The 72,089-nt window shown below is 32.7% G+C and overlaps 6 protein-coding genes and 1 long non-coding RNA gene across 12 annotated transcripts in view; 3 read left to right on the forward strand and 4 right to left on the reverse strand.

The window, feature by feature from the left end:
• Window positions 1-13,337: 13,337 nt before the first annotated feature.
• On the reverse strand, window positions 13,338-15,791 carry LOC106114098 (uncharacterized). Its single transcript, XM_013307186.1, has 2 exons — window positions 15,446-15,791; window positions 13,338-14,479 (listed from the first exon to the last, which is right to left on the reverse strand). The coding sequence occupies exon 2, from the start codon at window positions 14,403-14,405 to the stop codon at window positions 13,386-13,388; it is 1,020 nt and encodes a 339-aa protein (XP_013162640.1). The 5' UTR covers window positions 14,406-14,479; window positions 15,446-15,791; the 3' UTR covers window positions 13,338-13,385.
• A 2,849-nt stretch (window positions 15,792-18,640) lies between these two features.
• LOC106114094 (uncharacterized) lies at window positions 18,641-24,448 on the reverse strand. Its single transcript, XM_013307180.1, has 4 exons — window positions 24,418-24,448; window positions 23,642-23,830; window positions 21,739-21,804; window positions 18,641-19,843 (listed from the first exon to the last, which is right to left on the reverse strand). Exon 4 carries the CDS (start codon window positions 19,781-19,783, stop codon window positions 18,680-18,682), a length of 1,104 nt encoding a protein of 367 aa, XP_013162634.1. The 5' UTR covers window positions 19,784-19,843; window positions 21,739-21,804; window positions 23,642-23,830; window positions 24,418-24,448; the 3' UTR covers window positions 18,641-18,679.
• A 957-nt stretch (window positions 24,449-25,405) lies between these two features.
• On the reverse strand, window positions 25,406-31,229 carry LOC106114056 (CWF19-like protein 1). Its single transcript, XM_013307133.1, has 11 exons — window positions 31,051-31,229; window positions 30,800-30,960; window positions 30,488-30,586; window positions 30,056-30,279; window positions 29,760-29,875; window positions 28,871-29,090; window positions 28,298-28,409; window positions 27,953-28,104; window positions 26,571-26,747; window positions 25,969-26,129; window positions 25,406-25,580 (listed from the first exon to the last, which is right to left on the reverse strand). The coding sequence occupies exons 1-11, from the start codon at window positions 31,068-31,070 to the stop codon at window positions 25,421-25,423; spliced, it is 1,602 nt and encodes a 533-aa protein (XP_013162587.1). The 5' UTR covers window positions 31,071-31,229; the 3' UTR covers window positions 25,406-25,420.
• LOC106114058 (uncharacterized) lies at window positions 26,061-26,429 on the forward strand. Its single transcript, XR_001227690.1, has 2 exons — window positions 26,061-26,139; window positions 26,289-26,429. It is a non-coding gene; the product is annotated as an uncharacterized LOC106114058 (long non-coding RNA).
• A 205-nt stretch (window positions 31,230-31,434) lies between the features above and the next one.
• Window positions 31,435-33,582, forward strand: NELF-B (negative elongation factor B). The gene has a single exon (XM_013307722.1). It carries the CDS (start codon window positions 31,613-31,615, stop codon window positions 33,374-33,376), a length of 1,764 nt encoding a protein of 587 aa, XP_013163176.1. The 5' UTR covers window positions 31,435-31,612; the 3' UTR covers window positions 33,377-33,582.
• Window positions 33,583-33,862: 280 nt separating this feature from the next.
• Window positions 33,863-57,256, reverse strand: nompA (no mechanoreceptor potential A). Of its 6 annotated transcripts, XM_013307638.1 has the most exons (24): window positions 57,221-57,256; window positions 56,460-56,558; window positions 48,396-48,517; window positions 46,348-46,433; window positions 45,828-46,086; window positions 45,356-45,637; window positions 45,066-45,198; window positions 44,734-44,876; window positions 44,139-44,343; window positions 42,339-42,451; window positions 40,451-40,534; window positions 39,137-39,862; window positions 38,946-39,030; window positions 38,749-38,852; window positions 38,322-38,679; window positions 38,058-38,215; window positions 37,745-37,923; window positions 37,189-37,328; window positions 36,157-36,417; window positions 35,702-35,852; window positions 35,032-35,274; window positions 34,694-34,869; window positions 34,464-34,601; window positions 33,863-34,239 (listed from the first exon to the last, which is right to left on the reverse strand). In XM_013307638.1, the coding sequence occupies exons 3-24, from the start codon at window positions 48,460-48,462 to the stop codon at window positions 34,056-34,058; spliced, it is 4,275 nt and encodes a 1,424-aa protein (XP_013163092.1). In that variant the 5' UTR covers window positions 48,463-48,517; window positions 56,460-56,558; window positions 57,221-57,256; the 3' UTR covers window positions 33,863-34,055. The 6 variants fall into 6 exon arrangements, with proteins under 6 accessions (XP_013163092.1, XP_013163093.1, XP_013163094.1 ...); XM_013307639.1 differs by lacking the exon at window positions 57,221-57,256 and having other exon boundaries at window positions 44,139-44,325; window positions 56,460-56,851; XM_013307640.1 differs by lacking the exon at window positions 57,221-57,256 and having other exon boundaries at window positions 36,157-36,393; window positions 56,460-56,851.
• A 4,525-nt stretch (window positions 57,257-61,781) lies between these two features.
• Window positions 61,782-72,089, forward strand: part of Fps (farnesyl pyrophosphate syntase) — a 14,999-nt gene continuing 4,691 nt past the window's right edge. The window contains exons 1-8 of the mRNA XM_013307462.1: window positions 61,782-62,171; window positions 62,542-62,710; window positions 64,043-64,183; window positions 65,535-65,738; window positions 66,198-66,437; window positions 66,788-67,080; window positions 70,507-70,669; window positions 71,145-71,285. Of these exons, the coding sequence (XP_013162916.1) occupies window positions 61,975-62,171; window positions 62,542-62,710; window positions 64,043-64,183; window positions 65,535-65,738; window positions 66,198-66,437; window positions 66,788-67,080; window positions 70,507-70,669; window positions 71,145-71,285 (1,548 nt within the window). The 5' untranslated portion in view covers window positions 61,782-61,974. The remainder of the gene's footprint in view (window positions 62,172-62,541; window positions 62,711-64,042; window positions 64,184-65,534; window positions 65,739-66,197; window positions 66,438-66,787; window positions 67,081-70,506; window positions 70,670-71,144; window positions 71,286-72,089) is intronic.

The following is a 72,089-nucleotide window of genomic DNA, read 5'->3' on the forward strand; positions in this document are numbered from 1 at the left end:
TATGATACCTGTTTCTTTTTTTTTAATTCCAAGTTAGAATATTATTTTCCGAGTTTAATACTACTGTTTACATAAATAGTAAGTATACGTGTTGCACTGTATCGCCCATCTATCGTCTACATACGTAATAGATACGATAAGATAAAAATGATTCACTCGTTACAGAACACAATATAAAAAAATCAAGATACTAAAAATTACAATTCATGCGTTCAATTGATAGCATTTGTTTATTTTACTGACCATGAGTTTCTGACCAAAATGTTTATATAAAATATCTCGTTATCCTTGTCATTATATTTGTCTAAACAGAGATAACAATATGTTTTAAACTGTGATTTTAGCTTTAGAAATCCACGGTTAGAGAAAGCGTCTAATCTTGTTTCAGTAATGTTCATTCATACGAAACTACAGCCGCGAAAGTATTATCAAATTAATAGTATAGTGGGAATAATTCAATGATAAAAATGAAAATAAAAAAAAAAATTGAAAAAATCTATAATGTTATACACAAAAAAAATCAAAATTCAATGTTGCCCTGGCTCCTTAACTAGGAAGACCTGTACTTAAGGACTTGACTTGAAGACCTGTACTTTTTATTATAAGGAAAGGATGGAAAGTGGAAGTGATCTTTTCGAATGAGAGAATGCATGGGAAGGGAAAACATTTTCTTTCTGTGCATCCTCTCCTCCGTCGATTAAAAGTAGGCAATGCATATACAATTGCGTATGTCTATGGGCAACGGTCACTTCGCTATTTCAGTGATTTCAGGTGACCACTCGCACGTTCGCCAGACTCGTGTAATTCAACTTTCCCTGTACACACACAAAACGATATTCACCACGTAAGCAGACAATATTAGTTTCGATGATTCGTTGAGACGCTTCGTTGTGTATGAAGGGCCTTAGATTTAATAAGTGTAATATTTGAAAATAATTATACTTTAATAAAAAAAAGTAAAACAAAACATGCACAGTAACTTTTACTACGATGATAAGCGAACGTTCACAAAGATTAGATATGAAGCAGATTGGAATTACCTTGATAAAACTTTAGAAAATAGGTAGCGTAACAGTTGTAATAAAGAAATTTAATTGCAAAAATCTTGTGCCAAGTTAAATAAAGTATTAAATCTTCCGCGAAAAGAACTCCGTCGTCCGGGCATAAGGAACAGAGTCATTTTGACTACTCTTCAAAAGTCTGTGCAAAAAGGTAACGAAAAAGGATGAATACTTAGTACAATGTTATCGACATTTTACTTTCTTACTAATATTATAAATCCAAATAGGTAGATGGATTTGTTTGAAGGTATCTCCGGAACGACTCAATAGATATCGCTGAAACTTGGCATAGGTGGATAGTGTGGAAGAACACATAGGCTACTTATTATGCTTCTTTGTTATTCCTCGCGGAGTGAGTCGCTGGCGACAGCTGGACATACACATATTGGATTGAGTTGCAAAAGCTTTATTTTATTCCTCTTATCTATGGATTAGTAGAGGCAACATTATGTTTAACAATGTTACTATGTCATTAGAAGATCAGCACTGAGTGGTCCAGAGAGGATCACCCAGGATACAAAGCTGAGTGAAACCTTATCCGATCAGCATTGCAACACTCTTTGCATAATATATATTTCCTGTTTCTTGCTAATGTTATGATTTTATGTATTATTTCTTAATAATTATTTTTTTGCTGTTTTGCTTATTGTGTTATGATATTGAAGGGATTAAATGTTATTTTATTTTATTATATTTATACATCTATTACTGCAAACATACTGTACAAACCGCATGTATTATGAGAAGGTTCCTGTCTCTACAACCCTGATCGCTGGTTGCTTGAGTCAAGGGATTCCGCAGCCGGTGCTCTATTTTTCATATAATATATTTAGTTCTTTTTTTTTTCAAATGTAAAGTAAGAAAATAAATTAATGTGGTATCATATTTTTTAAATTTAAGAATTCTCATATTACTGGTTGAATGAGCGATAAAATAGACATCACATAAATTGTTGATAAGTATTATCACTATATGTTACTAAAGAAAATATCGAGGGCAAATACATTTATATCTTACTTCTTACTTCTTACTAATATTATAAATGCGAATGTTTAGATGAATGGATGGATGTTTATTTGAAGGTATCTCCGTAACGACTAAACGGATCTTAATGAAATTTGGTATATATGTAGAGCATAGTGTGGAAGAACATACGGGCTACTTATTAAGTTTTTTTTTTTAATTCCGCGCAGATGAAGTCGCGAGCTACAGCTATTTATCTATAAATAATTGCATGCGTACTTTGAAATTGTATTTTAGCATAAATATTCTGATGTAGATTGTGTAGCCAATAATTGCGTTATCTTCCATCTAACTTATAAAATTGACAGATTATTTTCAAACAACTACGCTAAATCTTTTGAACTTGTATTACTAAACATTAGACTCCATTAGTTACTTTCCTTTATTTTTCTAACAAGAATAATAGAGTATTTCTGTTCTTTCTTACACTAAATACTTATGTTTACTTGTATCTTTTAACACTCGAAGTAACATCGATATAAAGAATAATAAAAGAGAAACGTTTTTAGCGTTGTTTGTGAATCAAAATATTAGAACCTAAAACTGTCTTTAAATTAATAACTGGCCGTACACATTGCGGAAAAAATTAGTAACCTATATGTTCTTTCATGCTATACATCTATGCCAAATACAACTCAGAACCGTGATGTCGTTTTGGGACCTCTGACAAACATCCATCCAAACATGTATTATATTGCATTTTAATTGTACATGGTTTTGAGCATATTTTAACGTTTAATTGTTGTAACTTAGATATAGAATTAGTGATACTGTTGTGATATACAAAATAAGATATTCTTTATAAAGAAATAAAGAATACCGGCACCCCAGGTCCCTGACCCAAAATGTGTTAGGGGAAACGAGATGGCGGCATAGCGCCGGCTATAAAAAATATTAATAAAATAGTAAAATTGTTATAAGATTATTACAAGATAGTAAAAGTAAAATTGTGATAAGATTATCAGCTCCTGAAGTACATTTAAATAGTAATTTATCTTATCACATAAAAATAAACAATTGTAGATTAAGGAAAAGAATACACAAGACTTATAATTGTCATATTTAAAATAAATTACAAAGAAAAGCTTATATACTTCATTGTATTCTCATGTTTTTTCTTTAAGTGTAAAAATATACGCGTCTATTGTAGATATCGATAAAGTTTACTTTGATATTTTAGGGCTAATTACCATTAAGAGCGACGGTAGCTCAGGGGTCAAGCACTCAACTTGCGATCTGCAGTTCCTTGGTTTGAATCCCGCCAAGTACCAATGTGTTTTTCGATTTCCGATTTATATATGTACATTTATCCGATGTTATTACGGTGAAGGAAAACATCGTGATGCAACCTGCATATATCTGAGAAGAAATTCAAAGATATGTGAGAAGTTAACCAACCCTCACGGGGCCAGCGTGGTTGTCTATGGCCTGGTCACCCGCAAACTTAGACTTAAGTATACAATCGTTCGTAGAAGCTTATAAAAATAATATATCCTTAGTTATAAACCCACATTTAAAATTCTAAGATCATAGTATTTGTGATTTACGACTTAGCAACAGGTCTTAAAATGTTTCTATATATTATCTTATAAAAAAGCTATTTCTATATTACTTAAGAGATAATCTTCAAAAAACCTACAGAAATTTCCAGTAATGTTGCAACATAGAATTTCTGCAACGCAACAATCGCAAAGTGATTCAATGACACGGAATGCCCTGCCTCCAGTTCCGACCAATAGGAATGCTATAAATATTATCATGCGATATGATAGTTATAAAGTACGTCATTTATTGTAATCCCCTTAAAGTATAAAGATCCGTCAATATTTCCAATTTTATCTTGTTTTTATCTACTTTAAAATTCAATTCGATATAATAAATCTTTCTTTAGTTTCAAAAAAATGTTAGCCTTGCTTATACGATTCGTTCAATGCTGATATTTCGTTTCTATCTTTCTCATCCAAGTGTATTTAATATTTCCATTATCTGTTGAAATGTAAACTAAAATGACTTTAAAATTTCCTATTTGAAAATTAGACTTGAAACTGATTACAACTTTTGTATGTATCGCTTATTATCTGTAACCATAAAGTGCTATTTTAGTACATGATAGACGCTCGCCTAAAAATTGCCACAAAACAGACTTTTACTCAACTGTTACATGCGAAGTATTTAAATATCTTTGTGAAGTAAACCCGCACTGGGACGGTGTAATTGACTAAGCATAGTCTACTAACTGACTTGAGGTAGGCTCTGACACCCCCATTTGGGATTTATAGTGAGCTGTCCTAATTTCGACAACTCCATAAGTACCTGACCTAGTTTCTACCCTCTTTTAATAGATTGCAAATAAGAAAGCATTATCATACTTCTTACTAATATTATAAATGCGAGTGTTTTTGTTGTTGTTGTGTGATGGAGAGATGGATGTTTGTTTGAAGGTATCTACTGAACGGCTGAACGGATCACGATGAAATTTGGCACATATACAGAACATAGTCTGGAAGAACACACATGCTACTAATTATGTTTTTTTTTTATTTTTCCGGGGGCGTAGTATTATGTACCAGTTTATCCATAGACATAACGCGTCGTGAGAAGAGTTGGTGTGCCAAAATCACGCTAAATTGATATCGCCAATTTATGTCTTTATCTCAGGTTTATGAGATATGTGTAAAGAGTAAATTAGTTGTCTTTGAGTAAATCATGCATTGTCTTTAAGATCAGGAAAAAGGATTCATTACGTGAACGATTTTCAGTCAGGGCCAAACATTGGACTTTGCCTTGCCACTCCTAACTACTCCACTTCAGTTATCTTATCTAACGACTAGATTCGCGGTTTCGCTTATAAGCAAAACAAATATTGATAAGTCGTTCTTTTTTTTAAAAAATATTTGCTTTCTCATGTTTTACTATCATATTTATCCTATTAATAGAAGCTTAAATTAATATTTACAATTAAAATACAAAATAGGGAAAGCTTTTGGTATAGGCAGAGGGAATATTATTATGAAAAAGAATCATTGAATTAGATAAAAAAAAATAATACTGATTATAACATTTCTCTCTGGCCAGTTGCTTAAATGAAACTGGCCAGTATTCTTGTCGAAACCAAAAAGTTTGGATTCCTAAATTTTTATACAAGTAATTCTAATTCTAAATTTAAATTACTAATATCGCTGTTTCTGGGGGTTTGAAAAAAAAGAAAATCATTAACAATAATACTTCATTTTATTCCAAAAAAAATCTAAATTATTTTCTTGATTACATTCTCGTTATCTCTTTGAAGTTTCCTCATGCCGTTAGCGTAACGTTTTCATTAACTGAAAAAAAGAAAACATCAGTTACAATTGCATATTAAAATGTTGATATTTAAAAATTATAACAAAATGATTCCTTTAATAATAATTAAATATAAATTAGTATTTTTTAAAATCCTCGCTTAAACTCGATCAATGGTAGGATAGTAATAGTTTTTAGGATTATGTTTCGATATTGATTTGCACATTTTTATTTCTTAAAAATGATCAATATCAACATGTATATATTTTACTTTGTGTTATTTTTCTCTAGTAAAAAAAACCGTGTATTAAAAGCATTCTTTAAGTCCTATAATTTACACACAAATACACACATTAGCACACTACACCGATAATTCATTTTAACATGAACACAAACTTCACCGCATTCACTTTATGAGCGTCCAAATATTGCACTTTGTATTATTATTATTTCAAAATTTACAAAACTTATTAACAGAGTTTAAAAAATCTCAGTACCTATATTTAAAAATGAAGCTTAAAACATGTATACAATTATAACAGCATATATCTTACAAAAAAACTGTCTGCCAAGTGTTTTTGCCATTATCTTTATCATTATCAATTTGTACAAGAAGATAACAGATAACAAATGTATAATAATCGATAATGAATTATAATACTAATCGATTTTGAGAATCGATTTCGAGAATCGATTTCGAGAATCGATTTTATATTTATTAATAGAAATAACACAGCTTTTAAGTAACAAATTCTTAACCAACTTTTTATTATGTACCAGTATTTTTTTCTTCTAAACATTAGGTACATTAACAGACTATTTTATAACTTTTAGTTAAATTATTATATTTTAGTTTAGCAATATTATGGCAACATTATTATCGTATCTGTATTATTTTACATATCGCTGATAAACATTCAGAGACCTTTCAGTAAACTTTTATCTTCAGATACAGATGACTTAAACAAAACATTCTTGGAATATCAAACACAAAAAAAATTCGTTTAATATATAAATATGCTTTTTAATACTATATACTAGCGGCTCCGTACTTGCGGAAGGAAAAAAAATAGTAGTTGTTTTTCCAGATGCTCTACATCTTTACCATATTTCAACGAGATCCATGCAGCTATCCTGGAGATACCTTCAAACAAACATCCATCCATCCAAACTTTCGCATTTATAATATTAGTAAGATAAACAATTATAAAGCGATGTCCGTTCATTCTACCAATGCTTTATTAGAATTTGTCTAGTGGTGGAACGATGACATACGTTCAAGCTACAGGATGTTTCAATGGCCATCTGACAATAACTAAATAAAAAAAACGAAAATAGATAAAAAAACTTTATTGAAAAATTACATACAATTGTAACTATAATGTATGAAAATATATTTATTAATGATATTTATCAATTAGGAGTATGGTTGCACGTGTCTCTTTATATAAAATTAATAGATTCTTATTATGTATATTTTATAATAATAATTAAATAAAAAAAAACAACATGAGTACATCTAATATACACATATTGAGTAGTTTTATATGATTTTTTTAAATTATATTTAATAATTTCATTTTTTACTTTTTTGTTATTACGTATCGTTGTTTTTTTACAATTTTTCGTCATAGAAACAAACACAGGTAATTGAAAATAGCTTCGAGCATCTAAACATTTTAGTCATTGAATAAAAATTATAAATACTAATTTTATTTGGATATTAAAATTAAGTTACACTCTTTAATATGTCTTGGCTCTACATTTAAACTTTTCCTTATACTTCTCAATATGACATTGTACAATTGTTAAACACAGATCTACTATTTGTATGCCAGTACTTTAAGATGGCCACTAAATAACCTGCCAGTTTCATCTATCTGTCGTATACACTCAGTCTAAATACTTTTCATTCATTACTCGTATTACCAAAGCTTAGATAACCTTATCCTCATTTTTAATATGTTTAAACGTTTAAAACATTAAAAAATAAAGTCGACATCCTGCCAAGATTATGTCGATTTTACTGTAAGTTCTAACTGCCGATTCCATTTTCAATAAACACATTGTTATTCTTTTTGCAAATGAGATATGACAAGAATCGGCAGTGGGAACTTACTGTTATAGTGTTTCTACTTAAGATAGATTAGTTTGACAACTGACGCCTATAAAGTATCGAATTAATTTTGTATGAGGTTTAATGTTGTACTTTTTAGAGGGTTGCCATAGTGTCGGACCGTACAAGCTTTAAGAGCAACTAAGAACTATCGAGAATCGATCTTATAATAATATTAATCCAACAAATAAATACTATTACTTGTGTATTTTATTATTTTTTGAATTTACTACAGATATTTACTTATGTCTCCTACAATTTACTAAAAAATCGTAAAAAAACAGTTTTTTATGTTTCTCAACATCTTAATGTTAGGTTTAATATGTTATTTTTTCTACGTAGTTTTGAAGAATAAAGTTGGGATGAAACGAAACAATTTTATTTATATTGTAAATCTAAAACAATAATCACGAAATTTTCGATTGCAAGTTCTATGAAAATAAACATCGATAATCGAAAATTTTCAAAACCGATTTTACTTTCCCCATCTCTAGCGAATTGTCAAATGAATTGACAAACTAATCTATCTTAAATAGACATACTATAACTAATATATAATCTACAATAAACTTAAATAAACATCTAGGAATAGCCAATAGAGCTTTTCCTAGTCCTATATCCTTAATCACAGTCGTGTTTTAAAATACATAGATTCCTAAATACATAAACAAGATCATTGTTGAGTTCGTGATGATCGAGGTTCACACATAAAGCATCTTGTTTTTCGAACTGTTCTTCGAGATATAAGCATGCGAGCTCTTGTATTTTTGAGTTTCAGTTCCAAGTTTCGAACAACTCGCCTACAGTTCTGATAATCAATTAAAACACTCGGTGTTCTCTTCCTTTTCAGTTTTCTTTTAGCTTTTAATTGTCTTGCTAAAGCTTCTCGAACATCTCTTGTTCGCCACATGGGCTCTAATACAGGTGTTGGAGGTGACGTAGGCGTTACCCCATTGGTCGGTATAATCTCCATTACAAAGTTACTACATAGATTCTGTTTTGGCGAAGCAACTTTGTAAGACATATATAGTATATCATGGTATGAAAAACACCCAGTCAGCTGGCCATGTTTTGCGACGTTATCTAAATTAGAAACGATCATCAAATCAAGTAAAGAAGGTTTAGTATTGGGTGCAAAATGAGTCGGATCCAATAGAGGAATATCCAGTCTATTTGAATCTAATATTCGGAGTAATTCTTGTGCTCTCTTATTATTTTTTAACAAGCAAGTATTGAAGTCGCCCATTATCATGACGTGTTCATACTCGGAACGTAATCGGTTTAATAATCCTTCGAACGATGGAAAATATTTGATGGTCAGTGATGGCGAATAATAGACGCCGAGTAAGACTTTGGTGCCGCCTGGAAAGATCTCAATGAAGAGATGTTCCGCGGATTTAGAATATGTCGCGGGTGAACGAGTGACGTAATTAAAAGGTATGCCTTGACGGAGATAAATAGCTACTCCTCCACTAGGCTTACCTTCTCTGTCATTACGTATAAGTTTAAAACCTGGCAGGCCGTAATGAATTGACGCCATGTCAGGTTTTAAAAAGGTTTCGGAAACTAATATAGCATCAATGCTATGTGCACTTGTGAATGTTCGTAGGAAGTCGAGGTAATGTCCGGGAATGCTCTGTGCATTGAGATGTATAACGTTAAGGTTGGAAGAGTATTTAAGGAAAATCTGATGAAGTTTATAATCTAAAGTCACGGAATCATCACTACTGGAACTGGCGTCAGATGTATCTCTATTTTGACTTTCTTCGTTCCTCCTTCTAGCCATGGATCTTGTCTCCATTTTGTTTATTTTTTTTGACACGTTTCTTCAAGAAATAAATTAATTAATAATACTATCTTATTAATTATTTACTACTTAGCGAATGATGGATGAATCTTTGGCGTTAATATTATAACATATAATAATTAAAACGATATACATACAATTATATATATACAAGAGGAGTATATAATAATGTTATGTTGTCTTGAAAATATATCTTAAATATGACTTATACTATGCACAGTCTGTTGTCTTCGTCTCCGTTTTGCGATGTTCCTCGCACGTTAATCGTTATTAAGGAAGTCTTGATTACTGAAAGAAACGTATAAGATATAAATTCTGTTCAAAAAAAGTATAATAATAGTCCAATGACGATGTTGTGATGCGCCACAAAATTGTAGACCATTTTTTACTTTATTTAGGGTTGTGAGGTGTAATTTGTTACATGTATTCATAACGATATATGTATTTAGCCGTCCACTACTAGTTATATTAATACCTCCATGAATAGATTATTTAAAATTAACAAGAATTATCTATTACGTATGCTTAATCCAAATGCTTTGTACAAAGGCGCAGTCTTAAGTGAATCTTAAAGTAATTAATAACATAAACTTAATTTTCCTTTACATAACCGAAAACTAACTTTAAAAGTTTAGTATAACTCTACCAATGCGAATGTTCGCGCTAAAGAATTAATATCTAGGATAAGAATGATATAAAAAAAACTGTTAAAAATATAACGATGACATTTTAATGGCATCGTAGACTAAGTGTAGTCTTAGTGTTTCACATGATAAAGAACAAGATCCGCACATTTATTATATTAAAGAGTTATTAAGTAACGATATAAAAGTAGCAACCGCGGACTGGTGACTCAAAGGAAAATTACCCATGAATATGATAAATAAAAACTACATGTGAATGTATTGAGAGTAGATGTATGTATCCAGGCAAAGCCTGAATTCTCCTGCACAGTTTTCTAACCGTCTCTACCTATCTACAAGTCAGAAAAGAGCGTGAACGTTCAATTGTTTAGTTATCAATATCTCTACCATTATATATGTTACGAAATAAATTTGCAACTTTGTTTATGAATGAAAAAGTTTTTATTTTTTTATTTCGATGATTTTTAATTTTATAGAATAAAATAATTACATATAAATTAGAAATTTATTATATATTTTTATTCTCAGTGACGTAAAATGTGACGGAAATGCAACGTAATAGAGATGCAAGAATATATCTACTATCTATACATATTAATATTTAAAATAATTTTTCTTGAATGAAATATATTAAAAATGAAAATATATATTATACAAATCATTAGTTAATTACCTTTAAAGACGCTTTATGTATTTGTAACAAAATGTCAGCCTGGTTTCGCCATTTTAGATGACAACAGCGTTTGTAAAAAAATCACTTCAACTTTCTCCACATAGAATATCACTTTATAAATTATAAAATCCTTGATTTATATGCAACACTATTAAACAAGTGTTTGTTAGTTAATCATTTCACATATAACATTAATTTATTTTTAATTTCTTCAACTTATTTTAATGACTTGTATCAGCTTAAACGCTTAGAACGAGTCTGTCAATTTTCTTTTCAAGTTGAATTACCTTATCATTATCAATAGTAACAAAGAGATATCAAATAACATATCGATATTCAATCGAATCCTTCGATAAAGTATATTCTAAAATAATCGATTTTATTGTTTAAAAAAAAAAGATTTTCATCATAAGGTACCAGACGAGCGAACCTAAAATCGCTGAAGTAGCCACCGTTGCCCATAGACATTCGAAATTGCAGATGAGTTACCTACCTTAAATCGATGGAGAAGGGGTTGCATAGAAAGATTTTTTCCCTTTCCATGCATGCCCTCACCAGATAAGGGAACTAAAATTAGTCCTCCGGGACGCAAACTCATAAGACGAAACGCGGAATTGCTTCCACTTGACGCCTGTCTTCTGTGTGGTCGTGGTATTTCACCGGGCGAGCCGGGCCAATTTGTGCGAAGATGTTAAAGCGGGGGACTGTTAATAGTTCCTTAAAGCATTGTGTGTTTTAATTACTTAAGAATATTCTAATTTGATTGAATTAAAACAATATAAATTAAATCTTTTGCCGTAGAACTAATGCACTTATATTAATATATCATGTTATCCCTTTCATGTCCTTTGAGAAAATAGAGACCACATGTTAACAAGTGCAGTTCCACTGCTATGAGGTTCAAAAATGTTTAATTATCTTGTAGGTCCAACGCTCTTGATTGACGCCGCAATAAACTAAGACAAACACAACGACAGACAAACATTTTCATTCATAATTAACTTAACATTCACAGATAAATTTATACAATGACCTCAGAAGTAAATCTCACCTTATAATTCTTATTTAATAGTTGTAGCACACAGGTGCTACACAGGCTTAAATGCTACGCCGTAGCGTACACGGTTATGGTTTCTTTTTGTACTTAACAACCATTGGTTCCGAGAGTAATACATAAAAATTGCAATTCACAACAAGCAGAAGGATTGAATAACAAATACGAATAGTTTTATATATAAAATTTTAATAATTTCAAAACAGTCTTTGATTTTGACAAAAAAAAATCGTTAAAAATATCACATTTTAGAATTTTGTTATACAAATTTTATTTTTATTTTTATTATACATCCTTATTTCTATAATTACACATAGTCTCAAATCTATGATATAAATAAAATAATATTCAAATTACATTTGATAAGTATTATTAATAAGTAAGAAAAAAACATGGAATTGAGACTAAAATAAATTAATATCAATTATAAAATGTCTTTATAAATTATAAACAAACTAATTTATTAACATTTTATGAGTCGTATTTTTTAATACAGTTACTAAAATTCATATAATATTAATAATTTGCAGATTTAATCAATAGATAAATAATAAAAAAATTAACTACTAGTATGGCAAAAAAATAAGAACTAATTCAATATAATATCATTATATAGTATGTAAAATAATCTTATGACATCTATACTTGAGTAATATAAATATTAAAAATTTAAGAATCGTGAAATATATTTTACTAAAATCCGCTTTTTACAATCTAAAAAACTTTAACTTAAGTTATTATATTTTAACATAATGCTTACTTATACTACTTTAAACTGAATCTAACGTAAATGCCACGGTCCGGTTGGGCGTAGGTGAACACCGCGGGGTTTAGTGGGTAGTCCGGTCTTGTTTCCAGGCCGCGAGTCCCACACGAAACCGTCCCAGCTGCCCGCAGCACGGACGGCGAAGTGCATAAACGCATACCCCGCATTAACAAAAAAAAACTTTAAACTGAATAACAGGTAGTACTCATAAAATATAGAATAACTATTTAATAAAATAAATAATGTTTTTGAACTGAATTCGTAATTTATCTATTCTTTGGACATTGCTCTTATTTCTTAAAGGACTTTGCTTTCATTTAATTTTAATATAAAAGAATCTAAATACTACATAATATTTATACGTACGTTACGTATTAAAATTAGTTCATGAATTCAAAGTTATAACATTTTTTTATAACTTCATTTAAGTTAACATTTACAAACTTATATTCAGGCGGAAAAATAATTGAGAAATTAACTATTCGAAAAAACTTTGGTTTAACTCAAATAATGTTAAAGTATTTACAATTTATGCTATATTTTTATATATATTTTACTAATTGATCGTTTATTATACTAATTTTATTGCTCGAAAACAATTTAAATAACAATTCTAGATATAAAATATACAAAGTACTTTACAAGTATTCCATTACTTAAATAAATTGTAAATAATTTACGAATAATAACAGCATTATATTATTAAAATCATTTTGTTGAATATAAATGTATTCAGTTTTGAAACTTTATAGTTTTGAAATAAAAAATATAATTTGACAATAAAAATTATATAAATAGTTTTATACGTATAAAAAGTATAAATGTAAAAAAGTACATATTTTACTTCGGAATTAAATAAAAAAAAAAGTGTAAAATTTCTAAAAACATTATAAAAAATAAAATATTCGAAGACAATAAAAAATGATATAAAATATTAAAAAGTTACAAGATGTTTAAAATTATTTCTTTGGTGATTTTTGGATTTTGCTCTTTTCACGTTGAAATTCTTTCTCAAGTTTTTCAATACTTTTTCGGCCGTTCCTATACTTCATTAAATCATCATCAACACGTTCACTCTGCTTGTAGATACTTAATGCTCTCCTTTGTTCTGAAAGAGCTGCTTCAGCGTCAACTTTTTGCCAAATAGGTTCTTCATTCAGTTTCGGTCTTCTTCGCCAAGGCTTTATTTTATTTGATACATAGATCATGTCATGATATGAGAAACCACTCCCTAGTTGACCGTGCTTTGCGACAATGTCTTTCTCCGAGACAATTATCAGATCTAAAGCAGAGGCTTTTGTACCGGGAGAAAAATGAGTCGGCCCCAGGGGCGGCAGATATAAACTGTGGTTTTTAATAATCGAAAACAATCTATCTACACGTCTGTTCGCTTTCAATATATCAGTATTAAAATCCCCAAGGATATTCACATATTTATAGTCAGAACGATACTTTTTGAATAAATCTTCTAAAGTTGAAAAATAATTAATAGTGGAATTCGGACTATAGAACACACCCAAAAGTATTTTAGTTTTATTATGGTAGACTTCAATGAATATATATTCAGCGGAACTTGTGTAATAACTCAAAGATTTGGCCACATGTTTATACTTGAGTTCTTTGCGTAAATAAATTGCGACTCCTCCACAACCTTTGCCCACTCTGTCATTACGGATCAGGTTATAACCTGGTATATCGCCCGCCTTTGAATTCATTGACTGTTTTAGGAATGTCTCTGATACCAAAACAGCATCGACATTATGAAGATTTACGAATGTTGCTAAGAAAGAGAGATAATGTTTAGGTATACTCTGAGCATTAATATGAACAACATTGAAATTCTTAGAGTAATTCGAAAATATATCTCTTAGCTCATGTTGGAAAGTAATTATCTCGTTATTATTTTGATCAGCTAAAACATTTGATCCACTAGGCTGTTTGTCCTTTATGTCAGGGTCGGCTCTTTTGGGGTTTTCCATTTTTGATTGATGTTTCTATTTGTATTCTTGTCTGATTTGATTGAAGACAATCTTGTTAACTGTCGTTCTTTCAACTGTAAAACAAAAATAAATAACGTTAAAATAACTCAAAGTGGTTTATAAGGGTATAGGAATGTGTGTTCAGTACCTAATGCAATAAAAAAAATATTTACGATACTATTAAGGTTAGGGAATGTTAAAAAAGAAAAGGGATTTGTAATTGATTTTTAATGTTGGCATTACTTCAAGCTTGGATAAGATTATTCTAAATATCTTGTAACCATCTAGTGTATCTAGAGCTCCATTATAGAAGGACTTGTAATAAGTATTGTCATCTCTTACATTCTCTTTGACAAAACAGAGACACACTATATGTATTTAATAAAACTATATACATGAAGTCCACATTAACATAGTTTAAATTTTATTATTGCATCATGTTTTTCATAGTAGAGTTTGTCAGCTATGTATGTAGCATTATTTATAGTTAAATGAAAAAAGATGAACGACCTAAGAACATAACTTCTATATAAATAATTAAGTTAAATAAGTAACATATATAACATACTAGCTACCGCCCGCGACTCCGTCCACGTAGAATAAAACAAAATAGTAGCCTATGTGTTCTTGCAAGCTATACTCTACATCTATGCCAAATTTAAAAGATACGTTCAACCGTTCTGGAGACACCTTCAAACATACATCTAAACATTCGCATTTATAATATAAGTAAAGTTTAATTATTGTGATATTGTTTATCAACGAGACTAAAGTTTTGCCGATATTTTATAACAGGAGCGTCTATTTTTATTTCATAATTTTATAAATTACATTTACATATATATTTCAAAGCGATTTTATACAAAAAACACTTAATAACATTTATCCTGTTTAATTATTTTAATATCGACGTTTGAATTAATAGAATACGAACCTAACCTAAAACACTTTAGTATAAAGCTTCAGCAAATATAGCGAGATAATATTTTTTGTGTTCATTTAATAATATAATATATTTAGAATGATTATTCCAATATTACCTTCAAAAGTTTATTGGAGCACTTGTTTTTTCACTTGGGTTTTCCCACTAATGTCTCCCGCTTACAAACTTTTTGTGCGATTGTACGTATGTACGCAGTCGACTCTTTCCCGCTAATTAAAGTTGCACAGATAATAATCACTTATAAAAGATAAGAAATATTATATCTTGTAATCGATATATTTTGTTTGTATACAGTTATATTGTTACTAGGTATGTGTACACGTCTGCGCGCCGACTGAACACAACCAATATGTTAGGCTGACTCATTGAGTGATTCGTGCGCTGACCTTAACTGGTAGAGTTGAAAGGAACGTTTATAGAATATTTATGCACATTTTGATTAAATCGTTTTATACTTTATATATGAAATTTCACACCGTACATATAGTATTACAATTTGTAATTTAATTAAATGATACAGACATATATTTATGTCACTATTGTTAGGAAGGAATCCCGATATTGTGCTGGTGTACCGGAGCAACACTAGCCTTACTAAAATGTCGACGTTTATGTCCCCTCACTAATCAATCTGACACTTGGTAACGAAAGCCCGCCATTCGCGCCACAGAATTCTAATTACTAATGTCTAAAACTAGTATATAATTATATAGATCGTCATTCGTTAAATTAATTTATCGACTATTGTGAACTTTTAAATTGAAGATCATTTCGAAAAATCCTACAACTCTACATTTAAAAAAAAAACAATTCTTTTCAAATGTTATGTTTTCATAGTTATTTTTTCTCTAAGCGCTCTTCATAAATTAATGTTTCGGTCAAAATAAACTGCAGTATTCCAAATAAAGTTTTATCATCTGTCTTTGTTAAAATTAGTATCTTATCTTACATAAAATTCTACTGCTTACTTAGAAATTATAATGAATTTAAACGGGTAAGCATATGGACGGGAATAGAAACTATAATTCTCCATATTCCTTTTTTATCTATTAAACATATCATGCAATATTATTACGACGCATTTGCTTGATCCAGAAATGTATCTAGGTAAAGTCAGTTGAAGCGCTTGCTTATTTACCGTCTTCAAAAAAACATGACCAACAGATGTTTACGCTGTGAACAGTATAACACTATTATAAGTATATTTTATCGCAAATATTCAAAAAAAGTAGCCTGAGATAAACTGAGTAATATTAAAACATATGGTCGATGATAACCACACCAATGCATTAATTATTAAGCTGTCAAAATAAAAAAAGAACAAACAGACAAATTGATAACCTTCTTCTTTTTGAAGTCGGCTAATAACTGTTTGTGGACGCGGCTTTGTCCTTTCCAAAGCGGAACCATTTTAAAACCATTAATTGTAATTTATTAATTTATTAACTTCTTTATATTATTTAAAATGCTATTATTTCAATGTTCTAAAAGTTTTCTTTTTCAACACCAGCTCGTATAGTTCGAAATGTGAAAAAATTATACTTTAAGGTAAATATTATATACCTTAAAATATGTTACAATCTTACTATCGATGGGACGATGGATGGATGTTTGCTAGAAGGTATCTCCAGAACGGCTGAATGTATATCGCTAAGAACACATAAGTTACTAAGTTTTTTTTTTAATTCAGCATGAACGGTATCGCAGGCAACAGCTAGTAATAAATAATGAATGAAAAAAACATTAAAACAAATAGAATATAGATAAATGTTTAATTAAATACAAAACAGTCTTTACATTTAGATAATACTAAACAGTTACATGATTAGTTCAAATTTAATATTTCATATAATGATCGATTATCATCATCATCAGCTCACTATACGTCCCCAACAAGGGTCTCCGAGCCTAACCTAAGTCAGGGAAGACTAGGTCAACCACGCAGGCCTATTGCGGCTTCGCGGACGAGAGCGGAAGCGTGCCCGTGGCCCCGTCCCGATGCGTTGGAGGAACAGAGAGGTTTAGTGGGTATGCCTCCGCTATGAAGGAGAATCCCACATAACTACCGCGTCCCCTCCGGGGCGCGGAGTATGCATAAAGCATTCCTCTCAAAAAAAAAGGGCCTATAGCGGCTTGGTTGACTCTCAAATTTGTGCAGGTTGCATCATGCCCAGCGTTGACTATGGCCTAGTCACCCCTTACTTAGGGTAGGCGTCGAACCCCTTAGTACCCACTACGGGGCACGTCCCCACGTATAGAGAGCTGATGATGAAGTTTAAAAAATAAACTAATACATTCAACTAATCACAGTTAAATAATCGCAGGAGTCATGAATCAAAATCAGCTTTTTCTTCTAGTTTTAAAATTTTAAATCTGTACTTTGTTCTATCAACAAAATTAAAATACGAAATTAACAGTTCCTTAACTGGCTGGATGTTTGAGACATATCGACATGTCTCAAACAATTCACCAAACCTCGCTAAATACACTCTTTTATGTTTTTTTTTTAAAGTCAGTACAAAAAGAATTTCATGAATAATCTCAAGTTGTATTAAACACTTTATTTGTTAGGGTTCCGTACCTCATAGGAAAAAAACGGAACCCTTATAGGATCACTTTGTTGTCCGTCCGTCTGTCTTGTCAAGACCCTTTCTTAAAACCGCGTGAAGATATTAAGCTGGAATTTATTTTTTTATGTACATAATTAGAGTTTACTTATATTTATTTAAAAATAAGTATAACAGAAAATAATAATTTATCAATATTTACATTTTCTTAACTGCCATTTTTTTTATAATTTAATAATTAATTTAATTTAATTTATTACTACAAATAACAAACATGTTTGTCATGGACAAAGAAATTATAACATTAAAATCTTACTTAATATTATAATTGCGATGGATGTTTGCTGGCTGAACAGAACTGGCCAGAACGACTGCATGGATATGAAAAACATAAATGTAGAACATAGTCTGGAATAACACATAGTCTTCCAATTAAGTTTTTTTCCGTATGTATAATCGCTTGCGACAGTTGTTAAGCAATAAAAACATAAACAAAATTTGAAATAGGACTCAGTGTAAAGTGTAATAAATTTGACTAATAAAATCGGAGTGTCTGTATGTTACATAAGAAAAATATTTCATGTTAGCATGGCACGGTGACCATAATGCATTTGTATTGCTTCTGACGTAAATCCATTCTTTTTTTTTAATTTTAGGCTTAGGCTATTTTTTTTTTTATTTTTTTTTTTAATTCTTTTTTAATTGACAAAGTCCACAGTTAGCACCAGTTCAATAAATAAATCACAAACACGATAGACAAATGCTTATTGGCCTTTTTGATTCTTACGATTTTCACGTTTGTACTCCTTTTCAAGTTGTTTGATTTTCTCGCGGCCTATTTGATAAGCTTTTAAATCATTTTCACCTCTTGCACTCTCCTTGTAGATTTTTAATGCTTTCAATTGTTCTGCAAGAGCTATTCGGACTTTGGTTTTCTGCCAAAAAGGTTCTTCGTTACTACCGCTATGTCCAGTTTCGATTGGGATCCTTTCCCTCCAAGACTTTAATATATTTGAGACATAAATCATATCATGATATGAGAAATAACTTCCCAGCTGACCATACTTTGCCACATTAGCGAAGTCAGTGACAATGATCAAATCCAAGATGGACGCTGACGATCCGGGAGCAAAATGTGTTGGGCCGAGAGGCAGAAGTTGCAAATCCTGACCATCAACGATAGAGAGCAATTTCCTCAGACGTCTATTCCTTTTCAATAAATCAGTATTAAAATCTCCAAGAATATCTACATGTTTATATTTATGTCGATACTCTTTGAGTAACCCTTCGAATGTTCCAAAATAGTCAATTTTTGAAGATGGACTGTAAAATACACCCAAGAGTATTTTAGATTTCTCATGACACACTTCAATTAATAAGTATTCAGCAGACATGGTGTAACCATTTGGTGATTTCTCGACAGTTTCATAGTGCAACTCTTTGCGCAAATATATTGCAACTCCTCCATAACCTTTGCCCGCTCTGTCATTACGAATTAGATTGTATCCTGGCATATCGCCAGCATTTGAATCCATAGAGTCTTTAAGGAACGTCTCCGATACTAATACGGCATCGACGTTATAAAGATTGACGAATGTTGCTAACAAAGAGAGATGATGTGCAGATATACTCTGTGCATTAATATGAACTACGTTGAAATTAGCTGAACAACTGGAAAATATCTCTCGAAGTTCATCTTCCAGTGTAATTATCTCGTTATCATTTTGTTCAGCTGAAGTTTCTAGTACATCTTCTTTGTTATCGTCTGTAGCATCGTTTGGGTTTACTTCATTGTTGATTTGGTTTGTTGTATTTGATTCGTCGAGGTCCTCAAACCCGGCGTCGACTTCAACGCTTGTGTTCTCCATTTTTAATTGTTATCAAAACGTTAGTAAAATGTACAGCTTTCAAATTCTTCCTCTTGATCTCTGAAGAAAGTTAAAGAAATTTGAATAACATCATTCAAGGAAAAAATAATATGAACGTTTTAGTTTACAGGAGACAGAAGACTTGAAATGTTTTAGTAAATACAACTAGATGAAATTCTGTTGATTTCTAATTGTTTGTTTGAGTGTTGGTAAAATAAAAATTAAAATATATATCTTTCTCTCTTATTCACTGTAATCTCTTCTTCTCTAATCTCTTATTCTCTCTTAATCACTCTTTCAAATCGAAATATTGTCATCATTATAGCATCCTCAAAACAGTTTCACATAATATCTTTATCTCAATGCCAACCTACATTTTACAATATTATCATATATTATGTAATATATATGAATAAAACATTCCGAACATATGAACTTAAATTGTACCTAAAGATATAGTAAATTAATATCAATATGACTCAAATAAAGAAACATATCAGTGCTTCAGTGTCATTTTTTAGGGGACAATTTATCGCAACTCAAACATTTTGTTGCTTATCATAAGATAGTTTGTCGAGTTCATGTCCCTTTAGTAGAATGTTGTGCATAAGTGAATTCAATTTTCATTTTATAAATTATACAAAAATTTATTTAGCTAATATAACAATTTCAAGCGATTTTTCTAAGTGTTTGATTTGATGTTTATAGAAAATTGTGAATCTAGTTCTATGTAGAGTTCACGAGTTATAGAATTTTTAAATCATTATGTTGATTAAGAAAATAAAACTAACAAGAAAAATATTAGGAAGAATACTTGAGGAGTGAAGAATCCACATATTAAAGATTTCAACGCTGCATTTTTAATACATTAAAATGTCTGCGTATCTGAAAGAAATTTTTCTCTGTCTTATTTCTAATACAGGTTCAGATTTTATATTAAACATTATTAAAGAATACAAAAGATGTACAAAAGATCAACTTACGAGTAAAATTGATTTGCAATTGCCAATACAAATGAAGCAAAGGAGAACGGAAATTACTGCATAATTATTGGTTTTCAAAATCGACGATAAATTACTTTTAAAGGTATTCTTTAACTTTAATACACATACACATAAACACCCACACATGAGTACACAAAAACACACACACAAGCAAACTATTGTACACCCCCTTTCGAACACCCCACACATACACGTACACGTACACTGGTACACTTCAAACTTTATTAATCTTTAATGGTGTAATTTATTATATGTTTTTTATTTAATTTCTTAATAATAATAATTCTGTTTGTTTTCTTTACATTATACAATTATTACTCAACTTATAAAAATTGTACAAACGCAATTTAAGATTGTTTAAGAAGTCACTGGCTCGTAAATACAGGGATACCAGCCATCGGTAAAGCCGTTCTTGAGTTATAAATAGTGTAACTAACACGACTTTCTTTTATACATATATATAGGTATATTATATTAAAAATAGAGCACCACCGGCTGCGGAATCCTATGACTCAAACAACCTGTGGTAAAGGCTGCAGAGACAGGAACCTTCTCACAATGCGTGCGGTTTCTAGGATAACTGCATTTTGCATCGGGCCCTTAACCCATCTGTTTAGCGAGAGCTTCTTGAGATGTAGGTCGAAGCTCTTCGCTATTAGTCCATTCACCGGTACTTATTTGTTTAATTTCTATATTCTTAATATAGTATATTTCATATATGAAATAATAATTATTGGTAATTAATTGACTTAATTTAATATATAATCTAAACCTTTGCTTATTCTTATATTTTAAGATAATTCATGTAGTCCTTACTACTTACATTTGAAGGGTTTAAAGTTTTCAGATTTCATTCCACTATCGTGTTTTGTTTGTTTCAACTATTATGTAAAGTGTGTAAAGTGTCAAATTATATACTCTATAAGGATTAATAAAACATAAAATATTTACCAATAAATATATAAGACTTATTTATTTGAAGAAAGGGCCGCTCTACCTTACGGTGTCGCCTTCTAACTGAAACGGAAGGACGCCATAAATTAATAACTTAGGTATTCGAGTTAGTCTGTTAATACTGTAAAAGAGGATAGATTTTTACTATGTAACGAAAAAACTTAAAAAAATTTCTAGTTAATGAACAATTGACTACTTGACTAATTTAGAAACATAGATGGCGCTGTTACTTAAAATCTATTTGTGGTAATATACATAAATATAGCATTTTAACCAAGAATATAAAAACCTTGGCTGGAGTTCTCTACATTCGGCTTCTTTATTACACGTTGTGTTAGTTTTATCAGCTTTCGTTTCAAAGTAAAATTTATTATACATCGGTCTTCATCATGCAATAGAGCAAAAGAAAAATTTAGTATATATTTAGTGCCACACACAGTTCGGGCTCTGATTAAAATTTTTAGCCGGTTCGCAACTGAAAACGAGGTTTGTGAGGCATCTCTACAGACTACATACATTCTTTCATCAGAGCCTATTACAGTTAATGTTTTAGCGAACTAGTACAACCTTTCCTGAGATTTTCGGAATTTTTATAGTTTAAGCTTTCATGAAATATTACGATTTTTTTATAACAAACGACATCTACTCTTAGTTTTCTTTTTTGCTCATATTCCTTATGCTAAATTACATTAGGGAGTTCATTATTTATTATTATTATTCTATTTTTTTAGTAATTTCAAAAAAATCATTGAGGTTGGTACGTCACGGGAATTAAGATTTTACACATGTACTTCTTATTTTTAACTAAGTATAAAACTTATAAAACTGTTTATTAGTCGTTAATCATTCTGCATTTCAGTGGTACAGGACATCGGAGTTGATGAGCATTAATATAATTACATAGAAGTCACGCCAAGCCATCATCAGATATAAAGCGACACAGACCAACAGCTCGTTGGCCCTACAGTGATTTCATTGGACACAATGTCATTTCATTTGCTTATTACTGTATAAAATAAATTATATACTAAAATCTGGATAGGATTCATTCAGTATTGAAGCTATAACTTACCATAAATGATGAATAAAAAGAACATAATTACTGTGATGAAGGCATAATTAAATCAAAAAGTACTTGATTAAAAAAAATCGTATATTTAATTTCAACTCTTATTTGAAAATCAAGGTATAAACATAGAAAATCTTATGGAATTTATTAATTAAGAAATTATTTCAGTCATAAAACCACGAAGCTCTTTATTTAAAAATATACAAAAACATATTTTGTTATACGTTTTTAATATTACAAAATAATATAAATCGAAGCATACATTCATTCATTCATACATTGGATTCATTATCTTGCTTTTTACTTTATTTTAATGTTATAAATGCAAAAGTTTAGATGGATGGATGGATAGATGTTCACCAGAACGGCTGCATACATCTCGGTGAAATTTGTCAAAGATGTAGAACATAGCTTGGAAGCAATCAATGGCCACTAATTAAGTTTCTTTTAAATTCCACGTAGACGGAAGCGCGGTAGACAGCAAAATTAATTGTTAATTATTTGTACACCCATGTACAATATAATCTACGATGATTAATCTTTTACTTATGTAACTAACATCTTTCTAATATTACAAATGTAGATGTTTAGATGGATGGATGGATGGATGATTATTTGAACGTCTCTCCAGAACAGCTCTACTAATCTCGCTGAAATTTAGCATGCATTGGAAACATTGAATGTAGACCGTAGTCTGGAAGAACACATAGGCTTATTACATATATTTTTCTTAATTACAGGCGGACGGAGTCACGGGCGACGGCTAGTTTCTCTTAAAACATTTGGCAGCTGCTGCATAATACGCTGAAAATTAAACATCTGTACACATACCTTTAATGTATATTATGTTGACAAGTTTTTCGTCCCAGCTATCGCTGGATAAAGACCTAAAGTAGCTTCAAGTCAGGACTGGATCGAGACAGCGCTGGATCCAGAAAGGCAAATGCCAAAGCCCAATTGGGGTTGAGGCGTTACACTAGTTAGTTTTTTTTATGTTGACAGCTTTTTGTTGATTTCCAGCTTATGAAAAATAAAAAATAAATCATTACGTTTCAAAGTCAGATAACAGCCAGAAACAATAAAGAAAAACGATGATACTACATGAAGGATCAAAAATGTAACCTACAAAAAAGATACCTTTGAAGTATTTACTACTAAAAATTAGTTAAAAATTACTTTCAGATGTCAAATAATACTAATAAGCTATGAGACAATCGCTTAATTAAGTTTAATTAACTTTATTGATACTAAATTCTTTGCCCAAGCTTTCCCGCCAATTTAGCGCACAGTAATTCAATCGTTCAATTTATACGATTTTAACTATGTCTTTACCTAGTTTTATATTATAATTACGTAATAAATTACAAAACTATATGAATTTCAATATATTGATCTGATTTTATATTTTGGTGCATCTATTAAGTTAGAAAAATAACCTACAAATGTCGGACATTAACATCGACATATCGACGTTCGAGTATCACTGAAAGTTTCTTTTTGTTTTTTACTTACGTATTATAACTAATTTATTATACCCAATCCTTTCTACTTTGCAATCCTTTCGAACGAATTAAAAGTTATATACGTTTAAATATAATTATAATTACCTAAAAACTTGCTCAGACGTTGAAAATCGTGCCAAGACTGTGTTAAGATAAGGACACGTAATACCGCTTATCCTCCGCAAACTTCATTTCATACATTTTTTTCATTCACTATCCGGTCAATTTTTTTCATTCATTCATGTTATATTCTTAATTTATAATTTTAATATTTTTATTTAAGTTTAATCTTTGTAAATATTTTTATTTTCATATTTTCATTTTAATAATTTATTAAATTAAAATATTTTTTAATGAAAAACATAGAAATCTGAATGCCGTTAAGCTAATTTAAAAATCTCACAGATAATTAAACGTTCCCGATAAAAACAATTTATAATACTAATAGGTATTTGAGATATAATGCTAATATTTTAATACTAGAACACATGTTATATTTGATTTCAATCGCATTTGCTAAGATATTTTGATTTCTTGGTATGGAAAAACTAGACCTCCAAGGCAAAACAGTTATTGGGTTGTTGAACCCTGCGCAAGCGTTGGTTGGTCGGTTACAAAGTTTACGTTCAAAGGATATAAATAGATTCTACAGAAATCTGGTTTTATAACCGTACTTTTGTGTTGTAGTTAATTTTTGCAGTGCAAAGTTTATAATGCGTGTGAATTATGTAAAAGTTCAACATGTTAAAACTTATATGTTGCCAAATGATGTGACTCCGTCCGCGGGAAATTAAGAAAAACATAATTAATAGCTATGTCATATATGTATTCCAAATTTCATCGTGATCCGTTCATCCATTCTGGAGATACCTTCAAACATCCATTCATCCATCTAAACATTCGCCTTTTTATAAAGGCGAATGTTACAAGCTGTCTCCCGCGACTCTGTCCGCGCGGAGTTAAAAAAAAACACAATCTGAAGCCTGTTTTGTTACCAATAAATATTCTCTTTGAATTTCTAAAAAAAATATTTGAAACTTCTATGCTTGCCATCTTATTCTGTTTGAAAATGGTAGAAAGAGAAAGAAATATATATTTTTTAATAAATTTATTCACTATCACTGTCTTCGTTAATAGTAAAGTCGTAAGGTCTGAAGTTAGTGCGGAACGCGGCGACGTGGGCGTCCTCCTCCTCGCGGCTGATGAGGCACTGGCGCCAGTCAGCCTTGTCTTCACAGTTCAGTATCGGAGGACTTGATAATACATCCCTAAAACAATACAACTTACAGCTTAATAAGTAAATTAATAAAAATAAAATAGGACACCAGGAGATACGTGGTTACAAAAAACCAGCGGAAAGGAAAGGAAAAGCTTATTTTGAAGTCTGTTAAAATATGAGGTCAAATCTTACAATCAATTTAAACCATTTCATTTGATATCAGAAGAAAAAAATATAAAATGTCATCGCCATTTTGTGATGGCGGCCATCTTGATTTTTTGTTTGAATTAAAACTACTAAAAAGCCTTATAATTCAACACTTATTTAGATAGGATCTTAAAATGAGTTATTTGACAATGTAAAGTGCAATAATAAATTATTTAATAATATTTTAGCAACATTTTTTAATTTTTTTTTTAGGTTTTTTTTTAATTTACCTTCCGAACTGTAATGGGAAGTGTTGCTTCGTTTTGGCGAATATCTGATCTCCAGTGGGCAGTTCTGCGTGGAAATATGGCGCGCCGGGAAGTACCACCTGCGCGATGTCCGCGTACGGCGGCAGAACTTCTATCTGGATGCTGTTTATACCCGCCTCGTCCTGGTATCAGGTAACCGGTGAATACATCCATACATTTATACATATAAAATTAGGTGTGTCTGTATGTTGTATCAAAAAAATCGTTCAAATAATTTGCGTTGTTAACGAAATTTTTTTTTTTAATTTTTGCCTCTGTCTAGAAGGCCGCGTTTGTTCCAGATAATCTCAAGAATTGAAGCTGGGTCGGTGTTTTGTAGGTGTGTTATATGCATGCATATGAAGCTATTTTCTGCGCTGATAGTCTTTAGTGACATAAACAATTAAATTCAAGCATTTCCTTTAGTCTCTTCGACGTCGTTATAACTGGCTTTTATTGAATTTTCAAAATTAAGTAATAACATTATATCATAATATAATGATTCCTTACAAGTTAGAGTAAAAAAATGACGACTAAAAGTAAAAAAAAAATTGTAAAGGTGATAAATATGATTAAGTATTTACCTGAAAAACTTCCAATATCTGTGATTCGCAGAGTCTAGGCACAGGCACGCATTGTATCTGCATGTGAGATGTTTTATAATTCCTCTCAAAGAACACAACCAGCTTGTTCATTGATGTATAAAATTCTTTTAATGCCTCTTTGAATTTCTTTATTTCATTCACAACTTCGTCAGGTGCCTGAAATTGTATATTTTTATTAAAAAACTAGCTGTCGCCCGCGACTCCGTCCACACGAAATTAAAAAAAAAAAGTTAATTAGGAACACATAATGTTCCTCCAGACTATGTTCTACATGTGCGCTAAATTTCTTAAAATAAAAAACAATAAAAAATAATATTTAATCCTTCCAATATCACAACACAATAAGCAAAAAACAGCACAAAAATAATTATAAAGAAATAACACATAAAACAAAACATTAATAAATAGGAAATATTCATCAAAATTCCTTGAGTTGTTCCAGAGATACCTTCAAACAAACAAACATTCATCTAAACATTCACATTTATAATATTAGTATGATAACTTTCACAACTTTCACTTAACATTTACATTCGTTCAGTATATTTTATAGAAAGTATATAAAATAACAATATTTTATTATTATACTAGTCAATATCATCCATTAATTATTTTTCTTGCAATTTCTATTTTTTCTATATAAATAATTGTTTTAAACCTTGCATTGATGAAAAAAAGTTTGAAATTTTTTTTTTTGGAAATTAAAAAAATCTTTTTTTTTTTGGTATTGTTAGGAAGAAAATCCGACACTGTGTCGGTGTACTGGCGTAACACTAGCTTTACTAAGATGTCAACGTTTATGTCCTCTCACTAATCATTCACACTTGACTTTGGTAATGTAAGCGCGCGATTCATACATCAAAGGATTGAAAATAATGTATCTTTTTTGTTTTTTAAAAAATAGATGGCGTTTTAATTTATTTACACAATTTAATATATTTTTTTTTTATATCACAAGGTGGCAAACGAGCGAGCGGCCACCTGAAATCGCTGAAATAGCGAAGTGACCGTTGCCCATAGACATGCGCAATTGCATATGCGTTGCCTACCTTTAATCAACGGAGGAGAAGATGCACAGAAAGAAAATATTTTCCCTTTCCATGCATCCTCTCATCCGAAAAGTCGTCTTTCACTTCCCATCCTTTCCTTATAACAAATATGACGGGAAGGGAAAGAGGACTAATTTTGGCCTCCGGGACGCACACTCATCAGACGAAACGCGGAATTGCTTCCACTTGACGCCTGTCTTCTGTGTGGTCGTGGCATTTGACCGGGCGAGCCGGGCCGATTCGAGCGAAGATGTTAAAGCGGGCTCTACCACTGTCAAAATATTAAATATATTTGATTCATATAAACATTACCTTACTGACGGACTGGTGATGAGCTATAGGTAATATCAACACATGGTATGGTGTGAGTGGACCCTTAGGTAACGCGAGGTAACAGTGCGTGCCCACACATATCACTAGATGCTTCTCAACTGTAGGAGAGGATAGGCAGAACCAACAACTATCTGAAAAAAAAATAATCCTTAATAAGAAATTCCATAAAAAAGAAAATAAATTAGAACTATCTATCCGTGAGTTTTCTGCCTAAACTAATAAAAAAAATCACAATTTTTTTCAAGGTAAATGAGAAGGATGACAATTTGTCTTTGGTTTTGGTTGGCATTAGTGAAAACCTCTAACTGGTTAATTAAATCTTACCTGGATCAAATTCCCTTCGTTTTCGTTCAGTATCACCACCCTTTCTTTTTCTTTTACCTTGATCATCATCTGCTGCATCTAAGTTATAAAAGTACTGGCCATTCCCAGAGAACTGAAAATTAAAAAAAAATCTAAATATAAAATTAACGTTTGCACATTTGTTGCAAATTTACTAATATTTCTTTTACCACTCCAACTAAGCTTGTGCTAGGATATAGTTTACGACAATACTCGAATGGCGGGATTCGAACCCCCGACCTCGTGATCGGAAATCCGTATCCTCAACCATTAGGCTATTGACGCTTCGACGCTTTTGCTTTGTTCCATAAATGCATATATTGATGTTACTGATAGTCAATTCCACCTCTATCGTTAGTTCTAATTCTCACCACCGCTAGAAACCGCAACTCAAATAGGAACAAAATACCTGGTCGTATAGCCTATCCATTTACAGAGGTCAGTGATTAAACTATTGATTTAAATGTGAAACATTCTAGTAGTCACTTTGGTATACAAACTCCTTGGCCACCAAAAAGGTTGAATTCAAATTTCAATTAACAAATTATTAATTACCTTAACAACTTTTCCAGGTTGATGTTGCTTCATCAGTTCTGGATCGTATGGGCAGATAGTTTCATCTGTGGTAGCCTGCAGGAGATCTGTCATTCTCATTTTGCTAATAGGTTGCAAAGAGCACGCATAGATCCATTTCTCTTTAGCCTTATTCCCGACAGGGGCCAAACCTATAAATCTTGTTGCACACTCACGATAATCTTGGTGTATGCTTTGATTCCTGGAAAGTAAAAGATCACATTTATACTTAGTACAATTTGAAATTAATTTGAGTATCCATACATTTAATCTATGAAAAGAAAGTTAGAGATTTCAAACCAAAAATTTTGTCCAAATATCAGTTTTACTAAAAAACTGTTTTGTTTTTTTAATTTGATACAAATAGAAAATGGGGCGACTTCACACCTATTTGAATCACCCTGTATACTTTGTGCTCGTAACAAAATAAGCATGACCTGTTTGTATTGTTATCAATTTTTTTTGCCAACATAGTAAAAATAAGCTCATATAAATAGGAGCGTCGGTAGCTCAGTAGTCAAGCCCTTGACTTGCAATCTGCATATCCTGGGCTCGAATCCCACCATGTACCAATGTGTTTTTTGATTTCCGATTTACATATGTACATTTATCCGACGTTCTTACGGTGAAGGAAAACGACGCAACCTGCACATATCTGAGAAGAAATTCAAAAGATATGTGTGAAGTCAACCAACCCGCACTTGGCCAGAGTGGTAGACTATGGCCTAATCACCCTTAACTTACGGTAGGCTCCGAGCCCCTCGGTGGGAATGTATAGTGAGCTGATGATGATGAATAAAAATTAGTCAATTTTTCTAAATTATCAAATGTGCCAAATAACAAAACAATAATCATACGAAAAAACACTTACCGGTAAGGTTGTCTTTCATAATATTTATCTACAGAAGGTACAAAATGATATCTTGGCTTAACATGTATGGCCAACCAAGCTATTAAATCGGACAAACATTCTTTTCCTACATCCATCTGAAATTTATAATAAATAACATCAATTTCTTTTCCCATACAGTGCATTTTAATTAAAAATATGGCAACCCATACTGTGGTAATTTCAAAATTAAAATTTCTTTATTTTTGGCAGATCTAGCTTGTTTTCCTACTTTAAATGCAGTATAATATGTCAAAGTTCTATAATATTTTTGTTACCTTTTGACACTCATCATTTTCAATTCCAGCCGGCCATAGAGTAGTTATAAGTACATCCACACCTCTATATTCACTTTGCCCACGGAAACAGGAGTCTCTAACTGCACTACAATCACTGGGCTCAAATGTACACATTGGAATATCCTTGCCAAGTTCTCTCCGTGATAGACCAGTAAGATAGGCAATCTTTACATCAGAACTAGTTGTAAATATACCTCTTTTACCTGAAATAATATGTTATATGCTTGGTGGATAAGACAACAGAGTGATAAATAGAATTAGCCACTAAAATTTTACAGTATCAGTAACTACTCTTAATTTGCGAATCAAAGTTATGCATATCAAAACTAAAATGAAAACAAAGAATTAGTAGCAAAGTCAACATATTTGGCACATATCTTAATTATTAGAAATACAATCATGCAGACATACCCATATAGACAACATTAGGTACAATTTCATTTCCTTCTTCACAATAATAATGTACATGGGTTTCATCACTAGGTCCAAAAACATATGTGGTCACAGGAACTGAAAATGTAATATTTAAAATTCAAATTAGAATGTATTCAATATCATTATGACTTTCACATAGTTATATGTACTCATAGAGCAAGCCAGTGGCACCGACAGTGTTAAAGATGGTTTTAAATAATTTACGTTATCACAGTGAGGATAACCTTAAAGTTGTCTGTTGAAGTTATTTGTATGGTGTATATTAATTCGTATAAAAATTGACATTACCTTTCCTAGTACCCATCTTATATGCATCAAGTTGAGAGTTGTCATCGCCGAAAAAATTCCCCACGCAAAGCAAAATATCAAATGGTCCAGATTTCTTCACAATTGACTCAACGCGCGAAAACAATGTATTGAAATTTCCATTTACATCACCGCAAACGAGGCTGGAAAGTAATTTTATATATTGGACTGAGTAATTAACAGAAAATAGAAAAATATAAACTAAATTGACAAAAGTGCAAGCTTTTATTTACGTTTTCTGTTTATCCGTCATCGTATGAAAAGTTCTGGCGGTACACTACACTTAATTATAAGTTTTTGTATTCTTTAACTTTCGCAGTTTAGTCACTTTAAAACTAACTTCAGTATTAAAAACAAAAGTTTGAGTTTAATACCAAGTTGTAGCAAGCTTAGCAATGTCAATTTTGTAAATACTTGTCATTGTCAGTGTCAAATCAAAGCCAAACATTTTTTTAAATTTTGATAACCTGGTAACATAGATCTTTAAGTCATAACGCCAAACACTCCACAGAGAGATAACCACAGATTAACGAAAAAGAAACAACGACATGTTGATATTTCCTTTTAGTTTGTAAGTCTGTGGTTGTCAGTTGTCATTGTTGGACCTGTATGGCTTAGTTCCTTTGCCTGCTCTTTCGAGTGAATAATAAAAACAACAACAATAATCATTGTTGGACAGAGAGATGACAGAAAGTTAATTTGGTAATGAAGTTGTCAATGTTATTTTATGCGGGAAGAAATGTTTACAGTTTGTTGAGGTGGAATTTCAACTTCTTGCAATAAAACAGTTAAATCATGGCATCTACCAGTAAACCTGGCGGAACTGGATTGGAAGAGGTAGGCGTTCCGGGTCAAACTTTCCTCCGTGATGCTTTGACTAGCTGTACTGATCCCTTAAAAGCTATTGAAGAGTTTCAACTTGAAAATGGTATTCTTTTACCGTCTCTAAGGCCAATGTTGCCTCTGCTCGATTTACACGGCGTTCGCCGTCTTGATTTTCATACATCTGTTTTGGAGGAATTAAGAGACAAACTAATAGTACACATAAACGAGCTCGGCTCAAAAGAGGGTAAAGAGAATGATAAGAAACTAAAAGATCTACTAGCAAAGAGCTTCGCAATTGTCAGAATAAAAGCCTTAAGACCTGTAATAATGAGTATATTGAAAAATACTCCACACATTGATGATAAGTACCTTAGAGTTTTAGTAAGAGATCGTGAATTATACAATGATACAGACACAGAGGTAAAGCGTCAAATATGGCAAGATAATCAATCTCTTTTTGGAGATGAAGTCTCTCCCCTACTTAGCCAATACATAAGAGAAAAGGAGAATGTATTATTTGACCATGAAAATCTTACTAATCTGTTCTTTTCACCATCCCCAAAAGTTAGGAGACAAGGTGCTGTAGTTCAGAAACTTGCTCATATGATAGGCACTAGTGTTAAACTGTATGATATGGTGCTTCAGTTTCTTCGGACATTGTTTTTACGAACAAGAAATGTACATTACTGCACATTGAGAGCCGAGTTACTTATGGCACTTCATGATTTAGAAATACAAGATATTATATCAGTTGACCCTTGTCACAAATTCACCTGGTGTTTGGATGCTTGTATCAGAGAAAGAAATGTTGATATTAAAAGATCTCGCGAACTCCAAGGGTTTCTAGACAGTATTAAAAGAGGACAGGAACAGGTTCTCGGTGATTTATCTATGACCCTATGTGACCCATATGCAATTAACTTTCTAGCAACATCAGCTATTAAAATACTGCAGCATTTGATTAATACTGAAGGTCTTCCTAGAGATAATACAATACTGATTCTTTTATTAAGGATGTTAGCTTTAGGCTTAAGCGCCTGGGTAATGATTGATTCCCAAGAGTTCAAAGAACCCAAATTGGATAGTCAAGTTGTAACTAAATACTTACCAGCATTAATGTCACTTATGGTGGATGACCAAGTGAGAGCCCTGCACAATAAACTGCCACCAGATGAAAGAGAATCTGCAATTACCACTATAGAACATTCCGGACCTCCTCCAGATGCATGTGAGGCATACATGAGAGAAAGTACTGTATGTGGGGTTTTAGCTATGTATTATACATTGCATGCAGCAAAACTACGCGATCGTGGTGCGCTCCTACGTATCCTCAGTATACTTGGTAGTTGCAAAGATGGCCGTGCATATGAAGACCCATTTTTACATGCCCTCGTAGCACTGTTAATACAGCTACCAGATGAATTCCAAGGTGAAGACTTTAGTACAGTACTGTTTGATGAATTTTTCTTTGCAGGACTTACTAAAGACAATGTTACGAGGCATATTCTAAAATTGCTATGGTACATATACCCTAAACTTCCAGAAACAAGAATACATACACTAATGAAGGCATTACAGCCCGGTACACAGCACAACGAGTCTGTGCACAAGTTGCATGAGGCTTTGCAACAAAAATTAAACACCCAGGCAGAACCAGCGCCCAGTACAAGTGAAATTGAATATTTGGACTCTCCGTTGATGAGTGTGCCCACACCAGCACCTTATCATATGTGAACTTTTTATTATTTTTATATTAGTGTAAAGATTTTTGACGTATTCATAATGAATAATGTTATAAAGATTTCAAGAATCCACTGGATTGTAACCAAGATATTTTTGTAACAAGCTTTCACAAAGGCCTAAGTTCAACAAAGAATTGTTTACTGTTGAATAAAAATTATGTATTACAATGCTTTTGTTTATTACAAAAGAGTATATAATTAAGAATAATTTGTAAGTTTCATTGACAAAAATAAAACTTGAAATGTGTGTGTTATTATTTCCTTCAAAGGTTTTGTAATAATTTATCACTAAATTTTATTAATGACAATGTAATCAACATAATGACATATTTATCTTTAGCAAAATAAACGCATCTTTATAGATTAAGATTAAATCAACCTTCTCTCGAATCTTCGACTTAAAACCCACAGGCGCTATTATGAATAAGGTGAGGGAATCGCTGTAATTTTTAGGTATAAATAAGAAAAATTATTTCTGTAAATATTCTCGTTTAATATTAGTACTGGCTTAAAATAAAAAGTTTTAATAGTAAAATCGGAAAAGTATAAAAAGTTGTGGACTGATAAGAAACTGAGCATATTATGGCAGTAAGTTTGATGTGTAGATTTAATTCAAATAACCTCAAAATCCATTTGAGATAATGACGACGCCATCTTGAAATTAGAAGAAGTTATGCGTGACGATCGCGTCTTTCGGGTTTCATATCCAGTGAGTGCAGAGAGCGTAGAGACCTCGAGCGTTCAAAAAGCGAGGGATCTGTGTAAATTGGTTCGCTGCCGTCATCGAAGGCATTTGCTAATCTCCCTGAAGAACCAGACTCCTCGCCGACCTCCGCAAAAGTACGACCGAGACCACTGAAAAAATATGATACGGAATTGTCGCTTGATCTCTTTATATGATTGATTTTCGTAGCTAACAATTATTTAATTTCACACAAAGAACTTTCTTTGACTCATAATACTTTTAAATTTTCACATTCAAATGTGATTTTGAGGCCAATCTAGATTACCTTAGAATAAAACATAATTTGAAATATTTTCACAGCCAGCATTTAAAATTAAATTTGTTATATCAATACCTTAATGAAAAAGGCTTATGCAGATGAGATGCGGAGAAGAGGGAGGGACGATTGGGTCGTGGTCCGGGAGCGGCCGGTCGAAGATCCGGTACAGGACTCGATGCTTGAATGTTCTTGCGCAATACTCTCCAATAACGTCTAAAAAGCCAAGAAAAATCAGTTACCATGACAACATCACTAAGCTTCAGTAACACTGATACTGTACTAATTAGTCCTAAAACATGTCTAACCTGTAGATATATAATGCAGCAGTTAACATTGCCAGTAACAAAGAGAGTAGGACGCAAAGTGCTACTAAAAGCGATCGGTAGTGGTAGGGGGAGACACAAACGCCGGCTGCTGCCACAACCGGAGACGAATCCGATGCCCCGTTCTCCTCCAGTAACTCATTGCGATTGTCAAACACCTAGAAAGATAAAAAAAATTATAATTTAATTAAGCGTTAACTCAAAAACTTATACTTATTTTAAAATGTTTAGTTGCCACTAACTCTAGATGAAATAGAACTTAGTAAGAGCCAGCTATGATCTTCAAAGAAGAGTGAATGCTTATTTTTTATTAGACTTACCTCAATCATCTTCCTGACATGACTTGGAGTTTCCACTTCATCTTTAAGATATTTATCAACTTTAGCTTCCTCGAAAGAGATTTTATAAATTGTCCCTCCATCATCATCGTTCTTCTCTTTGTTACTTTCTGTGTCGTTCTTTGTTACTGTATTATTACCTTCTACTCCTAGTGTAGAATTTGCTTCACGGCGTTTACGTCCGAAAGACGGTTCCGAACGCCCAGTGTGACTTGGACAATAAGCCTATAAAAACAATCAATGCGTCACTTATTTAGTAAAGATAAGAAAATATAAACAAGAGTATAAAATAGCATTAAAGTAGTATTTGTTATGTTTCTAGTTTTAGCAAGATAACCTAAAGATCAAACTGCGTGCAATTTGATAAACTGTAGAAATTATTGATGTATATGTCATTGACGCAAATGTATTATCGGATAGTTTATTATAAAAAAAATAAAAGAACATTAAATAGGCTCCGAAATTACGGAACTTGAATAATTATTTCACTATTGGGAAGGTATATTATCCCCGGATGACATAGACTATATTTTTACAAGGTTTTTTTTTTAATTCCGTGTAGACGAAGTCGTGGTCAACTGCCAGCATATAATAAGTTTACTAAAACTTCAATTGAGGTAATTTAACAGGATTAAATTAACAGAATACTAACTGGTTGACAACCATCTCTACATGTCCGTACAGTTGCTTCAAACACTAAAAAGTTTGATTCTGGTATCTTGAAGGCATTGAATCTCGCTTCCAACGAGTCACCGTTCCGACCTTTATCTAACTCTGGGAAAACGTCAGGATCTACTGGACATCTGAAAGAAGATGAAAATTACTTAAATTAGGAGTTGGTAGATTTTTTAATTCAAATTGTAACTTTAAGCTGGTACGAGATATTGTGTGATTTTCGTTTCCACGAAGATGGATTATTAGCTATTTCATTTAGTTTAAATTATTTTAAAATTGTTATAAAGACATGTGATATATTTTGAAATTCACTTTTTTACCACACAATGAATTCTACCATGCTTAGAATTCCATTTGAAAAGAATGTTATTGTTGGAAATACCTGTCCGATCTATTATAAAAGAGAAATATTCGATTATTTTATCTACATACCCAACTCTATCGATAAGTTGCACAGAACGGCCAGAATAAGGATCTCTTGCGATGACATTCGTAGCAAATATATCCGTAGCGTAGTTATATCCATCTTGGGCTTCAAGTCTAAATGTCAATGGGTCTCCTACAGCGATGGTAGTTGTTGGACGACCCTGGTAGAGTATCATCAAGCGAACTTTGGAATTCAATGAACTCTCCTCGGGTAGGTATTCGATAGGGATGGGACTTCCTGATCTGTCGATAAAATCATAACCAAAACTACGGTTAGGTTTGAAATATATCTTTGATAAATTACACGCTGACTCTGAATGAACACAAAGACGTGGAGGTTGCATATTTACATTTTTTTTAAATATTTAAATATATTCATGTTGAAAAGAGTTCATTCAGAGTCTTTCGTTAGTAGCTGTTAGTGATGTAACACAAAACAGCAAATAAATCAAATAAATGTTCAATTATCATCTTACATGATATTAAAAATATATCAAGCATCAAGCTCAGAGAAATCACAAACACACAAACACTCAAGCAATAAAAATTATAAACATCAAAACATACAAACAACAAAACACATTCAATAAATATATTATATTATAAAATGTTCTGAATTTCCCACACAAATATTGAAAATCTAAATAAATTGATTCTAATTCTACTAAATACAAAATCACGCTTGGTTATAGTTATTATCGCGTTTAAAAATTATCAAACTGTTTCTATTTGAAAAACTAAAGTTCTATTTTTAAAAACCGATAGCTTTAACTTCTGTTTATTTAAAAAAAAACAGAGGTTGAAGTAATGGGTTTCCACTACCGATATTACCTTTATAAAACATGTCACACCTCTCAAACAGTACAAACCAACTTTAATATTATTTTACGTATTTTTTATTTATTCCACGATGTATGAAAGTTTTATAACTTTATGATAATGTCTAACAGTATCTTTAGAACAACGAACATATATAACAATGTATATAGAACTTCGTTTTCCAAATAGATATAACTAATTATGTATTTATAATCTCACCCAGCGCCAATGTAATTTGAGGTAACCACCGCCTCCGCGGGGCCACGGAACAAGCATGTAAGATTAAATCTCTTGTCTCTAGATGTCTGCACGTTGTCGCTGAATTGAACTACCACTATATTCGTCATTGTGTCGCCATACTGCGTTGACATGAAAAAAAAAACTTAGTTATATAGCTATAGCAACCCATAAACATAGTGATTACCATTTTACGCAATGCTAGTAAATTTCTTACGAGAGTAAAACTAGATAGAGAAAACTTTGCAAAAAAAATTCTGTACTGTAATCCTTTTTGCTTGATGTAAGATTAGATGAAGTATTGGAGAGAAATTAATCGCCGTCTCTAAGTCTTGTGTTTTTCTGTTTATTACCTTTAATTTAAAGAAAGCAATTCTAAAATGTCATTTGTTTTGTTTACTGTACCAATTAGTGAAAAAAATATATTGTAGATCTTACGTTGTCCCTGTGAGAGCTAAACATACATGCAACGTACTAACGTCCTGCGAAACTAGGTTATGTTGGCAGTCTAGTTTTAGAATGTATTAACACAACTTACTCGTTGTGTACCGCATTCAGGGTATCCATGCGCACCGCTAATGCGCAGAACATTCGAGACGCCTCCATTGCCGCGGAAGAAACAACGATCGTAGAATCCGTACGTGTACATTCGGCCGAAAAATCCTTCGGGAAGACGCAGCGTGAACTCCATTCCATCTTCGTTACATACTTGCGACACTATAAATAGTAACAGATTAAAAATAATATGAAAAGCGTATTTTGGAACTCATTAGGATAAACGTTTAGGATCGAAAATTGGTTGAAAGAACGAAACAACTTTTCTAATCGTCTCTAAAAGTTATTTTACTTACCATCAAGACAATCGTCAGCGATACGGCCAAGAGCTCGTTCATAAAAATCATAATCATTAGCTGTGTTATCAAAGTGCGCAGGATTTGCCGCATCCAATTCCCGAGTGTCGCGATCGCTGAGTTCACAATTGTCACGAGACTCACCATAAGCACCTTCCCTGTAAATAACATAATCATACTTAAATTCGACGACACTTTAAAATATAATGTGAGCGAAGATAAATCAAACTATTAGAAACATATCTAACAAATCAGTAAACTTACCTGTAATTGAATGAGCGACAAATAAAATCCCTAGCTTCGATACACTCTCGCTGACAATGAGCCAAAGAGTGCGCCGTGGTGAAGCGTCGCACGAAACGTCTCTGCATACGTTGCCGGCCAACTTGTCTAAAGCTATCCTCTTCACAACGAGACCCTTGCCATGGTCGATTCCCTACTGGCGGCCTGCCAATAGGGCCACCTAGTGGACCCGCAACGCTACCTCCTATCGAACCTCCAACCGGACCTCCAATAGGACCACCTAATGGGTTACCTATTGGGGTTCCGATCGGCCCGCCGATTGGACCCCCCACTGGCCCTATCGGTCCATCAGTTTCATAGCCTCCGTATCCACCTCCACCTAAAATATCAAATTCCAATTAATTTTTGATTTGCAAAATTGAAAATTAAAAAATAATAGACGTCATACCTATTGGTCTATCCAGGCCTGATGGGGGATAGCTACCACGATAACCACCTGGTCTGTCAATCGGCCTTCTTATACCAAATGTGGGTCTAGGTTCAACTGGATATCTAAAAAGGAAAATGTGTTCCAGAACCATCTAGTATTAAAATTAACGATCTAACGCATTATTTTCTTTCTTGTGGTATATTATACCAGTTTACCTGTCTGGTCCCGGACGAACCCCTCTGTCTGGAAATCGTTCTCCGCCGGAGAATTCGGAGCCGTAGTAACCACCACGCCCGTAACCTATATTAACAATGCCACACCAAGTGTTTAAAGGAATATACAATATTTTCAACCTATACTTACATAGAAAATTAAGAAAGAAAAACAAGATAAAATATATTCTTACCAGGATATGACGAACCGGTCGGCGGATATTTGTCATACAATTCTGGATAACGATCTCCTCCTAATGGTGCAGGATCACGATTAACGCCTACTGGGTACCGACTGAATGGATATCTTCCCCAGTCATTTGAACCGGAAAAGCGGTCCTGATCGTATCGGTCAGGATAACGGTTGGGATAATAAGCAGGACGGGTTGGATATCTTCCACTTCCACGAACCGGATATCTGTCTGATGGATAGCGGTCGTCGGGATATCTATCCGGATAAACGTCAATAGGGTATCGGCTGATTGGATAACGGTCACCGGCAGGATATCTGCCAATATCATTCGATTGGTAGTCGTAGACTGGATACCGTCCGCCGTCGATTAGGTAGCGGTCTCCACCTGGATATCTGTCTGGTGCTGGATACCTATCTACGCCCTGTGGGTATCTATCTATCCCTGGAGGATATCTGTCGGATGGATATCTCTCGGGTCCAACACCGGGTGGGTATCTGTCGTCAGGATACCTATCTGCTGGGTAGCGATCTGACGAGGGATATCTGTCGGGATATTGGTCGGGTCCCACCGGATACCGGTCGTCGGGCGGTGGGTACCGGTCCGGTCTCCGATCGTAACGGTCATCGTCCGCATATCGGTCATCATCGGGATAGCGGTCAACGCCGGGCGGATATCGGTCCCGATCCCGGTCCCGGTCGCGGTCTCGATCGCCACCACCGTTACCACCTTTGAAAGTAAAATTTTAAAGTTGTAACAATATCGTTAAAGTGTTGATACAAAACATACATGCACTACAGAAGACTAATAATAACTAAGTACGAAAAGGCAACTCTATAAACGTTCTATAAAATATAAATTACATATTATATTTACGGAAATCATACATAATATTGATAGGAACATGCACTAATAATATACATTCATGCACATTCAGATAAAGTCTAAACTACTTAAATTAATTTCTAGGCTTAAACAAATTTTCATAACTAGTGTGGCCATGTATCACGAAAATTAGGGCTTTATTACACAAAATAAAATAACAATCGACGTGAAATATTGTAATACATTTTAGACACAAAACAAAAGAGAAACATAACATTTAAATGTAATTATTTTCTTTGGCCAGACAAGTTAAATATTGACATAGTTTGACTTGACAATAGTATTAATATTTACATAACTAACTACTATAATAATGAAAAATAAACAAAAAGTAAAATATTTCCATATTATGTTGATAATAAGTCATAATCGAATGTTCGTAGCTACTTTTAATACTATAATGAGCCCATTCCTTTCAATCATGCATCAAACCTGTATTAGACCCTGGCCTGCCCCAGGACGATTGCGAACCAGTTCCCGAACCCCCTGCCTCGGTCTCACCAGTTACGAGCTGATCTGAATCCCCAAAATTATTGACGTATTGAATAAAACCGTAGTCACTAATAAATCGCAAAATAAACAGTGGTAGAGCCCACTTTAACATCTTCGCACGAATTGCCTAGTTCGCCTGGTGAAATACCACTTTTTGTATTATAAAAAAAAAAAAGACAATCTGGTTACACAACAGTGGTGTAATACCAAAAATTGTTAAAATTTTTATTAAAAATGACTTTAGGCACGCAAAATTTAAAAAGAAAATTAGTAACCTCTGTGTTCTTCTAGACTATGTTCTACACCTATATAAAATTTCTGCAAGATTCATGCAGCCGTTATGAAGATTTATCTTTCCCTTCTAACAAACATCCATCCATCCAAACATACGCATTTATAATTTTAGTTAGAGTTTTGAATGAATCTTTTTTCTATCGATAATGTGAACATATAATTTTAAAAATCATATTTTCGAATAAATAATTTACGAAAAAAATATTCAATTTTACCGAACGTTTTGTCAGAAAATATTTAATTTATATATTTTGCAGTTTGGAAAGTATCAGATTTACGTGTGAAAATTATTATAATAGACATATTTGTACGTGTTCTATTTTTGTAATAGGATAGGTTCAAAGTCGCTCATTCTGCCTTGTTACGACAATTGCCCACTTATGTTGCACTTCGTATGAAAATAGTGGGACAATGTAATATTTTTTTTTTAAATCTAAGACACAAAAAAACTACATTGTAAATAGTTTTTACAACAATAATTTATTAATCATCGGAAAATTTATTTTGAATTAAATCAAATAACATACAGCTAAAAGAACTTTTTTTTATTATATTTAAAAAAAAGAACTTAGTATTCACTGCAAATTGTAGCAAATTTTAATGTAAACTAAAATATAAAATCCTTATCGGTTTTATAAATGGTTAAAATCATTGTCACCCTATTTTACGTTTAGTGTTCTCATGTTCATTGGGTGTTCCATTACTGACACACTTGCGACTCACTCGCCCACGTGATAAAACAACTCATCCATACATATACATGCCTATCGATAAAAAAATATTTCGTACACATACATAGCGTATTTGATAAAGGAAAAGCAACTGTAAGAATATTTGTCCGTCTATCTAGTTGTTTGTCTGTCCACCAATCCGCGTTTATTTCGAATAATCTCCGAAACGGCTGGACCAATTTTGACAAACAAAACTTTTTAAACTTTTTGAAAAGATTAATAATAATGTATAATTATTACAACTCAAATTAAAATAATAGTAATTAACGCGTTTTTTGTTTTGGATATAATTATTTATTTTTAGTATCCAACGACAACGGCCCAAACCCTTGATCGCGTGTAAAATTTGAGGTTATGTTATTATAGACAAAGAAATCATAATATTATTTTAATGATAATATCACGTCTGGCTGCCAGACATGTTGACCTGGATTAATAAAATCTAATACTAGCACTTAGAAGTACACAAAAAATGCCCTTTCTCTCGCTAGACGTTTGCCAGTTTATTAATTGAGTGCACAAGTAATTAAAAAACATTTTTGTCGGCCCCCTTCTGAACAAATAACTTTTCTAAAGGAGGTTATTCTTAATAAACGACTACATTCCTTAGGCCTCCTAGTAACCTTATATTACGATATCGATGCAATATTACTGTATCCAACCTTTAAAGTATACTCTCTAGTGGATTAAAGCTATTAACTTAAGGATAGTAATATTTAGCACTAATCATTTGACTTGGCACGTCGGTAGACAGTATACTTTTTTACGTCACGTGCCAACACAAACGGCAGTGTTATACTTACTCATTAAATTTTCATAATAATCAAAATCGGGATCATAAAGCAAACGCATGCCATCCTTCTGATTGTACCGGCTCAGGCGACAGGTCCTCGCCCTGTCGCTGTACACAGCGGACCTGAATGAAAACAAAACAAAAATAGAACAAACAATTTATGTCAGTTTTATCGTACAATGAACTCTACGATTAGGGCAGTTACTCACGCGCGTTACATGCATTTATTTTGTATTGATTTCGCCAATAAACAAAAATTAAAAAATTTAAATGACCGGCTTTGGCGCAGTTGTTAAGAACCTGACCGGACTAGAATCTAAAACGTCAAGGTTCGAACTCTACCATGTACAAATGTCTACTTCGATTTTCATATACATTTATCCAACGTTCTTACGGTGAAGGAAAACATTGTGATGCAACCTGCACATGTCAACCCCCACTGAGCCAGCGTGGTCGACTATGGCCTAAACACCCCTAAATTAGGTAGGTATGAGCCTATGGTTGGGTACGACTACTGAGTTGACGAAGACTCTATAAATGTAGTTCTAATTTTTTAACAATAAGCATTGCATCGCCACTTAAGGTTACACTGAGTGCACTGGATGCGGGCGGCACAGGACCGGGCATTGTGGCAATCGATGGGGGAGGCCTACGTCCAGCAGTGGACAAATTTAGGCTGATTATGATGATGATGATGAAGCATTGTATTGCAAATTGAAGCTGGATAAAATCATATCACAATTTTGGCTAGTTTTTTCTTCAACAAGAAAACGTAGTATACATTTTAGTTAAAAATTGTATTCAGTACGTATTTCTTTTTTCTTTTCTTGTCATTTAGAAAACAATAACGACAAAACATGATAATAAGTTTGCGAAAAAAACAATAATATAATATACTTAATGCACAAAACAACAAAAACGCTAATGCGTAAAATTATTTGATTACGTACATTGTTTTTGTAGGTCATGTTATGATAAGATTATATGTTAAAAATATTATGAAAAATAAAAAAACTCGTTTTACTTTTATCGAAGTTTCCTTGAAACTTGATTTAACTTTAACTTATATGGTAACATACTTTTCGATGTAAGAAAAAGTTGAAACTAAGTATGAGGTAATAAACTATTTTTAGTTATTAAGTTTTAATATTAACTTAGATCAAGAATGACATAATTCTAGTTTACATAATGTTTTAACTAAGTTATTCAATTGAAATGTAAATTGTTATCAATAACAATGTGTCATGCTTAACTTAAATAAAGCATTATATACAAACAAATTATACATATGTTAATTGTATTATGTATTTTAAATGTGAAGATTATGAAACTCATTTGTTTATATTCAAAGTTACAATGTTGCATGCATTGTGACCACATCGTGACGCATTACCACAAAAACAATGTGTCTCTTGATAAAAGATTATGTCACTTCTGGAATTATTCATTATTCAAGAAAGAAAGGAACAAAATCGGTTTTCCTTTGTTTCAACTTGAAAGTTGAAGGAAAATCAGAGAAAGTATCGATGGATTGTGAGAAAAAGGATATGTATTAGAAGAAAGTAAGTGAATTATAATGGTAAGACATGGCATAGTTGTTCTGTGCCAAACTTATAGTAGTATAGTAAAAGAGAAAAAGAAATTTCTCTCTTCACGAATTGTTTCTCAATTACGGCAGTTGGAATTTTATTCCACCTGCTTTCGAAGCAGAGACATTAGTGAAGGTACCCACAGAGTCCAGTTAACAATTTTGACATAATTAGAAATTAAGTCTCGCTTAACGACAGCGGATATTAGAGGTTTATCTCACCTGCATTGAAAGCTCGTCTGCCTAAGGCACTCGTCGAGACACTCGCTGAGGGAGCGGCCGGTGATTTCAGAGTGGAATTCCCCAGTAATCCGGCTGTTTCTGTACCGCTGGAAGGCGGTGTCTGGCCGCCTGCCCGGGGAGAAGAGGTGCGAAGTCGCGCTGTTGTCCGGGTACTCCGTGCCTCGAGCTGTCACCCGATGAGAAACTGAGCGTAATCGCGACAGAAAACCCTTATTGTATCGTTTTCACTCCTCCCTAATGGATTTTTTTAGCCTAAGATTTCTGTTTGCGCTAAGATATAGTTATCGTTCTATAATATTTTTCTTTCATAAGTTGTACAAAAATTTTAATAATTCATAGTATTGTCACCTCAAGATGAATCGAATTTCCGAAATCCCCTTTTTTCAATTTGTGTGCAATGGCTTTGTAGATTATTCTCCTTCATGAGGATTTTTGAGTCGAAAAAAGAAATTAAACTATTTTTAACTACGATATTGTATTGCATATTCAATGTACCATCTTAGCTACGACTGGTTAATGTTTTCCAAGTTCCAAGTTTTCCAAATTAAAATGTTTAATCAGTAACAATACTTACGGTTGTCAAGGCACACGAGATCGTAGAAGTGGTGCGTCGGTGAAGCGCTCACGGTGACGTCATCCTTCTGTGAGACGGAATCCTCCTCGGAGAGCACGCACTGCCGAGTCATTGCATCGTGTTCGATAGAGCGACAGAAATACCTAGAAACAGTATTTATTGGTGATTTTTGTTACCTTAGGTTTAGGAATAAAGCTACTAGGTGCTTTACATAACGTTGTGGAAAATGAAATAGAATGTTTGTCATCGAACTAAGGTGTCATCCTGTACTCTACAAGACCTCTACCTATACTATAGTTTTTAAATTGTAATAACTTATAAATATTTCTTACTTTTCTGCGCGCACGCACATCGACTGACATTCATCTAATGTCATATTTGAGAAGACATCAGCTTCGAAGGGTCCTCCTAATCGTTTGTTCTCTTCTTTGATGAACACTGCTAATCCATCGCAACGTCGTTCAGCTAAAAAAATTGCACGCGTTTTGTGACATGATACATAAGGTATGGTCTACTCACTAGTCAAGTCACTATTTTCAACTCTATAAAAGCCTTTTTGTATTTCAAGTAGGTATTATCATGAAAGAAATCGTTGATTTTAAAAGTATATAGTAAAACTTACCGTTTAAGCAAGTATTCTCCAGATAATCCGCATTATGATCGTCCTCAAGCATTTCGGGATGAGTCCTCCTCGTAAATCTGCTGAGAGAGCATGTCCGAAGCGCAGAGTCGTATGTCGCGGAACGACAGACGAAGCTAAATTCTCCTAAGCATTTATCCTCACATTCAGTGCGGTTTGCGACCATTATCTCTTTAAGATCTGAAGGTGGCAGCTTCAGGCGTTTTCTAGCGTGACGTTCAAAAACATAACGACGCGATGGACACTCCCTTTCGGGACGATTTGCTGAAAGAAAAAGATATGAATTACGATTTGCTGGTAGAAAAACTACGAAGTTGCAGGTCATACTATAAAAAATTCTCTTTCGTTTATTCGATGCAGATTTAGAATCTCGCAAGTTACAGCTTTAAAAAAGTCGTAGTTTTATAAGTTCGAAAAATAAATAAAAATAGAAAAAAAATCGTAACTGACTTACAAGTAAGACAGATTTCATTGAAATGAACACTGTTGGGGACGATCATGAGAGTGCCGATACCCTCAGGAGCGGCTTGCTCTCTCGTCAGGTAGCAAGTGGACTCTTCGTACTCGGGTTCCGGGCTGAATGCCGCTATCCTAGCTCCTGGTTGAAAGTCGATGGAGTTGCATGTACGGACAAGACTGTTGCCTGATCGATCGCGCAAGCAGAGATCCTGGCACTTTTCTAATACGCGAAAAGGTGGTGCTGTCTCGCGTACCTGGAATATAATTTTTATTTAAAAAAAATCTAAAATCATCAAATCATTATTACGACAGGTTCCTGGCGATTTCCATTTTATAATATTGTCATACAACAGTTCATATTAGTTAAACACAAAAATGAATAGTTTTAGCATGTTTTTGCGCAATACCAAAGTAGAGCAAGATATGACTTTGATAACAATGTCATAAACATTCTTTGCTTCCTGTTATTTACCTCGTGCTATGTTTAGCATTATGTGATATTATAACATACGCACCACATCGTCGTCGAAGCCGTGTAGTTGTTGGTTCGGTAAACGTTCGTACATCACACGACCCATTCCTTGATTGCATGTTGTTTGCGCTACAATTAGAAATAATTTCTGATCAATCATCTGAATCTGAAGTCTCCACATTGTGCTTTAATTACTTGCCAGTGTTGTAATTTATTTGCAGACTGTAGATGTGTTAGTATTATTTGCAGACAATCCTTATGGTACTTTAGGTAGTGAAGAATTGTGTGAAGATGGTTCGCTTACTCTACGCGAGTAGGATAAGGACAGGGAGATGATGATTGTCTTTTAGATGCATTCTTTCATATTTCTTACAAGGGCTAAAGAGATCTGACCTGACAGTTCATATTTTTAACAATTAACGATATTGTTGTAGACGAACTAAATTTCACGATTGGATCCATTAAAATATCATAAAAAGTTAAGTAATCTATAAATATTTCTTTGAAACATTTCATTTCATAATTCGTCGTTATGAATTATAGATTACTATGTGAAAGAGAAAGTATGTGAATTGTGGGGAAAGTTGTTTGACGACAATTTACATTTACAAGTTTATTGAATGTGTATTATGATTTTAGAGTACTTCCATTTATTGTTAAAACAATTTATTGTTCTATAAACGTAACTTTCCCTTCATCATCATCAGTTCACTATACGTCCCCACCGAGGGGCTTGAAGCCTACCTTAATTTAAAGGTGATTATGCCAAAGTCAACCACGCTGGCCAAGTACCGGTTGGTTCACTTCACACATATCTTTGAATTTTCTTCTCAGATATGTACAGGTTTCATCACGTCGTTTTCCTTTACCGTAAGCACGTCGGATAAATGTACATACGTAAATCGTTAATTGAAAAACACATTGGTACATGGCGGGATTCGAACCCAGGACCTCCAGATTGCAAGTCAAGTGCTTGACCCCTGAGCCACCGACGCTCTTAACTTAACTTTCCATTGCCCTGTGTTTATTGATTGCTTTGATTTTTACCATCAACTAAACTTGGCAAGAATTATCTTATAGCTCTTTGGCTCTATCACATTTAACAGATAATACAAAAATAAATGAAAATCTATATTTATAAGTAATATGACATTTTCACTTTTCACTTTGAGTCATTAGGTATTAATGGGTCTACAATCTGTCGTTGCCTCTACCTCATCCTCTTTCCTGTCATATTCTCCTTTTCTTTATATTATCTTTAATATGATCTGGTAACTTATTTGTTTCTTTCTATATTATTATTTTTTAAAGTTATTATGACGTTTGAATAATGTAAACTTGTTACTTCAAGGTGATATAAATAATTGTTTGTCAGCAATAAATACCAGTAATCAATAGATCAGGATTTACAACTTTATGTTTGTAAACAATATAGGAAATACGTTTAAGACAACACAAACGTCCTTAATATATAGTATGTTTTAAGATTCAATTACGACATGCATTGTAATGATCATGGGAATTTAGATCACGCAAAAACCATACTGTTTTGAATTGTAAATTAAGTAAAGATGATGTTAGTAAAAATTGCAATTGTTTTACGCATATTTGTCAGTTTCTACTACTTAAATTTTGACCATACTGTATCTTGCTGTATAAGAACGATATGGTTAGATGTAATATCATAAATTTGTTGTAAAGGTATTGATTAATGTCTTGCTCATATCTTCTCTCATCCTTGAATATTTTCATCCTTAGACCATAGGCTCAAAATTAGCGACGAAATGGGCGGAACCGCGTGATTTAAACAAAAGCTAGGTACTCCGCACCAGTTCTTTTTATGTGCGTGGCTGCATTGTGCTATACTTTAATTACATCGCCCATCTCATGGCAAATTTAGTACTCGCAACCTTACTGTTACATTATTTATGTATCTCTAAGCACCTATGTTATAAGTAATCTTAGAGTTAAATATCAATATCGATACGTATCATTGGTCTTTCGAGCCCTTTCAATGGGATATGTTCCATCAATTTTGATCCTTTTGTGTCTTGTTTTAAAGTTCATAGTGATAATTGTTTTTATAATTACCATTTGCCATAGTAAGCATGGTTAGAGCGGTGAAAGCGTGCATGACGCCCACTCCCCGCGGCTTCATCTTCAGGTCTGGTTGTGGCTGTTCCGAGACGGGTCAGTGACCTCACATGTGGTACCTAAAGGAATATAATTATACATACATATTTGTTTGTGAATGTAATTTAAGATAATAAAGACATTACAGATTAAGTAATTACGTCTATATTAATAGATACGCTGTTACTACCTATTTACCCTCGTTTTATTTCAAATCAGTATGACATTCAAAAATAGTTTAATAAGGAATTAAAGAGATTGAATGTGAATGGTGACAAAGGCAGAGGAAGGTCGAAGAAAGTATGAATGGATTGTGTGAAAGTGGATATGAAGGGTATGTATTCAGATATGACGGCTGATTAAAATGAATGGAGAAATAAGTACATAACGTACCAACTATTATAGTGACAAGGGTAGGTAGAGGTCCGTCCGCGCGAAATTAAAAAAAAAACTTAATAAGTAGCCTATGTGTTCTTCCAGATTACGTTCAATATCTATGCCAAATTCAATTTCTATATCAAGGTGATCTATGCGGCTTCGCCGGTTCCGGAGATACCTTCAAACATACATCCATACAAACAATCGCATTTCTAAAATTAGTAAGAAGTAAGATTTGTTTGCAAATGTTAAATCTAATATTTTCTGCAAATATAAACAAATTACGTAGAGATCCGTGTGAACGTAAGATAATATTACAAAAGTGAACTATGTAATAATATAAAACTATGTATAATATCAATTATAGTATAGAGGAATCCTGACGATCATATTTGCGCCATTGTTTTGATCTGATACGAGAACTGTGACATTGAAGTAACGTGATCAGTTTACCTTGATGAGATAAATAAATAAAACTATCGTAAACAACTCGCTTGAATCAAACAATCAAGAATTAAGAAAATAAGCGTTATTTAAAAAAGGAAATATAACATAAAATACTGAACCGTTCAATAAATATAACTAGAGAACACTATATTTATATTTATTTGCGGTTCTTGTATTTTTCTAACCCGGTTCATAAATCTATTAAAATAGCCAAATTATTGTACTTATGTTTATTCCCTCCGCGTTCCCAAACCGATGCTCTTATTTTAATGTTTTTTTTTATATCATAAGGTGGCAAACGAGCGAGCTGCTACCTGAAATCGTTGAAATAGCGAAGTGACCGTTGCCCATAGACATACGCAATGTTTATGCGTTGCCTATCTTTATTCGACGAAAGAGAGGATGCACAGAAAGAAAATATTTTCCCTTCCCATGCAACCTCTCATCCGGAAAGTCCACTTCCATTTCCCATCCTTTCCTTATAAGAAAAAGGATAGAAAGGGAGAGATAACTAAAATTAGGCACGGGACGCACACTCATCACACGAAACGCGGAATTGCTTCCACTTCACGCCTGTCTTCTGTGTGTTCTGTTTATTAAGCTGGGTATTTTAGGATATTATTACGCCAGAAAAATGTTTTGGTTCCTTTTTAGCTTCAAAAGGTCTCCCCTTCCTTTCTCAATTCATCGAAGTTACTAACGAAGTCGGTTTTTTGGAGCATTTTGTATATTTTAAATGATTGTAGTAAATGGAAATAATACATAGGGCTTGTATTGCCAACGCAATATCGCTTCGTTCATCAAAATAAATGATTTGATGCTGTGATTGAGAACAAGGTTACCTATAACGTACATGTCATTTTACACGTACTTTTATATTACACATTTTGTTTTTCCAGAAGATAATTTTATCCAGTATTTTAGTTTGATTTATTGACATGTTAACAGTCAATTCTAAATTAAATTAAATAGCTTAATGCTTAAGGATACGGATTTCCGATCATGAGGTCGGGAGTTCGAATCCCGGCATTAGACTATTGTCGTAAACCATATAGCACAAGCCTAGAGCTTAGTTGGAATGGTACAATAGCTATAAGTATATTAAAAAAAATCTGCTAATTATTCTTCAAAAAAAAACTGTAATATAACTTAGATTCTCCCTAGCTATCTTATGAATTGGTGGGGTTTGCTTTCTTTATGAGACTCTACAGTAAAATTTAAAGTAATATTAAATTATTTTACATTATCAGCTCACGTCTCCACTGAGGGGCTCGAATCCTAATCTAAGTTAGGGGTGACTAGGTCAACCATGACGGTCCAGTGCGGGTTAACTTCACACATATCTTTGAATTTCTTCTCAAATATGTACATCACGATGCACCGTAAGAACGTCAGATAAATGTAAATATGTTAACCAAAAATCTAAAAACACATTGCTGCATGGCTCGATTTGAACGCAGGACCTGCAGAAATTAAGTTTAGTGCTTAATCCCTGAGCTACCTACTCTGTATTTCACATGCATGCAAAAAAATGAATATTTCAGTTTAGTTCATTTTACATGCTTCGTTAGTAGAGACTGCAAATATTTATTTAATTCACGTTTTAAACGATAAGAAACTATTTATAGCAAACTTTGCACGCGTATTAACGTTACAGTGCAAAATAAATGAATCAATGACTTGCGACGAAGATAAATATAAACAGAATCTATCTTAATGTTAAAAATATTTACGCTCATAATATCATGTGCATTTTCGAGAAATTATACATCAATTTATTTAAACTTTATTTCTAAAACTAGCGGTCGCCTGCGACTCCGTCCGGTCGGAATAAAACAAAACTTTATTAGTAGCCTATGTGTTCTTCCAGACTATGTTCTGCATCTATGCCAAATATAACCGATCACCGTCCGATAAGCGTTCTAGAGTTCTTCTCGTCTAACCAACATTCATCTATACATCCAAACATTCGCATTTATAATATTAGTAAGATTGATTAAATAGCGTTATAATGTTTGTGTGAGTTTTGTTATTCTGCTTCTTTATATGTATGCTGTTGGCTTGTCTTTATAAAAAAATAAAATAAACAACATTAAAAAATAAAGTTAGAGTAAAATTGGCTTACAGCCTATATCCTATATTATATTCTATGGTACCGTCTTTTTTACCATGCATTTTGGTGGAGGGAAGGAATTTATCAGGGTTATGTAAGACTGTGTAGCCCAGAGACATCTGGCGCTTTCTGTCATGTGCTCTGGAGAGTCGTTTAACCGCGCCCTTAATCTGTAAGCGTATTAAAATAACTTATGTACAACAAATGCTATCAATAAAGCATCAGCATTGACGATATCAGAAGTATAATAGTGAATGAGAACAGCAATTCAGCGTAACAGTACTTCATTTTGCACGCGTAATTGGCTCGCAGTGTAACAAACAAAACAATACTTTAACGCTATAAAAAGGAATGCGTTATTTATATTACTACAATACTGTTATCCGCTATTGATAGCGAACATTATTGACATGTATCTGATGGTCATGAGTTTACCGTTATCGTTCAGAGACGCGTGAAATGGGAGCGGCCAATTGGATCTGTGGAGCATCGCCCTTTCACTGTCCAAAACTTTGCTATAATCTAGAAATGTCAACTGAATTTATCTATCTAGTTATCTATAAAGAATGGCAGATAGTATTCGCATGAATATTTTGATTGCTTTGGTTCTAATTTTCGACACTAATATTTGACCATACCACGCTAACTCAACCATTGATATGAGTTTGACAGTGATTTTTTTTATAAGTGTATTGTTTTCGGTGTACATTATGACTTTCTTGGGAAAATAGTTGCAGTGGTTTCCCCTTGCCACTGCACCAGCACTTTTTGGGGCAATTTACATCTCAAGGCTTGCTGTAACCTCCTCCAACCGGTTTCCCAACTGGGCTTGATGCTTGATGACAACGATCAGTCTGAAAACACTGCAACGACGAAGAAGAATAATTGTTTTCTATTTTATAACTTATACTTGGTTAAGTCCCAAGTCCATTGAGTCTGAGAGCAGATAAAAAACACATACATATTTATAAAGTATGCCGTCTAATATTTCTTTAAATGATTCACCATCCAACGATTTATCTTCTATTAAATATCTTTATTGCCGTAAAAGTAATTTAATAGTATAAATAGACATCGGTAAATACGGAATTCTCATATATAAATCTGAATTAAACGGCTCACTTAGTGACAAATTTATGTCTCTGAGTGAGTTAGTTATTGTTAATTCTAACAACATATAAAAATTTAAAAATCAGTCAAGTAGCTTGCTGTATGCGTGTTTTTTTGTTTCGTAGTTGTCTGGCCTTTGATTTATTTTGACAGCTCTATATAGTAATCTGCATGACAAAACGTTCCGAAGCCTCGGACTATGAAAATTTCGGCTTTTCCGAAAAAAAAAATGGTCGCGATCGAAAGCGGATGCCCGCGTCCGGTGCTTTGTATCCGACCGATGTCCTCGCGTGAGTAACAACTCTGCCTAATGACGTACCTTCTAAAATTTTTATACAGTTATCTGGGCCATGGAATCAAATCTCATATAAATGTACAAAAATTGTACAATTTTATCATTGATATTCATTTTCTTTTATTTTTGTACGAAATCAAAAAGAAGGAGGTTCAATTCAATCAATTCGTCGATATTTTTTTTCTAAATAGAGTTGTTACGCGCTTCCATATTTAAATAACTAAGTTACGACCATCAAGATAATATTTGTAATTTTAGTATACAAATAGTTTATACTTATATGTAGATGGCGTTAGGGTATACTATAGAATCATTCCACTTCCACTCATCGTATATAGATCCATTGATAATGTGGCCAAACGTCCCGTTTTGAACGGGACTGTCCCTTTTTATAGTTACGTGTCCCGGTGTCCCAACATGAATGGCGGGACGCCAAATTGCCCCTTTTCTTTAAAGCAAAACCTAAAGTAAATGTTTCGGTTATATGTATTTCTTAAATTTGTGACTTAATTTACTGATTTTATTTTAAGAAAAATCTTTAAAAAACGTTTTATTTTTCATTGACTACATGAAAAAAGCAATGTCCCGTTTTGAGTTAAAAAATAAATGGTCCCATATGAATAGATCCACTTTAAAACATGAGACGAAGTGGACAATATTAAAATTAAATACTTGGCCATGTAATAAAAGCCCTTTAAGAATAAAAATATTACAAATATCTAAACCAACGTAACGTTTCACTATTTCTTAATAATGATTGCAACTTTTTTATAAACAGCGAGCTAATTTCACAACGTCGGCCCATTTAACAAAGTTTTACGAAATTCTAAAATCGGTGAAAGCGACCTACACCTATTTAGTTATTTCCTCCGATGTAATACGGAAACTGTTTTGTCCTCTACATTGATTTCATGGAAGTCAATGGGCCATAACCGAATAGTGTGAAAGCAAGTGTCTACAATAGGTTCATGGGATGGGCTAGGATGGGCCATGGGAAAGAATGCAATCCCGGAAAAATTCTTTCACAATTTACTAACGATATAGGTCATGTTTTGTTTGTAGTATAATGATTCTTTTTAAATAAGGAATATACAGTGTATTACTATTTAAACCGCGCCAAATATTTAAATAGTCATTTCAAAGTTTGGTTTGAAACCCTTCCTATTCTTTTTGGTTATTTCCAGTTACCGTGTGTTTAAACATATTGCTATCTCTGTTTTTTCAAAGATAATGACAGGGATGATGATATGTTTTATACAGATTTTGATCTCAGAAACCAACCGTTTGTGGAATGGTTGTATTCAATATTTTCTTCTGTGATATTTTTTCGTATTCAGAAAATACTTCTTTGTATTTCCGAAATACCATTAAAACAAAAAAATAGTTTTAATATTGAAAAGCCATTTATTAAATTAAAAAAAATAAATAAAGTTTGCGTACATACTATTCATTGCCAACAAGATAGTCGTTTATTCCCGCCAAATGTAATGTTTTTCACGTCACGAAAATTGGATAGTTTTTATTCAATATAATTAGTAATATATTTTATACTAGCGGTTGCACGTGACTTCGTCTGTACAGAAAAAAAACAGCCTAAGTTACTCTCGCAAATATAAGTAACCTTGTAGTAAAAATCCCAAAAAAAAGGTCCAGCCGTTTCGGAGATTACTTAGAACAAATCAGATTTGCGAACAGACAGATATAAATTAAGAAAATATTAAGATATACCAATATCGTTAGACGAAATATGTTTTTTCTCTATTTATTAATTGTATAGATAATGCCAAGATGACGGTACATGGTCAAGGTTATGCAGATTAAAATATTCATGATAAACTTGTCTAGAAATATCACGCGAGCCTGTAATGCGACAAGGACTATTAGAGGTCAAATAACATCACGATGCATCTTGCTTTACTTTTCACAATTATAAGAAAATTGGCTGCAAATTATAAAAAAAAAATTAAGAATAATCGGAGGCTCTCTTTCTATCAAATTTACTTATACTCGTATTATAAATGCGAATGTTTAGATAATTGGATGTTAGAAGGTATCTTCGGATCGGCTCAACTCATCTTGAACAAAGATACAGATGTAAAACATAGTCAGGAAAAACAAATAGGCTACTTAATCAAATTATTTTTTATTCCCGCACAGACGGAGTCCCTTGCGGCAGCTAGTTTTAGAATAAATGTATATTTTTGACACTGCATTTCAATACGGTTAATTTTCCAACAACACGACATAGAATTAACTTAAGGATCGAGCCACCTTAAATTTTTGAGGCTAGAAATTTCATACGAGACGTTACCAATAAAATTTTAGTTATTGAGTCATAGGTCATAAAAGTTTGCTGAGAAGGTACTCTATGGCCACTCTATTCTTCACTCGAAGTGTGCTGCTTATCTGTCACAATCTGGCATAAAGTGTGAAACATGTGAATACTTTTATACTCAATGTGAGCAATTAAAATTATGCATATTCCATAAATTTAGTACTTAATTCATGCACGTGCGTGACTCTAGTACGTAGTTGCATAATGCAGTCACACAACACTGCGCCTGCGCCGTCCTGTCGTAGTTGTAACTGGGATAAATATTTACAATATTTAACTTGGATAGGTAACTTAGTTATACTAAATTGTTAGGTTTACCCTCCACATACTAAAGACTTTTAGTCGCCCGAGTTTGATCGTGCGCTTAATCAGTATGAGTATGTATGAAGGTGCGCACATTACATCAATAACATGCTGATACTGAATAAGGGCACGATCAAACTATCGGGCGACTAAAAATCTCTAGTGCAGTCTTTCCCAAAGTGGGTGATAGCGCCCCCTTGTGGGCGCTGCAGGTCTCAAGTTGCGGGTTATAGTAAAAGTTTCGTTTAGAATTCTCCGTTAATATACATATATAGGTCACAATAATTAATTGATTTAATTTAAAGTTATAGTGGTTTTTAAATATGTGAAAATATGGGGGCGCTAAAAAAATATTTATTCTCAAAGTGGGCAGTAGACAAAATAAGTTTGGGAACCACTGCTCTAGTGTGTGTGGCTCTTAGTATTGAAGAGAGTCACGTGATGTTGTATATTAATATTATACAACTATTTTATTATACAAATATTAGTTGCGTCTAAGTTCTGATTTGTATTCTCTACTAGTTTGTCGCAGGATTTACTGGATTGAATACTTATTCAATAAATACTTTAAAATTTGAATCCCTAAATTTTTGTCTAATTATTTAAAAAAAAATCTTGATGTCAAAATACCGTTTGTTATAGCAATAAAATATTATATTACTTTCTGCTTCTTAAAATTATTTAGTAATATTTCTTTCCGAATAAGCTTAAAGCTTAAGCTAAATATCGAGGAAAATCAAATTGGCGGCATTCAAATATAACGACCACATGATTGGATATCCGACTTCTGAACTGTAGTATTATTTTTATATATAACTAGCTGTTGCCCGCGACTCCGTCTGCGCAGGATTATAAAATAGATAGTAGCCGATTCTTAGACATACAGAATATGCTCACAAAATTTCATGAGAATCGGTCAAGCCGTTTCGTAGGAGTATGAGAACGAAAATTATGACACCTGAATTTTATATATAAGATAAATCTAAAAATATAGTTTTAACTTTCAATAATACTTTTTAATTATGCATAAAATGAACTTACGTGAGTTGAATATGCTGTTTTCCACACGTTAGCGTTTCCACTAAAAGCACACGAGAACGGCAGGTCACAAGTCACGGGTGCACATCTGCCCAGCCAAATCTAAATTGTGGTCATTTCTATACCATAATTCAGTTAAATCACATACACAGGGGGGGTGACAATAGAAGAGCGTTGTGAGCGAATCACACCAAAGACACGCATCGCTAATTCTCCATAGCCCGTGTTTACTGACACCGCACAACGAACAAATATCGTCAACTACATGAACGATATGCCTCAACTAATCTATCATATATTTCTACTTATATTAACCAAATATGAACACATGCTTGAAAATAAATACACACTGGGCCATGTTTATCTAAGGCCTAATCAGCCCTTAACTTTAGTTAGGTCCCATTACAGGGTATGTTTATAAACTGACAAAGTTAGGCTTGAAGGTTGGCTTGTATTTTGTGTTTTAACATCACTATTTTTAGATCTACCCGCAATAATTCAGTTGCATTCTTCTTAGTGAATATAAAGAAATTAATTATTTACGGACTAAGACTTAAATATGAATCTAAAAAGTAAAAGTGTTTTTTTGCTGAAATACGTCAAACTGCATTATAAGTTTATTACACATTTGGATTTGTGTATACACTTAAAAGCGATACTAAGACAGTGGTAATAGATTATAAGGTAATATAAGTAGGCTATTTACGCTTAAAGGAAGAATGGCATAAAGATTTGAAAAGTGTTAAAACAATTCTAATAATTACATCTCACAAAATGACGCTCAACTGTTAAGGCCTGTCATGCGACTATCGGCTGACGATGTCGTCTAAACTTTAACCTATGAAATAAAAAAGCAAGTATGATTTTCAACTGTTTATTTGTTTAACAATAAAAATTAAATTTAAACTTAATTATGTTGTTAATAAACGATCCAAATATTAATTAGTAGAGGCCGTGTTAATGCTAATTTTAAACCAGTCTGCGGAAGCTGATAATCATATTCACAGTGGGTTTGAACAGACGAGGTCCACCGTCAGTCATAATACTGGTTTCACACGAGGGTAGCAAAGTGAAGCTGAACAAAGAACAGTAGACATTGCAGTACCGCATTTTTTTAACACACACTTATTGAAAAAGCAATACTGATCCTAAAAATCAAATCAAAAATTCAAAAACGTGTATAATTATTCCTATACATTTAAACGATTCTACTAAAGATATGGCTAACAAAAAGTTAGTTTATCTAGAGGAGTTATTCTATCTTGATGTGTGCGTTCAAACAGTAACAGTACTGTTCTGTTCTGGATGCTTGTGATACCCTCTTGTAAAAGTTGTAAATGGCGGGAACTACTGCCGCCATCTTGTTTCCAGACTCGTCGCGATCGACGCGGGAGATTAACATCGGCGGGCGCTGATGAATTAATTGCATGTTTTGTTTTAATCCAATGACCTTCGCTGCGGTTACATCGGTCATCTTTCACCTCAGATCGGACGATAGCTATCCGACATGACAGTTCAGAGGTTATTTTAGATTAGCAAATGTGATAATCCAATACAGAATTAACATAGATCGTAATACAATGTAATAATTAAAACAAATACGCAATATATATTTAGTTAATAACGGTCCCAGAAGAAGAACCTCTCCTTTGGTCGTTTAGCTTCAAGTACATATTTACTTTTTCATAAACATAAACAAAGATATTTGTTATTATTTAATTAGAAGGTAAGGATTCCCATACGAAAGAGAATAGGTCAAGGTAAATTTTAGTCTTAATCTAATCTAAAAGTTTGGCAAAACAACAACGACAATTAATGTAAGAAACGGTTAACGATTCCAAAGTCTAAATTGATTAATATCGATATACAAGCCATGATTGATAAATTTCAATAGAATTATCGAGAAGAAGAATTCCTGACTATTGGCATCAAACCATTGTTATCAATTTAACAGTGTGACATCGCTTAAGATATAAAGTAATTATATGATTAATTTCCTTCATCATCATAAGCTCACTATAGGTCCCCACCGAGGGGCTCGGAGCCTACCCTAAGTTAGGCCATAGTCAAACACGCTGGCCCATTGCGGGTTGGTTGACTTCACGCATACCTTTGAATTTCTTCTCAGATATATGCAGGTTGCATCACGATGTTTTCCTTCACCGTAAGAACGTCGGATAAATGTACTTATGTAAATCGGAAATTAATGTCCTTACTTCGTTACTAATATTATAAATGCGTAAGAAACTCTGTTTGTCTTGCTTTCGATTTAAAATAGCCTGTGTCACTAAATATGCTATCCGAAGACAATATTTCACGCGAACAAAATCGCGTGCACATCTAGTAATAACATACATTTTTAATATCGATGTATACTTTCATTGTGTTAGGTGTAAATATTATCTTATCACGTACGATATTAATGTACAGAATAAAACGTGATCAACGAATGCCTAACTACTGTTATCTTGAATCACGATACTTAAAAAGAATCCTCGTGAACTTACACTTTCAAACATACTCGGAAAATTTCTCCTTTTTCTTTTTAAAACGATAAATCTCTAGAGTTGAAACAATTTGGCAGCCATGCATTATTCCAGCCAAGCAGAAAATTGTTATTTGTCCTGCATTTATATTAAACTAACTTTTGCCCGCGACTTGGTCCTTGCGGAATTGAAAAAATACTTAGTAAGTAGCCTACGTGTTCTTCCAGACTATGTTCTTGATCTGTACCGAATTTCAGCTAGATCTGTTGAGTTGTTTTTGACATATCAAGTAACAAACATCCATCCAAAGTTTTGCAATTTCATATTATTTCAATAATAATTAGGTAAACTATGTAATTGAAAATATTGTTATCGTTAAATGTGAAATAACATGAATCTTGTAAAGATGACGAAACAGTTGTTAACCTCTGATTACTCGTTTGACCTTGATTATAAAGAGGGCTAGTAACCCATACTTTTATCGTATTTTATCTTTTTAATCAAATGTTTAATAAACGATATAATTAATTAAACATTGTCGCTAAGCGGTTCAATGTAAACAAACACACAAAATTATTTAACGAATAAAATGACGAAGGAATAAACATCATTCGTTTACATAAACTTAAACGATTATGTAAATATGGCGCCTCAAAACATGTAAACAATGGAACGTTATTTATAAATTCCAGCGCTGTCTGTGTTGCAAAAATGCAATTAAATGTGACACATCCTTGAACGATTATACGTTCAAATGTTATCAACATTACATACATACACAGCAATGGATGTATTACATGCTAAATTGTATCCTTTTTGGCATCTGAACAAAAACTAAGTAATTTATATTCTTGATATAACCTTGGATGCAGCTAACACGATACGAAGCCGTGCTCAATATACCTAAAGTTACCTATAAAATGTTTCTTATAATGATTCGTTTATTGCCCATTTGTTCGTATAATGGACATGCTCACTTGATAAAGGCGTGCTCTCTATCGGAATTTTCTATCAAGACAAACTGAAGCCCACTAACTAAAACTATAAATTTGATTGATTATGAAGTCATATAATAAATACGATTGTTTGGATGTATGGTTTGTTAGAAGGTATATCCAGTACCGTTCAAAGAATCTTGATGAAATTTGACACAAATGTAGAACATAGTCTGGAAGAACACATTGGCTGCTTACTACGCTTTTTTTAATACCGACCTAATGTAGTCGAGGGTGACAGGTAATTCTTTATAAATTTTACAAATGCTTTTTTTCATATTCGTTCTTCTTGCTTTTATGTTCACATATGTTCGTAATTTAAAATCACTATTTTAATTATAATATTATATGCTTGATACTGCATAATGATATTATTTGATAACTCATGTAACATGACATTGTTTATATGATACCAATATTACCAACATTATGTAGGTAATTTTAACAAAGTTTCAATAGAACTATTAACTATCAATTGGAGTTTTTGCTGTTATTGTGGTAGTGTATCTTTGTAACAACATGTGTTATCTTTGTATTATAGACACATTTAAATAAACACATTTTCTTTCTGTGCATCTCCTCCGTCGGTTAAAGGTAGGCAACGCATATGCAATTGCGTATGTCTATGGGCATTCGTCACTTCGCTATTTCACCGATTTCAGGTGGCCGCTCGCACGTTTGCCACCTTATAATATAAAAAAGACGTTCTGCTGATCTAGTCACCTATTGCTATAATGTGAGCACGATATTCAAATGTTAAACTAACTTTACAAGTAATTATTGCATGATTTTCTTAGTCATTGATGAGTTTTGATAACTGAATTGAATGGGATTAAAAAGCACTAACAATTTTAGTAAGGACTAGCTGTCGGCCGTGACTCCGTCCTTAGTATCCTTTGTGTTCTTCCAGGACTACACCTATGCCAAATTTCATTCAGATCTATGCAGCCGTCCTAGAAATACCTTTTAAGAAATATTCATTCATCCATACATACCTACATATATACATCCAAACATTTGCATTTATAATATTATTAAGAAGTAAACACTGGTTTTATTTCTTAAAACTTTCAGTGTCATCGATTCGCACAGAATTTTTAAGTAGGTAGGTAAACTGTGCTGTGGCAATGAAATTGAAATTACACAAACAGTTCATAAATCATTCAAATTTAATTATTATTGAATCGCTATATTATACAATGCGTTACACATGTAAGTACAACAAAAGAATTATCATTTTAAAGTTCTATCAATTGCTGATAATTATTGTCTCCAAAGGTGTACGTGATGTATACAAAGTATATACGAAATGTTTTGGGACACAAACGAGTTTTAACTCCGTTGTTTGGACGAAACAGCCGGTTCGTCGTATTCAATCGGGGGCCAACACAGCCCGCCACGCCGGCCGGTGCCTACGTGACGTCGCCCTCGTGCCACAGCAGGAGCAAGGGGAGGGGAGCGACGGCCATGTTTTGTTTCGTACTTATGCTACTTTACGTGGTTATCGATAATGTATTTCTTTAGTATTATTTTAATTAGATAATAAATTATAACAATGATAGTACCCTTTATGATACGACATATTGATGAAAGACTTGCTATAAATAATACAAACACATGACAAATAATTTATGAAATAAACCTTTGTTATCATTTTAATAATGCAAAACAAAATTGTGTTATAAAACATAGTACTATTTAAAATGTATGCAGGCAGCAGATTGTCATAAAAGTGGGTGAACTACAAATGTCACGCAATCTCTGAGTGTTATCGATGTCGATAAAGCTGAATGTAAACAATGCAACGCGTCCCTATTGGTTATTTTGACCGAGGCACTGGAAGTAGCGTGAGCAAAGCAAAACACAACAAAGAATAAAGAATCAGTCAGTTACTACTGAAACAGAGAGTTGATCGCACGTATACTTACGATCAAGACGTTGTGTTTATAATATTGAGTTAATTTTATTAGAAAGCGTAAACAGTTTTATTGCATTTTACTGCAATATACTTATCATCGTTCCTTCTAATTTGCAAGAATGTTTTCAACGAAAAAGAGCTGGGATAAGATTTTGCAAATCTACAAAAATGAAATTCGCCGGCAAATTAGCAAGACAACAAGCGTTACCAACTCCGATGCAATGGCACCGAGGCTCGATCAATCAGCGAACAAGTCACCGCAGAACGATGAAATTGGTCTACCTAAGAAATTGTTGAAGTTGCAGAAATATCACAGGTCAGTGAACTCAGTTTGCTGGTGCAGTTTGCGTAACGCACAATCCCGTATAACGATGTATACATTTCTTATACAACTCCTATTAAGTTTCCATCATTATTTTGTCTATTTAATGCAGTATAGGTATATCTTGGAACCAACAAAATTCTTATGATGAAGATTGGGCCAAATTATGCGCCGTACATGATGGTAATTAATGGTATATCAATCTCCTAATTTAAATCGTCTTCATGAAATCAGTATGTTGACTTTTAATGTTTTATTTACTCTTTTAAAATGGTTTCTTTTAAGGTGTGTAGTTAAAATTAATTAATTTGACCGTCTAAGTATGGTTTAGGCCAAGACGATGAAATGAAGTTTTTATCTTTAGATTCCTGTCAACCCTCACGCCGCAGCAAATGCCACTGGCCGCCCGCGGACTGGCGGTCTCCAAAGACCAGTCCCGGGAGTTCATGGCTTGCTTCCCGGACATCGTGAGGGACCTCACAAAGACTGGCAAGCATATTGACGTGCCGGAAGCCAGCAAGTGGTTGGCTAAGGTACGTTCTATGTTTTTTGTCAGTCTTAAGACAGAATAATATAGAACCTATTTGCGACGCAAATATAAACCAGTTAAACGGGTCTTGGCCAGCGAGATTTTATCGACATCCCTATACATAAACTTGATCGTTCGATTAAAAAAAACACATTCATTGACTTAAATCTATATAGCAATTCAATGTGTTAAAATCATACCAAGTTCACTATCACGCTAATATGATAACATGTCAATAGGACAAAACAACTTTTCTTTATTAGGAGTTTTACTACTTTTAGAAATGTAGTAGTAGGTAGTGATGGGTAATTCAACTTAAATTGATGAACTAAAGAACCGCAACGGTTCACATGTGTGAGCAGATCAGTAAACCAACTCGCAGCTCGGCTTAATTTGTACCTGCATAGTTATGATATGCGTTTCGGACTGCGAACTTCACTAGGCAGCTCGCGACTCTTTGGCTCACATTGTTATTGTACATCGCGATGACCCGCGAATTGCCAAATTAGTCGTGGAGCCATAGCTCAACGATTCAAATGTTATGTGACCCGATCTTTTGGACGTTCCTTTGTTTACAAATTTTAGGAATTCAATTGGAAAGAGATCTAGAAATAATTATAACTTTATATTTAGTCGTAATATTTACATTAAAGACCTGTGCCACGACTAAAGATTGTCACTCTTAGTTCAAATTGTTGTTGGCTCTCCCTTACTTGATTTGGCTTGTCACTTTTACATGACTAACTTAGTGACATTTGGTATCCAAAATGTGTCTTAAAATTGACGCAGGTAAACAAAATTATGGTAGGAGGTATGTAGTGTTTGCACCTGCCTAACAAAGCGTTATTATAATTATGAACAATATTTTGCAACAAAAAACTGAACAAAGGGTACTTTACCATTGTTGTCGTAGATTGAGGTATTGAAAGTACTCTATTTGATAGTTATCTATTGTTAGAACTCAGGTAGCTCATAAAAAAAGGATAAAAAAGTACAAAAATATTATTAGTTAAAATTCAATTTTTTTTTAATGAATAATTCTGTTTATGACCTTTACTTTTCAGTTATTAAAATTAAATAATAGTAATAAGAAATCTATTTTATATTATGAACATAATAAATTCTCCGATACTACGATGTTTTGCGGGAATATTTGCAACGCTTCGACGCACCGCATATTATTTCCGTTTAGTATTTAAAAAATATTGAATAGTCTATTCTAGTTCATGAAATATCATTCAATACCTTTCATACGTTTCAAGAAATTGTGTAAATCAAACGAGCAATCGCTGTTAACTTTTGTATACTTAATAAAATAATTCGTCTGTTGTTACAGTTGTTACAATACAATGTGCCAAATGGAAAGAAGAATCGAGGACTGGCTACCGTACTTGCGTACAAAATGCTTGAGAAACCTGACAACTTGACACCAGAGAACATACATTTGGCCAACATCATGGGATGGTGCACGGAAATGGTAAATAAATTCGTTACTATCAACACACTGATTTGCTAAAGAGTCACGCATTGATTTCATTTTCATTTCATGTGATTGCCTTAGCATAGATATTCTTTACTTTCAAATCTTAGTAATAATATAAAAGGGAAAGGTTAGATGTTTGTTTGAAGGTATCTTCGTAACGGCTCAACGGACCTTGATGAAATGTAGCATAGATGTAGACCATAAGAGTCTAGGAGAACACGTTGGCAACTAATTAGTTTTTTTTTTCAATTCGGCGAAGTTGCGATTGACAGATAGTATATAAATAAAAAGTTACGTTACGTATGTTCTATTGTATAGTCAAAGTGTTTTTATGTTTCCCATATAATATTAACATTGTATTGTAATTATAAACGTAAATTAAGTTAAAGTAAATTGTAAAAACTATTACGCGTAAACAGCGGCTTGTGTTATATTTTGCTGACGGTATTATCCCGAAGTTGTCTTTTGCTGAAGTTTAATTTTTTAAGCTTAAAAAATATAATAATAATTAATCATGAATTAAAAAATATTAACTGTGAAATAAATTATCTATATTATCAATTATTTCATAATTAATTTATAAATATTTTTATGACATAACTATAATAACTTTAGTGTAACTAATCATGTTTATGCAACATTGCTATAAAAATGCCGCAGGCAAAAGCAACAAATGATAGACAACCGAGATATACAATTTACTCTGCTCTATTTTACTCACAAATTGAGACAGATAATTGTTTTTATCTACTTAAAAAAATATCGTTCCGTAAACTTGTTGATTACGATTATATACATTGGAACTAAAGCCTAAAATTCCAAATTAATAACTGACTACAACTTGATATTAACTAAATGTGTTTATGACGTAATTCGCGCATATTTTTTTTAAAGCAACGTCCAAATTGAGATTTGTTTTTACAATTATAATGTTGACGATAATTTACACCTCATGTATTTTATTGGGCTAGAAGTTACACATTGCCATTTATAGTAATTAGTGGTTGTTCCTTGGTTGAAATTCGTTCATAATTCACAAAGATTTTTTTTATTTTCCATAAAAAAGAGGTATATTATCTTTGCTTCATGCATTTGATTAAATCGACCCATCGGGGGAACAACTTTTAAGAAATGTAACCGCTGGTTTCCTAGATCTTTGTAAAACATGTTTTAAAAAGATGATTTTGGTCTCCGAAACCCACGGTACGTGTCGTTGGATCAGTTTTTTTACTATTTTAAGGTAGTGATAATCGTCCCTTGTAAATGACATGAGACAGATATATTTTGTAATATTTCCATAGAATTAGTACAGATAATAAATATTATAATCTATTTTTTTTTACAGTTTCACACACATCAGTTGCTACTGAATGATATAATGGAGGGTTCAGAGATGCGGCGCGGCGCACCCTGCTGGCACCGTCGCCCTGACGTCGGTCTTTCTGGCATCAATGACGCGGTCTTCGTCCAATCCGCTATGTATTCCACACTTAAACGTCACTTCTCCGCTAAATCTTACTACAAGAACGTACTGGAAATGTTCAATGAGGTAAGACAAATATGTAAATCATTAATCTTATTATAAATACATAGATTGACCCCAATTTCTAGAGGGGATCAAATATTGCAATCTTAATAAAACATCAGTCAAAGATTTTTTGCGACCCAAATTCGTTTATCATCTCCCAGTCCTTGTCTCACTTACGTAAGGTTGGACACAAATTATCTTACTAATATTGTAAATGCAAATGTTTCGATTGATGGACGTTTGAACGTATCTTCAGAACGGATGCATGAATATCATAACACATATTCCACTCTTTAAGTTTTTTTTTAATTCCGCACGGACGGAGTGGCGTTCGACAGCTAGTAACATTCTAAAAATAGTTGAATAACCTTATAAAAACAATAAAGAATAATCAACCAATATATTTCCTTGTAAAAATGGATTGAACCAATGTCATTTTTATAAAAATCAACATTTAATGTATATTCTATCCATTCACAGATGTTACTGAAGTGTTCCATTGGTCATCATTTAGAGAAACAGTTGACAAAGACTGATAAACCGGATCTTTCATTATTTACTATGGAAAAATATGAAGCTATCACAAAATACAAGACTGCGTACTACACATTCCAAATGCCAGTTGGCTTGGCTCTATTGATGACAGGCATCGACGATCCAGAGACTCACAGACAAGCGAAGACGATCCTTTTGGAAATGGGCGAATTCTTCCAAATACAGGTTTGATTATAATACGTAACTAGTAACCAATGTTATCCAAAACAATCAGGAACAACGTATAGGCTACTTTTAATCCCGAAAATAGTACTCGAAACGAAAAAGCCAGTTTTTAGTTTAGAATAAATTCCACACAAACGAAGACACGGTCTAGAGCTAGAAACAAAGATGCAATCTAATCTTACTAATATTATAAATTCGAAACTTTAGATGGATTGATGGATGTTTGTTTGATCTTGATGAAATGTAGAAAATATTCTAGAAGAACAATTAAGTTGTTTCTTAATTCCGCGCGGATGGATATTTTAACAAATTAATATTTTTTTCTACATATTATTGTTTTTCAATTGCAGGATGACTTCTTAGACTGCTTTGGAGATCCAGCAGTAATCGGCAAAGATGGCTGTGATATTCAAGACGGCAAATGTACGTGGCTTGCCGTCGTAGCACTACAAAGGGCAACACTGGAGCAACGGCAAATAATAGAAAACCACTACGGCAGCGCTAAACCTGAAGATGTTGCCAGGATTAAAGATTTATACGAAGAATTACAATTGCCTCATACATATTCGGTATACGAAGAGGCGACATACGATCTCCTTAGGACACAAATACAACAAGTCACTAGAGGCCTGCCACATGATTTATTCTTCAAAATCTTGGACAATATCTTCAGGCGAAGTGTTTAAATTTATAATTTGATAACCCTACTATTACTAAGCTTTATAAATGCAAAAGGTTATTAGGTATTATTTGTGTTTAAAATTTTTATGTACTACCAGATACGAAACCATTTTTTAACCTTATCGCATCAATAATTATATGCATATGCATATATATAATAGGTATATGCTGCTAATAATATTGGTACCAGTTCTAGATTTTAAAGGACCAAATATCTTGTAAATCTGGTTCATTTTCTTTCATCGTGTTGTGTATTCGTAATGCTCGAATTATTTTATCTCACTTTATTATTTTTTTATAATAATATTCGTCACACTTGTTTTCCTATCCAGTTCTAATCTTTTTAAATTTTTATGATTAAAGAGTTTTTAATTAATAAAATAATCGTATTAAGTTAGTTAAATATATTATAATTTATAAGATGTAGATTTTAAAAAATAAAATTGAATACATACATTTTGCATTTACTTTTATTGAATTACTAGTTGCGCCCTTGACTCCGTCCTCGCGAATTAAAAAAAAAATATAATTAGTAGCGTGCGTAATTCGCACAACGTAACAAACATCAGTCAATCTAAACTTTCACATTCATAATTAGTAACATAATAATTAACGGTTGCAAGGATAAATTTTCATTAATATTGTTTACTAGCTGTCGCCCGCGACTCTGTCCGCGCGGTATTAAATAAAACTTAATCAGTAGTCTATTTGTTCTTCCAGACTATTCTACATTCATGCCAAATTTCAGCGAGATCCGTGCAGCCCTTCTGGAGATACCTTAAGATAAACCATCCATCCTAACATTCGATTTATAATATTATAACAGCGGAAGAATCTGCAATAGCATCAGCTGCTGCAAGATGTTACGCTTAAACGTTACAATATCAAAAAAGACGCGTCGGGTCAAAGAAATCGCGTTCAGTCTGATGACCATGTGTGGTGAGGGCCAAATTGTAGTCCACTTCCCCTAACCACAGTTTCGTTCGAAAAGGTTTTGACAGGGGAGGGGAAGTAAACGAAGTATACTTTTTGTGTACGTCTCCTCCTTTGTAAAAGAGCAGTTACTTCGCTATTTTAGCGATACTAGGTTACCGCCTGATTGTTTGTCGCCTTTTAAATCGGCGATAAACTGACAACATCCTATCCCATGCCATTATAATTTAAATAAATACGTATGTCAGCGAACCGGTTCACTGATCTACATCGCTTCACACATGTAATCTGTGAGTCGATTTGCTGATCAACAATTTTAGTCGAATTACCTGACTATTAATTATATTATTAAACTTTATTAAACAAAGAAGTTAAAAATTAACATAATGAGGCTGTATTCGTTTTACTTTTTATGTAAATACAAATTGCTTTATGTAAATGATATCAGTGGGGCAACTTATCACAAAAAATCTTCTAGAGGCCTTTTAACTTGCCTCACTTTTGTGCTCCGGATTAGGTGCCTATTGCTTCATATTTGTAAGTACGTCAATAAATATTTATGTATGTAGATTTATTTAAAAAAAATCCTTGAATAATCTCGACGATCTTTCCTGTGACGATTGCTGTTCGCGATAAGAATATATAGCATAACAGTGTAACAAATAACAAATGCTTCATCTTAGTAGATTAATATATTATTATTTAATGTTTGGTTGAATTTCCAATTTTTTTTTACATACTGAAAAACGATCTTTGGGCCACGGTCAGTTAGCATCAGAAAAAAGGTATTATGGCATGACAAAATTGGCTAGCATGAATGATTTGACTTCAGCGTTATAAGGATTTATATCTACACTAGTTGTCGCCCGCGACTACGTCCGCACAGAATGAAAAAATAATAATAAGTAGCCTTAATGAAGTTGCAAGAATAATTTCAAAACTGGTCTCTTATTTTCACTGACAATGACAGTTGATACAGTTTGAATGACAGTGTCAAAATGACAAATTTTATTTTGACAGTAGCTGTCATGAGCATTCAGTCATAATATAAATAATTCACATTCACACATTCATTTACAGTCAAAACACAAAAGACCTTTAATATTAATAGCAGTGCTATAAATTATTTGACGAGTAATATAATTATAAAGTAACGTCTCTTAACTTTTCATTTAAATTGGATTATTACTATGACCAAAAGTTCATTCTAATGTTTATAAGTGACGTGTTACGTGAAAGCATCCAAATTCTTGAGTTCAATTCAAGTGAAAGTTAAAAGAATTAAAAGAAACAAGTGAGAATTAAAAATGAATTTATCTAAACATTTCTTATCCAAAATCGTCAAGAGATCTAATGGAGTTTTCTCAGACCACAATTATATTTTAAGGTGAATATTTTATTCTAAATAATGGTAAGTATATTAGATTTCGATTCGGGATGTTATGTTGTTTTACAATACAACCAGCGTAAGATTATTCAGTTGAAATAATGCTACCAAGATAACATCAAACTGAATATTATATTTATTCATGTCTTACTTCGTCAGTGTTTGTTGCTTCATTTTATTTGGTATTGAACAGCGTCCAGACACACTGTGGAGTAATGTTGTTTCAAAAAATACTGTGCAATATAAATGGTGCTGTTTTCAATTCAGTGACAAGGCATACTCTACGCAGGTTTTTTATTTTGTTTATTTACAATAATTATTGAGTTAATTTTTTAAAAGAAAATTTTTAATTTACATCTGAGTTAGAGGTTTAAGCTATGATATTGTTTTAAATTTTAATATCACAATTTTTTGGCCAATGGACATGACTGTAATTTTTTTGTGCATATATTGGGCAATCCATTGTGATATAATGCTGATGCATAAATAAATAGCTTTTGGCTTAAATGGGTTTGTCAATTTTAAAGAGCTGTCATTCATATTTTTTTTTCACTTTAAATTGTTAATGTTAATAGACCTTTGCTGCAATTTAGTTGTTGTGCACAATTGCTATTTTTGCAAGTAATTAATTTTTTAACATTTCTAATATTGTATTTGACTATAGTATAAATAGCAGTTAGACATGACCAGAACTGTATAGTAGTTGATTGGTGAAAAAAAGTCTTATACATTGGAGTTCAAGCCTGTGGTTCAGGCCTATAAAAAATTCTGAAGGTCAGTTCTTTGGCCTAGACTATCTATAAACTATTTGCCATCACCTAGAAAAATTTAGTCTTCTGTAACTTTTTGATATAAAATCATCTCTAATAATCGAAGGCAAAAACATAGAAGTCTTGTGTTATAGAAATTAAAAATAAAATAACATTTAATCCTTTAACAATTTACATAAAGTGAAGTGAAATTTAATTTATTAGGCATATTGAAAGGTATAATGACAAATGGCAAAACTAGAATATATAGGAGATAATTTATTTTACATATTTTTTGTTATATTTTTTTTGGTTTTAGCATATTGAGAAGCAATAGTTGTAAAATGGCAACTAATGTTTCAATATCTGAGCGGCAGAAAGAAAAGGAGACATTTCAAGATGTCCTTCCAAATGTTATTCAATCTATAGTCACAATACCTAAATTAATAGAAGTCCCAGAGTTTTCTGTATGGATGAAAAAGGTATGTACTAATACAATACATTATAATAAATTGCTTGAACATATTATAACTTGGTCAAAAGTGAACACCTTGGAGTTCCCGCTGCTCGTTTGCCTCCTTCTGTTTTTTATAAAAAAAGTGAAATAAAATAGATATAGAGTTCCATATTTTAAAAATAGAACATTATGTTTAAAACTTTTTTTCTGTTTCCATATTTAACATCTTACTAATATTAATAATGCGAAAGTTTAGACGAATGGAAGGATGGCTGTTTGTTAGTAACTCCGGAACGGCTCACCGGATCTTGATAAGATTTGGCACAGATTTGGAACATAAAAGAACGCATAGGCTACTTATTTAGTTTTTGGTGTTTGCTTGAATTAAAATAAATTAAAAACAAGTTAAAAAAAAAGAATAAGATAGGTTTGGAATTAAATATTGCTATTAGAGAGAATGTTACAAATGAAATTTTAAAAGCTATATGTTTTTTTAACAGGTCTTAGAATATAACTTAGCTGGTGGAAAGAAGAATAGAGGTCTTATAACAGTACAAGCATATGAGATGTTGGAAAAACCAGAAAATATAACAGAAGAATCATTAAGACAAAGTCGTATAATGGGATGGTGTGTAGAGATGGTAAGTACAAAATTAAAAAAAAAAATCTCAAAGCAACATATTACTGATTTTTTTTTTATTTAAATAATTTTTTGAAGGGTTTTTTTCGCATAATTATTTAAAAAAGGAATATTTTGTCTAATAAAGGCTTAAAGTATGAGATGAAAATTTTGATTTTGTTTTTTAATTTCAAACTAATTAAGTCGCTAATACCAAGTACTATGAAGTATAAGTCTTTGCTAAAGTATAATTAATTTGAATTTTAGCCACAAACTGTACATACTCTTGGACTTATAAGTCTTAATTACTATAAACATTATTTCCTTGTAAAATGTCTATTAAATAAAGTTAAAAAGTAATTATTTTAATGTTTAATAAATAGAGTTAAATGGAATAAATAATCAAATATAATAATTTCATCATTTAAAAATCAAACCACAACTTTGCCTTATTTTCTCAATCATCTACTCAATCTTGCTAATATTATAAATGCGTAAGTTTAGATGGATGGATGTTTGTTAAAAGGAACAGCTCAGCGGATCTTGATAAAATTTGGCATAGATATAAAAAATAGTCTGGAAGAACAGATAGGTTTCTTATTAAGTTTTTTTAATTCAGCGCTTGCAACAGCTGATTTGAAAATGCAACGTTTTGATTTGTCAACTACACTTGTTTTTTAAATCTTTTTTTTTTTTGAAAAAAATGCAAACTAATATTTTTTTTCTGTGTTGACTTATAGGAATTGTCGGGAATTTACAATGAGATAGCAAAACAAAACATCAGAATAACTAAACACGGATGTTGCTTCATGATGTTATTTACTTA

This window comes from Papilio xuthus, unplaced genomic scaffold, assembly GCF_000836235.2.
Source record: "Papilio xuthus unplaced genomic scaffold, Pxut_1.1 DF828142.1, whole genome shotgun sequence".
In the NCBI taxonomy this organism is placed as follows: Eukaryota; Metazoa; Arthropoda; class Insecta; order Lepidoptera; family Papilionidae; genus Papilio; species Papilio xuthus.

Excerpts from the sequence above, each read along its gene's own strand:
- nompA (XM_013307638.1), bottom strand. The coding sequence starts at position 48,462 with ATGAAGCCGCGGGGAGTGGGCGTCATGCACGCTTTCACCGCTCTAACC. Across the intron at positions 46,434-48,395 it reads CATGCTTACTATGGCAAATG|CGCAAACAACATGCAATCAA; the intron begins GTAATTATAAAA and ends TTCTAATTGTAG. Across the intron at positions 39,031-39,136 it reads GACCGGTTCGTCATATCCTG|GTTACGGGCGTGGTGGTTAC; the intron begins GTAAGAATATAT and ends TTGTTAATATAG.
- LOC106114094 (XM_013307180.1), bottom strand. The coding sequence starts at position 19,783 with ATGGAGAACACAAGCGTTGAAGTCGACGCCGGGTTTGAGGACCTCGAC.
- LOC106114098 (XM_013307186.1), bottom strand. The coding sequence starts at position 14,405 with ATGGAAAACCCCAAAAGAGCCGACCCTGACATAAAGGACAAACAGCCT.
- LOC106114056 (XM_013307133.1), bottom strand. The coding sequence starts at position 31,070 with ATGACGGATAAACAGAAAAC. Across the intron at positions 28,410-28,870 it reads AACCTGGAAAAGTTGTTAAG|TTCTCTGGGAATGGCCAGTA; the intron begins GTAATTAATAAT and ends TTTAATTTTCAG. Across the intron at positions 26,130-26,570 it reads AGATATTGGAAGTTTTTCAG|GACGAGGCGGGTATAAACAG; the intron begins GTAAATACTTAA and ends ACCTGATACCAG.
- NELF-B (XM_013307722.1), top strand. The coding sequence starts at position 31,613 with ATGGCATCTACCAGTAAACCTGGCGGAACTGGATTGGAAGAGGTAGGC.